We start from the raw sequence: 71,125 nt of genomic DNA on the forward strand, positions 1-71,125 counted from the left end.
TAGGTCTTCTGTCAAATCCTGTGGCTGTCTTCTGGAGGAAGGAAGGACAGTGCAGTGTTTTGTTTAAATTGACTTTCTGTAAAGTCCTGTGGCTGTCTTCTGGAAGAAGGAAGGACAGTGCAGGTCCGCAGGTCGGTTGAAGTAGGCCTACCTGTTGGATGAAAGCTGGGGTGGAATTCATTGCCGTTGATGAATTCATTTTTATTTGAGAAAGGTTTCCGTGGGATAGACGGGTGATTTTTAGACTCTTTGCTTGGACCAGTTCGACTGCAGAAAAGGGGGATTACTAATTCCGGTCGTGGTATCTTGAGAAAGCAGATTCTCGCACTTTTGTATAGATAAGTTTCTTGTCTGTTGGAATTCATTGCCGTTGATGAATTCATTTTTATTTTAGAGGTCTGCTTGGGATGTCGACTAGTTCCGGTGTTGGCATTTTTGAGAAAGCAGATTCTCGCACTTTTGAATAGATAAGGTTCTTGATTGGAGTACCGTTTGAGTTGGTATTTTGAAGAGTCTCTTGTTTGTTCGTAATCTGGTCGAGTGTGTATGTGATTAGCCATTATTTTGAAGGAATAGACTGGTTGTGCGAAACATCGATTGAGTGAGTTTCTTTTATTTTGGGCCAATTGAACAGTCTTCTGATCTTGGATCGATTTAGTGAACTCTCTCTCTTTTATTTTGGGCCGATTGAACAGTTTCCTGATCTTGGATCAACTGAGTGAATTTTCTCTTATTTTGGGCCGATTGAACAGCTTTCTGATCTCGGATCGATTGAGTGAATTTTAATTCTGATGTTGGCATTATGAGGGAAAAGGGATTTTATTTTAAGTTCAGGTTGAGTAGCTCAGATTTGGAGTACTTGACTGTTCATGTTTTAATCAAAAGGCCAGTTTCTACGCTCGGTCAACCTTGTATTTGTAATTGATTACAAACAATTCGGACATTTTTCAATATAAGATAAAGAAATTGTATGAACCGGCTTATTGTCTGTATTTAAGTCGTGTTAGGATTAAGTCCTCGGAGGTTTTTACGACCCGGTTCATTTTTTGTTGTTGTTGATTCTGTCATAAATAAATTAGGTGGACAGAGAATAGTTAATTTGTTTAAATTAGTTGATAATCATAAATAAATTAGACGGATAGAGAATAGTTAATTTGTTGAAGTACTGAATAAATGTGTAAATCCTCTTTGACATCACCGCGCTGACTAACTGCACGTGCACGAGCAAACACACAGGGGTCGAGCAGGAGCCTGCAAGGCAGAGTTGGTAATTGGTAGCAGTAAAGTGTTGGGGCCACATTCCAATCTTCAGGAGGGAGACGAGCGCTTGGGGGGAGTTCACGTTTGTAGCTTAGAGATAGTAAAGTATTTAAACTAACTAGTAGAATAAACTCAAATAAATTGTATTAATAAATAGTGTAATTCAGAAAAAATAAATAAGGTAATAAAGTAATAATTAAAAATGGCACCAACAGCGGTAGAGATTTTGAGTAGAGACCGTCTATTGCTCAAAGGTGAGATGAAAAAGATCTCCGAGAATTGGGAAGAAAGGACAGAAGCAGCAGGTACTATATGGCCCATGGGAGGGACTTTTGATTCAATAATGTATCGAGACATGGAGGTAGTAATAAGGAATTACATAGATAACAGAAGTGGAAAAACGGCCTTAGCGAAGAAAGACAGGGAAAGGTTAGTGCTAGCTTTGTTCGAAAAGGAGGGAGAGAGGTGGCGCGCAATACAACGAGTGGCCAGAAAAATAATCACAAGGGAAGAGTGTAACAATGCTGACATTTGTTGTAGTGAGGGTGAAAACGAGAATGAAGGAGAGGAGGAGGATGACATTGAACATGTTGGTGAAGGGTCATCACAACCATGTGTAAAACACATTACTAAGAATGCTAAAAGGAAATTAAAGAAGCGGAACAAAAGAAAGGAGGAGTGGTCTAGTGGGACACAAGGGGCAGAGGAGCCTGGCTGCAGTACATCAGTAAGCCCCACACCACTCGAGTTAGATGAGAAACTAAGGAGATCACAGAGAGAAGGAAAAGCACCCGAAACTTCTCCGGGAAATTATCCTACTCTAGTCAACGGACAACAGGCCCATTATCAACCGTGGGGTTCACAGGACTTAAAGGGAGTCATTTCTAAACTCCCTAACATAATTAACGGGGCGTCTAAATGGATTAGAACATTTGAGGAGCTCACAGTGGGAAAGCTAATTGCAGTGGGTGACCTGAAAGCTCTGTTGGCAAGAGTATTGGGGTTATCTAAAATGGAGTCTGTACTGAGGAATGGAGGGTTGGACATAATGGATGGAATGTATGATGGGACTACACTTGATCGCTACAGAGTGGCGATGTGGAACACACTCAGAACGGAGTTCCCTACCCATATCGATCATAAAAACATGAGAGGCCTCCCCATCAATGACACAGAGAATCCTGCATCCTACCTCCAGGCCCAAGTGGACAGATGGCGCTTGGAGACGAATGAGGATCCTGAGATCCATCCGGTGTTCTCTGTCATGTTTAGAAACTCTGTGATAGAGACACTTCCCAGCCAAATCAAAGCCAAACTAGAGGATGTGGTTGGACTGTCTACATCAGGATCTCATAGAAATTTTAATGGCCATTTAGTTCATGCAGTGGATGAATATCGTCAGAATAAACAAAGAATACAGGAACAAAGCAAAGAGGTCCAGAGGAAGCTATATCAGCTTCAGCTGGAAGATCTCACAAGGAAGGAAAGAGATAAGGAGAGACAGGCAGGTGTTTTAGAACCAGCTGCTGTAATTTCGCAAGCCGCCCAGCAGGGCGCACTTCAAAACCAATATCCACGATTGGCATTTTCTCTCCCAGTACAACAGCCTCAGAGCCAACTGTCACCTACTCCACCTGTTACACATGTACACATCCATAATTATGGGAACCCCACAAATAAAAATAGACAGAATCAGGGGCCCCGAGGACAGTTTAGAAACAATCAACAACCAGGATCCCAAGGACAACGCAGAGGTCCTTTAATATGTTATGGGTGCAACATGGAAGGACATATGAAGAGAAATTGTTTGACTAACCCTCTTCCATCCCAGCAAGGACAGGGTAACAGCGACCAGGGACAGGCGGGTCCCTTTTTAGGTCAGGGATACTAGGGGTGCCCAGAGAATCCACAGGGGGAGGGTCAGCTTGTAGCAATCACAAAACAAGCTGATGAGGAACCAATACTGCAGGTTCTGATAAATTATAGAGGCACGCCAATGATGGCCCACACTGGAGCCACTTACACTTGCGTAGGTCCAAATTATGCCTCTCACCTCACCCTGGCAGGTAAATTCACCAAAACTTTAGGATTCTCGGAACACACGCAGTTAATGCCTATGACAGCTCCAAGGATGAGAATCTGTGAATTCCTATTTTAAGTTGTATGAGTGAGTGAGTGAGTGAGTGAGTGAGTGAGTGAGTAAGAGTTAGCATTGAGTTAAGTTAGAGGGGACAGATGAAGTGATTTGTGAAGAGTGAGACAAAGAAGAGGAAGAGTGTGTAGATTGGCAACGAGAAGTGACGATGGGATTGGAGAAGGCTTTCCGGTTAGAATTTTCTTTGGGGAGATTCATATCTTTCGATGGCTTTTTTAAGATTAATAAATCTAGTTTTGGAGAGTGTCCAAAAAACGAATAAACCAGAAAGGAAAGGAAAGGATTACTGAAAGTGAAAATGGTTATGGAGATTTGTGAAAGCAAAGGAAGTAGATAAAGAGAGGTAAAGAAAGTTAGAGAGAAGGAACGTAAGTAATGAAAAAACCCGCAGGTGGGGGCTGGACAGAGAGACAACAGAGAGAAAGAGATTGAATTTGCATTGTGCCTAATACATGATTTATGCGTTTGGATGTACTCTGTAATTGGTTCCTGTATGTAACCCATGTCCACTGTTTTAGAAAAAACCTAGAACCACCGCTGGGATTGGTGATTCTGTGGCTCTTGGAGACTCTCCATCGCGTCGGAATATCATGTGGTATATATCATTACATCTTGGTACACAGAGCACTGGTGAGACAACGGGTTGGATCAGAGAGAGAAGGTGTTTGGAGAAGGGAGAGGAATGTATAGAAAGCAAAAAGGGCGGATGCGAACCGACCCGGAGGTAATAAATCAGCAGAGAGGTGGCTGGGGTCGTTTAGCTCAGGAGGTAGAGCAGTTGTCTAGTAACCAAAGGGTTGCTGTTTCGATCCCCATCTCTCCTAGCTGAGTGTTGATGTGTCCCTGAGTAAGTTACATGGTGATCACAGGATTTAGGAATAATTATCTAGACTCCAAAACATGAGCAATTAGCGTTAAAAATTGTCTGCACACCACACTCCACAGGAGTCAATGGGTTCAATGGCGCCAGGGTAAAGTGACTCATCAAACGAGGAGCAGACCCAACCCATGGACTCTGCGTGGATAGGTGAATGTTATTTTGGTGCTTGGGCCTGACGAGGTCTGGGTGCCAAGATAACAACACAAATAAAATATTTCCTTCGAGATTATGATAAGTAATAGACAATTTATTAAAAGCAATCTTATAACTTAGAAAAACAATCGGCAATACTTAAAAATTAGATCAAATAAGTATGATAGAACGTTATCCAAATTTCTAATTTAGGTTATACACAATGACAAATGTAATTTAAAATAAATAAGTAAAATAAAATAAGAAAGGGTGTGTGCGAGCCTTTTCTCATGTGTGTGTCAGGGCTGCCGAGGTAGGGGAGAATCCTCTCCTACTCCAAGTGACTGAGTACACAAGGGGATACACAAGCATACTTCAGATAAAACAATATGGTTAATTACTAAATAGAAACAATGTATCAATTCAGTGTTGAATAAACTAGTTAAGATCAACATAGAGGATTTGGGTTTGGTATAGTAGTGAATCAAAATATGGAAAACACTAAATGCAAGCAATAGGTAGAATAAAAGGTATAATTAGGTCGTCCAATTCAAATAGATAGTGAAGGGCAATCGGGTAGTATTATGAAGAGAATTGTGATTTTGAGCAATGGTTAAGACAAAAATGAGTCGCCCAATATTGAAGATGCAAGTTTTAATATTGTGATTTTTGTTTTCTTTCACATCTCCCTAGTTAAGGACAATAGGTGGATTGACGCTACATCTGCTGGGAAGGAGACATACATGCTATGTTGTCAAATTGGATTCGGAAGTAGTGGGTTTACCTTCAAATGCCACTAATACTGCTGCAACACTTTAATAATTTTAACTCTGATAAATTATCTTTTGTTTTATAGTCGCCCTGATGTGCATTCATGACGCACACATATGGCTGCATAAGGCAGATGCGGCTGAAGACTCTGTCTCCATCCCTCCACTTTGCGATCTATACCACCATATAGGTGGGGATTGATCGTATCCCAGGTACGGCATCCTGCAATAAGCCAGTATGGAAGGCTGGTTAGCCAACGACGGGTAAGATCCCACCTTGAAGCCCGGGACAACCTAATTCAGGCACAGTCACGATTACTTGGCAGAGTCACTGTGAGCACTGGCTCACTTGATCATGGAGTGACGGACTGCAACCATCATAGGAAAAGCCGGCTGATGAAAGGTGGAGGGGGAACAGGAGTCAGATATGTCAGCTATGGCAGCAGAAGTGGTCTTGGAACGGGGCATGTCGCGTTTTTATTTTATTTAATTTTTCCTTTGTGGTATAGAAGGCCACTAATGCATGTACGTTTTTTCGGTTTAGTGCATGACTTTGGAACAGCGTGGTTTCAGGCGGCTGATGGTAAACCCACCCATATTGGGCTTTGGATTTGAACATACAGGTTTCGATTTCCCTTCCCAAAAGATTGGTTTCAGTTTGCTGATGCTTAAGGTTACACGTTTCGACGTTGGTTGCACCAACGGCGTTATTAGATTTGCTTATCATTTACTGCGCATGGCTTTGACCATTGCGCAAGGGGGGAGGTATTGAGGAGAATTAGAAAAAATTTGAAAACAAGGTTTTTCTTCACCATACTTGCAAACAATGATTAACATCCAGCTAAATGAGTGTGAAATATTTGAAAAAACAGTGTTTAACAGATGGGTAGAAGCAGTCCCATCAGAAGACCAAAGTGCGGTTACGGTAATCAAGGTTCTGACTAGAGAAGTCATGCCAAGGTTTGGAATTCCGTCACAAATTAGCTCAGGCAATAGGGCAGCGTTTATTCAGAAAACACTCAAACAAGTGATTTAACATCTGCATGTCAAACAAAGATTAGGCTGTGTCTACATTCCTCAAACCACAAGGTATGGTGGAGAGAGGAATCGGACGCTTAAGACAAAGATTAACAAAATTAAATTTGTGTACTAAATTAAAGGACTAATGCACTACGACTGACACTAATGAGTTATCGTATGAAAAACTAACAGAACGACGCATCTAACCCCGCATGAAATGTTTACGGGTCGACCCATGCCTTCATCTGTCATTCGAGGGCCTCACAAAGGTCCTCCATTGGAACAATTGAAAACTGAATTAAGACGCTATTTGGGACAACTAACTGGCATACACAGGCTTATTTTTCAACAAGAGAAAGACAGAGTTCCAGAGTTGGAGAAGGAGCCACCAAGGGGGGTGGAGCCAGGTGACCAAGTGTATCTCAGGATGTTCAGGAGAAAGTGGAACTAGCCCAGGAGAGAAGGACCATACAAAGTCACCAACGCAACACCAACAGCCATCCAAGTGGAAGGAAGTGCCACGTGGTATCATCTCAACCACTGCACAAAAACCGCTCAACCCAAGTCCAGGGATGAGTGTGAGGAGGAGGAGCCAGACGCAGACACACCTGGGGCTGACCAGCCGCCCCAGGATCAGATCCAGTCGAGCCAAGAGATTCAGCAACATGATGTTGCTGAAAATGGGGAGCCTGTTTCTGATCCTTTACGGGTTGTGCCAGATTCCGCTGGCACAAGCACAGACCCCGAGGAAGGATGAAACCACGGAGACAACACAGACCTGGAAGAGCCAGGAATCAGGGGCTGGTACTGAAGGAAGCCTAAGAGAAACACAGGACAATCCGGCCCCAACTCACTCAGGAATAGTCAACAAGAAAGGGAAAATAGTCTTATATGCTCAGATACCACCGCGAGACCAAATTAATGAATTTGTGTTTACTGTTATGTCGGATAACCAACCGTTATGTGCATTAACCTTCCACCAGAATCGTGAACATGTGCACAGGAAGAATCGGTGTGAAGTAAATATCCAAGTTAATCCAATGAAATGGTGTTTAACAGTAACGTCAGGGTTGCATGGGGCTATAACAGAAAGTATAAATTAAATATGAGAGAATATATACTTCTTAAAGCTGTGGCTTGGCAGAACAGACAGGCTTTAGATTGGCTTTTAGCAGAAAAGGGGGGAGTTTGTGCTCTTATAGGTGAAATGGGTTGTACCTTCATTCCAAATAACACTGCCCCAGATGGATCATTCACACTTGCGATGAACAACCTAGAGGAGTCGGGTGACTGGGAGAGGATGCTCTATGGGGAGATAGATTGGAGTGAATCTAGAGAGGAGACCGAACTGTGAGAATCTGACATCAGAAGGAGGTCCTATTTTCTTAACTGGCGACCTCTCCATGTGAACCACAACCATTTCGGACAGTTTAAACAAATGGACATTGGACTAATGGGTTTCAGGGCTGGTGGCTGCAAACAGAAGCAACAACCACGATGCCCAAACCCCCCACGTTTATATAGTATACCGGTACATGACGATAATCAGAGCTATCCAAGTCTATGCAAGCTTGTTGACAATCTTAGTTTTTTAATTTCTATTATTTACTCATTTTGAAATGTTATTTTTCTGAGTTTCATATTTTTTGTCATATATTCTGAAATGCTAATTTTCAATGCATGCTGAAAATACTATGTTATGTGTGAATTCTGGTTAAACATTTGATAGATCTTTTTGCCTTAAACAGGTTTAAAATCCTGAGAATTATACAGGTTGAGATTCCTGAACATGCTTAAAGGTTTTTAATGATGATCAAATGTAGTGCAAAATATGGCCTAAACGACTGTTATGTTTTTGTTGTGATCTTATCTTACAAAAAAGGGGGGATGTGTGGTAGAAATTAAGGAGTATATTCTATGGTAAACCATGATTATTATGAGGTCTGTGTGTCTAATAGTGGAGAAACACACGGGGCCTGGGTGTCTGGGTTCAGAACAGATGGTGCCCCTAAAAAGGAGCAGGACGCTACGGGGATAAGGCATGCTGACCTCAGCCTTGTGTTTTGGGCTATCTTTGTTGACCATTTGTTGTCTATTTGCTGACTGTTCAGGTTAAGATGGATTTATGACTGAATGGAGGCAGACACTTCAAGGAGAAGCTGCTCTGTTTGTGTGTATAAAAAGACGCCGCAGTCTGTGAACCGCAGTGACTTTGCAAACTTACTCAGGCTGTTGTCGATGTTGTTTTTCTGCACGATAAAGTCTTTTGTCAATTCTTGCTCCGGACCCCTCGATTTCATTTCTCTCTCTCTCTCTTGAATTAGTCTAAGTGTTTTAAATCTCGATTAATCCACGACAAAACCACAACGTAAACCTTCCAAAAAGATCGAAATACCGTACCACAATATTTACAGAATCTCAGTTCAACGGCTTTTCATATCGCATCGTTCCGGCTGATTCCAGACCCTAGAAGAGACTGCGGTGGGCGGGGCAAGGGGGGATGTGAACCAATCACCTTCAGGGAAGCCAGAGATGGTGAGGATGTCCTCCAGCTGGACCTTGGCCTCCTGGGTCATCCTCAGGGTGGACGTGTTGAGGCGCTTCTGCTCACACACACACACACACACACACACACACACACACACACACACACACACACACACACACACACACACACACACACACACGAAGTGAAGACTAGAATAGAGTTGATTTCTAAAATTGCTGGTTTGGTCATGTGATGTTTAATTCAAACCACATCGTATAACATTTATAGCGCCTAGAAGGGCTGCAATAGTAACTAGGGCCCCATCCTATTATCCCCCCTAGCCCTAGATTTGAGCCCTAGCCCTAGAAGTTGTGCGTTCCCTCGGAGGGGCAGGGTGATCCAATACTTAGGGGCAAGAGAGAGGGCCTATTTCCCCTTAAAGTCCTTTGGCAGCTCGCCAGCTCGGTACCTCACTTACAGCCAAGGGAGTATCACGTATGACCCAGGACACGTTGAGAACTCAGCAAGCGGCTATTTTTCCATGTTTCTCAAACAGTTATACATTATGTTAAATTATTTATCCGTAGTCTGGATTTAACTGTACGAGCTGAATGTGTAGGTTGTCTTATTTTCGACACAAGGGTGACATTTTCAAACGTGAACGAAAATAGTAGTAGGCTCCTTCCTGTAGTGTAGACACGTCGGTGCTGCGCGTGACGTAGGGGAGCACGTTCACTACGCTAATTTGCATAATATTAATTATAGTGGTGTCACATTTCATAGGGAACGATCTTCACTATCACTTCACTCTTTATTGTGGAGGGAAGTGTTCTCGTTAAGGGGAGAGGAATGGGACAGGGCCTAGTACTCATCTAACGAAGCAAGGATCAACAATATAAAGTCACTGATTAAAATACTAACAGGTAACTGTTGGAAAAGCGACGAGTAACTTCAATACAAGCACTAGTAACTCAAATGAGTTTGGCTTCTGGACGCAGTGTTCAAACAGAGATACAGAATAGATGGGAGTGAGCGCTGGTGGTGGGGACCAGGACACCCACTTGAAGAGGCCTCCCATGATCATCATCCCCTCCCTCCTCCCCCTCTTCCTCCTCCACCACCACCTCCACCGCCTCCTCCTCCTTCTTCACCTCCTTCTCCCCCTCCTCCTCTTCCCCTCCCCCTCCTCTATGATATGTAAACGAGCGGTTATGGTGGGAGCAGGACGCTCCCTTGAAGATGCCTCCCATGACCATCATCTCGCCCAGGCGGGGCTCCACGCTGGGCCACGGGGCGTCCCAGAGAGGGCAGCTCGTCGTTGCTGTCCACAGCGTCCACTTCTGGTGGACCAACCCCAAGGAAACATCAACAATCCCCACAGTAAGTAAGTAAGTAAAATCCATTCATAAGGCACATTTAAAAACTGTTTTCATTGGCCAAAGTGCTGTACATGGTGCAACCAAAGGCACATAATAGAACACAGGCCACCTTATATAGGTGGCCTGTGTTCAGACACTGGGTCAAAACCCAAAATATATACACAGTCAATACAAAGACACATTCAGAAACATGACCGGGTTTCTTACTTGCAGGAGTCGATGACGTACACCGCGTCGTTGAGGGTGATGCTGGTCTCTGCCATGTTGGTGGACAGGACGACCTGCAGGAGGCAGGGAACAACAACAGGAGATGGACAGGCAAGGGTGGATTCCAGGCAGCTGGGCAGGCAGAGGAGCACACGGGGTGGATGGCAGGCAGCTACGGGGTTGGTGATCCTGGGCCGAGGACAACGCGGAGAGTTAAAGGTCCCACGACATGCCACCAGGTGTGGTGTGATTAGCCGTTACAAGCCGTTTTGGAAATCGGCCCCTTATGACATCACAGGTGGGCGTGTCCACCTAGATGTGTGCTGGATAGATCAGTCTACCAGCCTACCCAGTGGACTGTAGCAAACGTTGCTCATCTCTCCGTCACACATCTAGGTGGACGCGCCCAACAGTGATGTCGGAAGATTGTTTCTTTGTGTTCTGTTGGGAACAACAAGTCAACATTCTTCCCTTTAGTTAAAGTCTCCAGTCACCCCTCCATCAGTGAGGATTGATTCAACACCAGTGAGACACCAGTGAGACACCATTGAGAGACCAGTGGGACACCAATAAGACACCAGTGGGACACCATGCAGTGAGACACCAGGGGGACACCAGTGAGACACCAGTGAGACACCAGTGAGACACCAGTGAGGCACCAGTGGGACACCAGTGAGACGTTCTGCCATTCTCCCAGAACAAAGGACTGAGGCCTCCTCAGTGCTGCCCTTGCTGGCCGGACCTCCACACTGCAGTCATGTCCAGTAGATAAACGATAGCCCAGAGCAGCGGGCCGCGCCCTCATTCTCACCGCTCACCTGATCCTCACCCCTGAGAGGGTCCTAAACGCTGAGCCTTCTCTTTAGTCCTGGGGGGCTCTCCCTCACAGCAGAGGGCTCCTAAACGCTGGGCCTTCTCTTTAGTCCTGGGGGGCCCTCCCTCACAGCAGAGGGCTCCTAAACGCTGGGCCTTCACTTTAGTCCTGGGGGGCTCTCCCTCACAGCAGAGGGCTCCTAAACGCTGGGCCTTCTCTTTAGTCCTGGGGGGCTCTCCCTCACAGCAGAGGGGCTGCTCAAAACCCGGAGGGCTGACTGACCTCTGTTCAGGATGGTTTGGCCCCCCCCACACACACACTGCTCCTTCAAGGGCCCCTAACTGGGCTCCTAATGGATACTGTTGATTCTGCTTTTGTTTGGTTTGTTTGATTATTCTCCTCGATTAAACTTGTCAAAGTTCCGTTCTGTATTTGATGTAATCAATAAAAGGTTGTTTTTGCTATAACCAAGTACGACCACTAGAGGGCAGTGTTTCTAGTGTCTTCATTTACACTGAATGAGAAGTTGATTGGGTGTAGGCATGACACAGTCGGCAGTGGCGAAGCTAGACCTTTTTTGGGTGTGCTCAAGCCCACCCAAAACTTGCCTTAGCCCACCCTATCGTTTCCTCATTTACACAAGCAATGTGAGGATGGATGCTGTAATGAACAGGCTTAAATGGGCTAGTGAAATCGAGCGCAACCTTCCTGCAGGAATCTCTACCCTCTGATTGGTGGGTGGGCGTCTCTTGTTTGACAAAAACAAAAATACAGCACGAGCGCACCTAACATAGTTTCTGCTGTTTTGTCTGTCAAAGAGGCTAGCTAGTCTTTATCTGAAAATCCACGATTTCCGGCTGTGTTATAACATGACCTGGTAATAATAATACTAATGATTTTAAAACCTTGACATAATCTGTCAGATGTATTAAAAGACAGTTGAGCACAAGGCGATTCTATCTATGCCTCTTCTTGAATTGCTTCATGTTTTAGTCGGCAGAGCCTTGTAATGCTGAGTAGCATGATAAGCATGATAAGGAGCAAGGAGCAGAAAAAGTTGACATGGGGGCTAATTTTCAGTTGAAAAAAAACGCTGGCATTAGTTAATCAGCTGAGGGCGTATTCATTGCAATAACAACGTGAGCTAATCAACAAGTACCACATGTTCTAATACTAGAGCATTAGAACATGTTAGACTCAGGCAAACGCCCTGAAATGTTCTGTCTCGCTTCTAAACACTTCTCTGTTATTTGGTGAACACCTAAATCTCTTTATTCCCTCCTTTCCTTGCATTTGTGCTTCTATATTTTCATTCAACACGGGCAGCACACGATTCGTCACGGAAAAGATAAGGTACCGTTTCCTGAATTCTTGTTTTCTTACGAGATGTATTCTCACTATATTAATTTATTCTTACTAAATGACTCTGTTTCCAGTCCAAGCTCATTGTTTCCATGTTTGTGGTGTAAAATAGGTTTAATGAAGGAATATGTGTCAGAACATCAGTAACTAGTTTCACCGTGTTGAGGGCGATTATGTACGGATCCTCTGGTACGGGAACGGGACAGAAAAGTTTGTTTGTATTGTGGACTTTTATTCTGCAGGGAGGTCAGTTCGGTCAGAGTTTCATCGGTAACATTAGTTAATAATTGATGGCTTGGAACTGTCGATCTTAAGGGCATAGTGATAGAGAGAGTGTTTGTGTGTGCAGGGACGTCCCTAGGAATTCTGGCCCCCCTGACAGAATTCAGTTGCCCCCCCCCCCCTCACATTTTATAATCATTAAATATTGGGTTAGACTGGGTCAAAGTTGGGTAGTCAAAAACGAATAACAACTGTATAACAACATGATAAACTTACCTACTTACCTAGGCTACTTTGTACACTAGATAGTTAGTTAGTATTTAGTTACACATTTACCTGGGTTGTAGTTACTATAGACAGAAATAGGCTAATAGACTGAGACAGTGCTGCTTCTACTTAGACTGTCCTCCTTCTCCCCTTCTTCTATTTCAACCTCACTGGTTTCTTCTGTGGGATCATCATGGCTTGAAGAGGGCCCTGACTCTAAGATACATTGTATAATTCAGAATATGTCTCATAATTATCTGAACATATTAAACAATGTTGTCAACAGTCTATTTGATTGGATTGAGCTGGGCATGACTAAATATGTATTTGTATGTTTTCATTTGCTGCATTAGCCTACAATAAATAGCAGCTATTAATCTAAGGGTAGACTACTTGTAATTTTAGCTGACTTAAAATGTAAAAGTCAGCTAAAATGTAAGTATCCTTAGTTTAATGTCTGCTAATATTGTAATGCAGCCAATCAAAATATTCAAAATCCGTTTACATAAATGTTATTATCATGCTGGCAAGCAGTATGGAATGTTAATCATTGCATTATCTCCATTTATACAACGGGGGACCTATATCCAGCGATCTGATTGGTTCCCAACTGTTGTATAATGAGCGTATACATAACTGCTATGACGCCCGATCATTTTGTGAAAGTTTGCATATCACTCCGCGCCTGGAAGTAGAAACAGTTACTAAGTAAAACATATGTTGGATGATGGAGAGCGTGTAAATGTTGTTACTCCTGGAGTGAGCAAGGCGATGGAGAGACTAACGAAAGCTTAGGCACACGGCGATTGAACTGCTCCATAGGATAAATTGCCGGCGAACCGCTCTATCGGAGCCTTCTCTCGGAGGGACGCAAAAGTGTGTTGCATAGCGACCGTCGATGCATAGCGGCAGCCAGGACGGACTACTTTTTTGTATTCTTTAATTAAACGGCTATTTTGACTTTCTTGGTTTCTTTTTAAATGTAGTGTGTCTATGAATTTCGTTTCGCCATAACAGTAACCGTTGTATAAAAGCAATAGATCACTTCAGTCAGTGGCATGTGCTCATTATACCACTGTGAAGGGGGTCGCCGGCCCTCCGCTACGCGTCGGGGCCGGACAACGCCCCTTAACAGTGGTATAATGAGCACATACCACAGCCCGGCGTGATCTATTGCTTAATTATACCATGGTCTGGGTGAATACTCGATTCTGATTGGCTGGAGGGTGTAGGTTAAAAAGTGTTAATTTACACCTTGGAAAGACGTTGACCCTATGAAGACGCTATGGCCACGTTGCTTGGCAACGCCTGCATACGGGAGATATTAAATAGTCTGCTCGATTTGTAAAAATAATGTAGGCTTTTTGTAGATAGGTAGGCTATTGGATTATATCATGTGAATGGTAATGCAAACAATCTTATCAGTTTTATCATCAGTGCAGGCTGTAATTATTTTTAGCTACAGTAGCGCTAGCTGCTAGGCTAGGCTTTTTATCAGGTTGTTGGGAAAGTGTAGAGGAAGGAATATACCTTTCTTGGTAAAAAACTGGGTGACGAACTGTCGACCGCTTTGGGCTCTTTCCTCTCTCTCTTTCCTCCCCTGATAACCTGACTTCTTAATTTCACCGACCGGGATACACACAAACTGACTTTAGACTTGCTTCACAACGATCTGCCTGGCTGCTACTTTGCTCTGCAGTAGCGTAAGACTTGGGCTGTACCAAATAATGACAAATGAGAGGGGTGATAATAGGGTGAAGACTTTCTAATGATTTTGTAAAAATGGAGAAACAAACCACAACAAAACAAGGAAACAAACCACCTTAATTTGATGATTTAATCCGAAAAATATAACTTTTTCTTTTTTTTTTTGCATATACTTTTAATAATACCACCAGTGTCCTCTGGGGCGCACCCGTCAGTGCTGCGCCCCTGGAATCGTACTAATTTACCCCCCTAAGGACGTGTGTGTGTGTGTGTGTGTGTGTGTGTGTGTGTGTGTGTGTGTGTGTGTGTGTGTGTGTGTGTGTGTGTGTGTGTGTGTGTGTGTGTGTGTGTGTGTGTGTGTGTGTGTGTGTGTGTGTGTGTGTGTGTGTGATCTAGAAGATCATAGAGAGTGATTTAGAGTGTAGCTCTAGACAGAGTGAGTGATAGAGTTTGTGATCTAGACATAGGTTGTGATAGAGTGTGTAGTTCTAGACAGAGGGACTGGTAGTGTGTGTATGACAGACAGGAGGAGGATAGGAAGTCTTCACTGAAGTCATTTCATGTTTGGTACTTAAAGAGAATCCAGAGAAACAATATGGCATTGTGTTTGTGTCCAGGTCTCCAGTCTACTATGGATGAGGAGAGAGAGGAGGGGGCTCCTACCTCTAAAACCACTCTGTCTGGGGAACATTGCCGCCAGAGCAAAGCTAAGAGGTAGGAAGAGGATCTCTCTGTCTGTGACTGTTGTCCTTCTCAGAGCTCAGCACTGATATCTCATGACTCCATCATCAGTCTTAGTAAAAGCTGTGTGTGTGTTGTGTTGAAGCCCAGAGCAGTGGGAGAGAGCAGACTCCCCTGGACCCAGCTGTGTCTCCTTGAAGAGCGACTGGTCTATGGATGATCCTCCTTACTTTAGAGATGGAAATCAGTCTATTAAGAAGAGGTGAGGATTTATCAGATATTATACAACTATATCTATCAGACATCCTTTAATCCTGGTTCTTGTTTTTCTATAAGAGTCCAGAAGGAGAGAGCAGACTCCCCTGGACCCAGCTGTGTCTCCTTGAAGAGCGACCGGTCTCTGGATCGTCCTCCTGACCTTAAAGATGGACGCCCTTCAAGAGAGGAGAGGTAGGAGTTTCCAACAAACTAGTAGTTTTACTAACTAATATTTACAATTCAGGAAATATTTTTATTAAAAAGATAGTGTGTGTGTGTGTGTGTGTGTGTGTGTGTGTGTGTGTGTGTGTGTGTGTGTGTGTGTGTGTGTGTGTGTGTGTGTGTGTGTGTGTGTGCGTTCTCTCCACAGGCGTCCCCAGGAGAGGTCAAAGGTTACCAGTGCTCAGTCTGTACAGCAGAATCAAACAGAGCTGATCAAGGTGTGTCAATGAAAAACTACCTTTGACTTCAGCTCTAGACAGGGGTGACCTAAGGGGTGGGGGGGGGGGGGGGGGTTGTATAGTCTACATATTCCACCTCTCTCTCTTTATTGCATGGTTCAGTCTTGCGTTGATCCAGTTTTCAGCACAGTCTTCCACTCGGTGAGCTTACAAGCAGAACAGACTGTCAGTAGTTTGACACGTCGTCGTTGAGGTAGAAGTCGGGGTATCAGAAACAGAAACCTGAGGGGGAGGAAAGGGTCACCCAGTTTATACGAATAAAGGTTTTTATTTATTCACCTTCCTGTGGTGCCCATTATCACAGAGCTACCTAGTGAATCATATAATCTTATATTAATCAAATAGTTCTTCATCAAACATGAAATTCATAAATATGAATCAATGAAAGAGGTAGACAGGTGGATGAACCGGGAAACTGTTTACTGAGGTCTACACAAAATTTCTTCTACTTATCAACTATACAGCCAGGGTAGGTCTGTGAATACTAGGGCTGTAACGATACGCGTATCGAAACCGAAATCGCGACACTCAAAGCCATGAACCTGTCTCGCGGTGTGAGAAGGCAGAAGCGCGATATGCCCTTTCTAACTCTCCGGTCAAATTGTCCGATTGAAATTTGCTAATAATTTGTCTAAATAATAGTCTGCTGCCAGCGCCCCCTCCTATCGATGTCGTAAGTATGCGATGAGATGCCCTCTCTGTGATGACAGCTCTACGTGGCTACGGAGGATTGCATTTCTCGTCAGCCGTCGAAGTCCTCATATGCGATATGAACGACACTTATCCAGAGTGGGCCAAGCGCGAAAAAAATGGTCTGTGTGATCCCTTTCTCTATTGTTTTATGTGATTTGACCGGCAGTTTGTCTGCTTATAGGTCGGAATGAAGCGACCACCGATTATTGACAGGATGGGTACTTTATTCTACCGGACTCGTTCGCTTCTTCACTAGACAGACGCGCTACCGCTCGCTCTCCTCGCTCGTCCACTCACTCGCTGACGTCACTCACACACGCATACGCACACTGCCATTCTCGCGCACACACGTACGCTACTCGTAACACTATGCCTCGTTATTGCGTCGTTCATGTTAGACGTTCATGTTTTTCCACATCTATTGAAAGATAGGCTATCAAACCTGATTATGTCATTATTTAAGCTACATAGCCTAATAAGAAGCGCTAATAAGGATATTTGACTAAACCAACCAAACAGTTGAGGGTTTTTGCCTACCAGCAAAAAGCATCCTCCAACTGCAATCTTTGGTTATTTATTTATTAATTTAGCTATACTTGTATAGTATTCTTTCTTTTCAAATCTGTTCAGTGTTCCAAATTATTTGTTATTAAATGTTACATTAAGTTAATTGGTATATAAGTGTTGTTTAAATACAATGCTTTTTAAATTTAAAAAAATCGTGGGATGTATCGAACCGTGGGTCAAAAATTGTGATACAAACCGAATCGTGAGTTTGTGTATCGTTACAGCCCTAGTGAATACTGACCCCTAGTGGTGAAAAGTAATAGCAGAGTATGAAGACACTCTGTGTCTTTTCTGTCCTGTTCTGACATTACTGGCATCTGAAAAACTTTGGGAACAAATTGACCAAAATGTAAAACACCACTGAATTTCATGAATTTCTCAAGAGGAAAGCCTTTTGCCAGAACAGCAACAGTAATGAGCGATGTACCTCTGACATTCATGCATCAATGGTCAATGACAGCAGGCTAAGTATTGGGTAATTAGCTACAGGCTACACTAGAATTAGGGTGCACTCACACTAGGCCATCTGGCCGTGGCCGTGGCCGTTTTCACACCTAACCGTGCTCAAATCTGCCAGTGTGAGTGTGGCCAGTCTGGCCAGGCCAGGCCAATTTGGCCACTTGGAAGAGGTGTGCTGCTACGGTACGGGCCGCTACGGTACAGATGCTAATGAGCCGACACACGCACGGCTACGCAACCTGAGCTGGATGACGTATAGTCCATGCAACGACCACGGACATAATAAAGACGACGAGCCTTCTTTCCCATTAAACGGTAAACATATATCCAAATAAGCAACAGACTCAGCAAAGTGTGAACTGTGTTCTCTGTGTTGTTGTCCATTGTTGTTAAAACTCTGACTGGCGGCAGACTTTATTATGGTCCATGCAGCGGACGCTTGGTGATGATGTGTTACTTACGACGTGATGACGTATGTACAAGAGCCTACCGTGGCCAGGCCACAGTTGTGACGGCCAACGGCCACGGCCAGATGGCCTAGTGTGAGTGCAGGCCAGAGAACAATGGGGCCATTTGAGCACGGTTAGGTGTGAAAACGGCCAACGGCCACGGCCAGATGGCCTAGTGTGAGTGCACTCTAAGTATATCAATCTTGGGTGGTCAAATGGATTTTCTAGGATGGTGGGTGGTCTAGGTTGGAGGCCCAATCTATTATTTGAAAAGGCCCACAATCTCTAGTGGTGCCCCTGGCTCTACATGGGCAATAAAAGCATCTCTTGTGGAGCTTATAGTCTCCAGTTTTCCCTCTTTAGACCAGGGAGACGTTAATCTAGGACAGATGCTTCTTATGACCTCAGTTAGTTAAAGTAAAGTTCTCCTTGATGTTTGTTCTGTTTCAGAGGGCTGAGGAGAACGCACACGCTTTTCTAGACAAGGAGCTGAAGAAGCTCTGGAGGGATCTCTTCTCAGATTACTCACAATGCTCAGAGAGTCAGAGGGAGAAGGAGGAGGAGGATGGTAAGAACGAGGAGCGGAGGAGGCGCGCCATAGCGGGAGTGGTAGACATCACAAAGCTCTGCCTGATGGAGATGAACCAGGAGGAACTGGCCGACAAGCTGGGGAGTGGTAAGATACTCAAATATAGGTTAAATGGTTTCATCCAGATATGTAGGGTTTTTGTTAGCCTGGTCCTACCAGACTCTCGTACTTCAGTGTTTCCCCTATATGCACCTAGCAGCGGCGGTACGCCGCTGCTAGGTGCTTGTTTGATCCAAACGAGACGTCTTTAGCGAACGGTGAATTGCACTGGCTTCTACGAGCAGTTGGCTTTCAGCCGCGAGCTTAGGGACCGTCTGCAAAGTGCAAAACTGAAAACGACCACAATGGTAAAATTTCAATAGCGTCGCCATTATTGACTCTAGAGCCCCAAAACTTGTTCCATAGAGGCATGGCCTCTTCATGGTCCTACTACAACCTTTAATTTTTGAAAAATATATCTCTTATCTTTTAAGGTTTTTTATTTAGGAACAATTTCAATAGCGTTGCCATCAGTGGCGAAGCTAGACCTTTTTGAAAAAAAACTTGCCTTAGCCCACCCTATCGTTTCGTCCTCAAATCTAATATTCTACCGGTTTTTTTTACACAAGCAATGAGAGGATGGATGCTGTACACTAATGAACCGGCTCAAATGGGCTAGTGAAATCGAGCGCAACCTTCCTTCAGGAATCTCTAACCTCGGATTAGTGGGTGGGCGTCTCCTGTTTGACAAAACCAAAAATGCAGCACGAGCGCACCTAACATAGTTTCTGCTGTTTTGTCCGTCAAAGAGTTTAGCTAGTCTTTATCAGAAAATCCACGATTTCCAGCTGTGTTATAACATGACCTGGTAATAATAATACTATAATTTTAAAACCTTGACATAATCTGTCAGATGTCTATTAAATGACAGTTGACCACAAGACGATTCTATATATGCTTCTTCTTGAATTGCTTCATGTTTTAGTCAGCAGAGCCTTGTAATGCTGCGTAGCATGATAAGCATGATTAGGTGCAAGGAGCAGAAAAATATCAAATATTTGTTGATATGGGTGCTAATTTTCTGTTGAAAAAAAATGCTGGCATTAGTTTATCAGCTGAGGGCGTATTCATTGCCATAACAACGTGAGCTAATCAACAAGTACCACATGTTCTAATACTATGAGACTCAGGCAAACGCTCTCAGCTGATTAAAAGTGTCAGGGGGGGGCGTGAGCGGCAGAGGGGACTTGGTGTCTTATGTATTTATTTATTTATTTGAATAGGTTACTTATTTTATTTTAAATAAACATAAGACCAAGGGTCAGAAGTTTTACAAGAATTTTTATCTCACAAAGTCATGACAGAGGGACTTGGTGTCTTTATTCATGCTTGAAAGATGAACATATATTATTTTTTTTGAAAGGGAATAAGCTGATGAAGCTGACAAGTGACCAATGTTTACTTTTTAAAAATATTATAATTAAATGCAAACCCCAGTGAATCATTTGCTCTTGTTTCTCTGTTTTGAGATTCACACAGACTTAGCAGTCTTGTTTAAATGTTACAATTTGAGTTAATAAACTGAAGTTGGAAATAGTTTTAAGTTGTTGCAGATGTTGTCTCCGTTAATTTTATTAATCTAAATAAATAAATATTAGCAGGTTCTCAATAGTAGGCTATTTCAATTCAGGGAGGGCGTGATAAGGGGGGGAATGAAAGAAAAATTATTGAGAACCACTGGTCTAGAACATGTTGTACTTGTTGATTAGCTCACGTTGTTATGGCAATGAAAACGCCCTCAGCTGATAAAATAATGCCAGCAGTTATTTTTAAACTGAAAATTAGCACCCTTTTTTTTTCTTCAGAACAACAAGATTTTTTGGCATCAGAAGTTTTATAAAAATGTATGGGTCCCTGAAGGTGAGACAACCTAGTTTAGTGCTCCCGAAATAGTGGTCTGTTTCTCATAGTATTCGACTAGTACATGTTGCACTTGTTGATTTTTTTTGCATCAGAAGTTTTATAAAAATGTATGTTGATCAGTGGCGATTTTGGTTTGGAAACTCTGGTGGGGCCCATGCAGGAAAATATTATAACGCAATCCAGAAATACCACATATTACTACCATCACAACAAAAACAGTAGCAAGTGACAGAGGGGACCAAAATTGCAGCTGAATAATGCCCTCACTCAAACGCGAATCTGACGATATATATTAGGCTATTATAGCAATAGCACCATCAAATGGCAGCGTTCAAGATCTCACAATATCAAAACTCAAGAAAACAACAACGTGGCAACAATAAAAACACAACGGCGCACACCCTTTACACAGCAATCAATATACAAAGCCACCACTCACAATATACCAAAAAAAGAAGAAGTATGGTTTAAGTTGTATTAAGTTTGCAGGCCACCATACTGTACAATTAACAATGAATCTAGCCTGATAGAGTGGTTGCCTATTCAGACCTGGATAATCCTGGGTGAAAGTTTAAGTAAGTTTGGGCTAAGATGGTAATTACCTGTGCTTTAAGGACAGTGCTGTCTGGTCTCCTTTGTGTGGCTGAGGTGAAACACAAGCATTTTTTTCCGCTTGAACCACTCCTGGTTGAACGATCTATTCTTGTCCTTTCCCTCTTGAATAATGATTAAATCCGTCGGGCGATGTGGTCCCAAACGTTTTATCTCCAACTTCTGTTCAAGTGCTAAATCTCACATGAGACAGATACTCAACACGATTCATCATTTAATGAATGAAACGTCCATTTGTTGTTATTTACTGTAACAGTAACTCTAACTGTAACAGTAACTACGTTAGCTAGCTAGCAAGATCTGATCGGCTCCCGCCGTAAACCCCGCCCTTTCTACAAATCAGCCAATGAGAAGAGCTTTGGGGCACTAAACTTCTGGTCCCACCGCCGAAACAGAAGCGGGCGCTGCGCACACGCTTACTCGCGCAACAGCACCAGTTTTCTACACTGCAGCAGACAGGGCCATCTCGGCTGGGCCCCACCGAGCGGAACAGACGAGACGGAGCAACGAACTATTTCACACACAACTACTACACTACAACAATTGCGTTCATCAAATTAAAACTGCGGACATGTAATTAATTATTAACAATTAATGTATTATTAACTTATGCTCAATGACATTTTTGAAAAAAAAAAGAAAAGTATAATCGTGCCCTGCACGGCAGCGTTCTCTGGTGGGGCCGTGCCCCACTGGCCCCTAATGCAAAGACGCCACTGATGTTGATACAATTTATAAATTGTATGGGTCCATGAAAGTGAGGCGACATCATGTTGTTTCAGTAACATATTCAGGAAAATATGGTCATTCTTGAGTGAAACTTACACAAAATAAATTAAATATACCTCAATTTTGTTAATCGAGTTCACAACCATTGATTATTCCTTCATCCAAACAGTCTTTTTTCATTTCATCACTTAAGTGGTTCAGAACTGCATTATTTAGCTGACACTGCCAGCTATCGGCTTATACATACAACAGCATTAGGGCTGGGTATCATGGCCAAGTTCCTGAATCGATTCGATTTCGATTCTGAAGGCTTTAAATCGATTAATCACGATTCGATTCAATCCGAATCGGTTCCATCTGCTCCTAGATTGAATGATAATTTTCTTAAGTTGTAAGGAAATATTCTTTATAGGCTATCATCATTAATTCATCACTAAAATCATTAATTGTGACTAAAATCTTGTAGTTGTGACTGTTAATTAACATCCTTAGCAAGATTTTACATTCTATTCAACGTGATGGCCTGCCTAATTCATTATATTAATGAAATTATCTCCATGCAACACACTGCAAAAGACATGTTTTTATTTTGTAGGCTACATTAATGACAATCCAGGCAACTATAAACAAAACTGCCTCCATCTTCCTAAAAGATATAAATATAACCATTGTAAAGATTATACCATTTCAGATAAAATATTCAAGTATTATAAAACTCCTTAAATTCATATTTTTTCAACATATTTACAAAAAAAAAAAAAATAATAATCAATCTCATGCCCTGTGAATCGATAGCGTGAAATTGAAACGAAATCGATCCAAAATCGATTAAATCGATCTTTTTACCCAGGCCTAAACAGCATTGTAACTAAGAAAATAAAGGTTGTGGAAAAAAAAAAATAATCTTGCACAGGACTTTATATACTTCATATACCCCTGTGGCTGCTTGGGGTTGAGCCCCCCCAAAAGTCAGAACCTAGACTCGCCCCTGGTTGCCATTATTGACTCTAGATCCCTAAAACGTTTTCCATATGCATGGGCTCTTTATGGTCTCACTGCAACCTTATGTTTTGAAAAATATATCTCTACTTATTTCTAAGAAATTTCTTTTTAGCAAAAATGTCAATATACATTGTTTTTAGCAACATTTTCAGTAGCGTCGCCATTATTGACTCTAGAGCCCAAAAACTTGTTCAATAGAGGCATGGCCTATTTACGCTCCTACTACAACCTTTGTGATGGGGGGAGGGAGTGGGAAGATGCATTGGTTTGAGGCACAGACCTTTTCGATTGTTGTAGTATTTGGGTTATGGGATTTTAATGTATAGGGTGGTTGTTGATATAAATATTTTTTGTTAAATAAATGTAAATAATGTTTTCAAAGATTCTACTTGTAATATGTTCAATCTCTCCTTATTTCCCCTGCTCATTAATGTGCACAAATGTACTGTATGTATGTTGCCAGTAGACACATAGAATCCTCCCGGCAGGGTGCGCTTTGCGAGCACACAAAAAAAATTGCGAGCGAAAAACATAACATTTCACCTCCGCTGCTGCAACTCCATCCTAGGGGAAACACTGTACATCATTTCATTTGCACTGAGAGTCTGGACCTACTCAATTGACAAATGTTAACTCACTTGAAGGCGGGTGTCTGTTGAAGTTAAAAACTATTGGATCTGCCCAGTGCCACTCTGGATTTGCCATAACCAATCGCTAACGTTTGGCCGGGAATTACGTTGCGCGCAGGCTGTAAACAAACCAAACAGTGTGCGTGAAGATGTCCGTCAACGAGAGCTGACTTTCACGTCATTGTTCTCAGCCACTCCCTCTGTTCGCTGATTGGACGCACAAAACTTGGACGGAGAAAACCCACATACCGCAGACGTATTACTGAAGGGAAATTGAAATTGAGCGGAAGTACTTAGGCGGGCGGAGCCAGGCTAGGGTTATTGTGGGGGTTTTAGGTTAAATGGTTTGATCCAGATATGTAGGGTCATTGTGGGGGTATCAGGTTGAATGGTTTGATCCAAATATGTAGGGTTATTGTTGGGGTATCAGCTTGAAGAATTTTAAACATTATACTGCAGATGAACAGCAGAATAACTCAGTGGAAGAGATGCACCACTATGTTGTCATATCAGGTTAGCAAGTCACTGATACCACAGATACTCAACAACAACAGCACTACCAATGAAGTTATAAGATCCATATAAAGTAGAGTTGTATAATACTTTATTCTTTACACCAGTAATATTGCTTGGAAATATGAATGGTATGTTTCTTCTGGTTTGGGATCTAGGAGCTGATGCGGTCCAGTGGCAACATGAACTCAAGGCTCATCTGAGGAAGAAGTTCCACTGTGTGTTTGAGGGAATCGCTAGAGCAGGAGAGCAGAGACCTCTGAATGAGATCTACACAGAGCTCTTCATCACAGAGAGAGGCAGTGGAGAGGTCAACATGGAACATGAGGTCAGACTGATTGAAAAGGCATCCAGGAAAACAGCCAATGAGGAAACACCAATCAGATGTGAAGACATCTTTAAACCTTTACCTGGACAAGATAAACCAATCAGAACAATAATGACAACTGGAGTGGCCGGCATTGGTAAAACTCTCTTAACACACAAGTTCACTCTGGACTGGGCCGAAGGCAAAGCCAACCACGACATAGACTTCACATTTCTCCTCACTTTCAGAGAGCTGAATTTATTGAAAGGGAAAGAGTTTAGCTTACTGAAACTTCTTCATCAGTTTTCTGTTGAAACCAAAGAATCAGAAATCTACAGATACGACCATGACCAAGTAGTCTTCATCTTGGATGGTCTGGATGAGTGTCGACTTCCTCTGGACTTCCAGAACAACCCGATCTGGACTGATGTCACCGAGCCGACCTCAGTAGACGTGCTGCTGACAAACATCATCAGGGGAGTCCTGCTTCCCTCTGCCCACATCTGGATAACCACACGCCCTGCCGCAGCCAATCAGATCCCTGCTGAGTGTGTTGACATGGTGACCGAGGTGAGAGGGTTCACCGACCCACAGAAGGAGGAGTACTTCAGGAAGAGATTCAGAGAGGGGACACTGGCCAGCACAATCATCTCGCACGTCAAGAAATCTCGAAGCCTCCACATCATGTGTCACATCCCAGTCTTCTGTTGGATCACTGCTACAGTTCTAGATGACTTCTTCAAAACATCCCAGAGAGGAGAAGAGGTGCCCAAGACCGTGACTCAGATGTACAGCCACTTCCTGAGGGTTCAGTCCATACAGGGGGACAGGAAGTATCATGGGAGAGCTGAAACCGATCCACACTGGAGTTTGGACAGCAGGGAGATCATTGTTTCTCTGGGGAAACTGGCTTTCAACCAGCTGGAGAAAGGCCAGCTGATCTTCTACGAGGCAGACTTGGCAGAGTGTGGCATCGATATCAGAGCAGCCTCAGTGTACTCAGGAGTGTTCACCCAGATATTTAAAGAGGAGTTTGGCCTGCACCAGGACAGGATGTTCTGCTTTGTCCATCTGAGCATCCAGGAGTTTCTGGCTGCCCTTTATGTCTTTCTGTCCTACATCAGCACTGGTGTCAACCTGCTCTTAGAAGAACATCCAACCTCCAGGGAAGCTGAACTCCTCCTCCTCTACCAGAGTGCTGTGGACAAGGCCTTACAGAGTGAGAACGGGCACCTGGACTTGTTCCTCCGCTTCCTCCTGGGCCTCTCTCTAGAGACCAATCAGATGCTCCTACAAGGTCTGCTGGGACCAAGAGGAAGTAAATTACTGGACAATCTAACAAAAAACGTTCCATCGGGGCAGGCAGGAAGGAGGTCACAACTCAATAACCAAATAGTCCATTACATCAAGGAGAAGATAGGTGGTGATCTCTCTCAAGAGAGAAGCATCAACCTGTTCCACTGTCTGAATGAGCTGAATGACAGTTCTCTAGTGGAGGAGATCCAACAGTACCTGTCGTCAGGAAGACTCTCCACAGAATCTCTCTCCTCTGCTCAGTGGTCAGCTTTGGTCTTCATCGTACTGACATCAGAAGAGCAGCTGGACGTGTTTTATCTGAAGAAATACTCTGCTTTTGACGAGGGTCTTCTGAGGCTCCTGCCATTGGTCAAAGCCTCCAAAACATCTCTGTAGGTTCACTCATAAGATGCATTAACAATACAGCACTATACATAATACTAGAATATAAAAGTTGTAGTAAATTTATAGGGATGGGAATTTATAAGAATTTCACGATTCCGATTCTGCTTATCGATCCGATTTTGGGTGAGAAAATAAGTATAAATGTGTTTGTTTGTATTAAATCTCTTTAATATCTGATCAGAAGTGCTTCTAGCATTAGGAAATTGTACATTTTCAAATCAATTGGTCTAGACGAAAAAATATATAAAAATATATGCCATCATTATGTGCCATACAACTAAAAACACAGACTGAAAACAGCCAAGTAAGAGCTTGTGCCTTTTGGAATGCTAACAGTGCTCATTTGCATTCAACTTGTAACAAAATTCAACTGACATAAACAAAATGAAGCATTGATTAGACAGAGATTTATTAGATGGGCCTACCTATTAAACCGTTGGAACACACAAGACCGGAAACCATAGCAATGCCGGTAAACAAATCCCGAGAAGCCCAATCCCTATGAGAGCTCCCCGCGCTACGGCCATCCGGAGGCGACAGAGCTGTTGGCCGTGATATTATATATACAATTATAATATATTATATACTATTATATATAGAGCTCCGTGAGTCGCAAACTGCAACAATCACTTTCTCCTCCATGCCGCAGTCACCCCGGACTGCACTGCACTGAGTTTGACGGCTGAACGCTGATTGGCTGTTACGTTACACATGTCACTCAGTTATCACGCTGTTGAACGCTGATTGGCTGTCATCACGACAAAAACTTGTCGCCGGTATTCTCCCGCGAAAATTTCGCCCTCATACGCGTCTCTACGTTCACTTTGTATGGGATCTTGTCGCCCCGTCGCGTTTGGTGTGAACGCACAATGCGATTCTTCCTCGGCGGCGCCATGTTTGCTGCGTTCTGAACCAAAACAAAACCAGCGTGTGTGTGACGTCATGACGCATTTGCCGCGACCGGAACCGATAAGTGGAATCGTTAAGCAGGCTTGCTAATGATTGCAAGGAATCGGTTGACTCGGAACCGGTTCTGAACAAGAACCGGTTCTCGATTCCCATCCCTAATCTCTGACGGTGCACTAAGAAGATGTATTGCAATGCAATAGAATATAAATAATACTAGAATACAAAAGTTATGATAACATGCAACATACTTATAACATGTTTTACGATACACACTATATACATAATTCTATAAAAGTAATATTATGATAGTTTTCTGTTATAGCATTTTTCTTAGTACCAAAATTGTACACCTAATATGTAACTACCATTTAAAGATCTAATGTATAATCATTTGTTCAACTATCAGAAAAGTCTTATAAAACATTTAATCACGGTTCTCAACATGTTCTGTTTTTTTGTGTGAAGGCTGAACAGCTGTAAGCTGTCAGAGAGATGCTGTAAAGCTTTGGCCTCAGTTCTCAGCTCCAACTCCTCTAGTCTGAGAGAGCTGGACCTGAGTTCCAATCGTCTGCTGGATTCAGGAGTGAAGCTGCTCTCTGCTGGACTGGGGAGTCCACACTGTACACTGGAAACTCTCAGGTCAGTTTTACTAAATGCAAACAGTTACACCACAAGGTTCGGTTTCAGAAGACTTTTAACTACTGTCCCCTGGTTTGAGAATCACACCTAAATGACGTCAAACTATATCAGATAATAACTCAGTACCTTTGACCACATGTATTAGAGTGGTGCCATTGGACATATTACACCTTGTTGTTTATGTGGGAAAATGAAAAGTTGAAAAGTTATCCAAGAGTTACCATTGCATCTTTTCAATTATATACGCAAAATATAATAATAGTTCCCTCCCACAATCTCCTGTTAGCGGGAGAGTGGGAGTTAAACAAATGAAGTCACAGTATTTGCATCAATCAAAGGTTATAGGTCTACATAGACTAATTATATTTTGGCGAGCAGCACACGCGCGTGCGTGCGTGCGTGTTCTTGCGGTGTATTGTGTAACTGCTTTAAACTTGGTCTCCCGTCGGGTCATTCCTGTGCTGTCCCCTTTAAACAAATGTAGCCACAGTATTTGCATCAATCTAAGATTATAGGTCTACGTAGACTTATTATATTGTGGCGAGCAGCACAGGAATGACCCGACGGGAGACCAGGGCCCTGTTTCCCGAAGCATCGTAAGTGGTTCGTGAAGTTCGACGTACGAGCATCGTACAGTTTTCACACCTTTTCCCGAAAGCATCGTTCCGTAACGAACGTCAGGAAAACACTCGTAGCTAACGAGGCCTACAGGGGTACTCTTAGGGTGCTAAGAGCATCGTTACTATAGCCTCAGTGGAGTCACCTGCTGGACATTCAGCGGTATTGGATGTGTTTTATTAAAACACATCCAATACCGCCGAATGTCCAGCTGGCACCATTTCGCGATACCCCCAAAACAGTGGTTACCGCCAATATATTACTCATAGACTACTGTAAGATTTAAAAAGCAAAGACCGAGACGGAGTCAACAACAACATAATTTATTGCAGCAATTTAAAATTCCAAAAATAAATGCGCAGCCGAAATGTACCGATCAAACGCCACGTCCCAAGGCAACCCTCTGACAAGGCATATAATACAATCAAATGATTCCATTGGTCCTGTGTGGGAGGTCGCTTTCGAGCTGCACTTAATATCTCCCTCTGATTTTAATTCAACCATCGTGGTTGGTCTTCGTATTGATTAATGACAGAAGACATACTGAAAACTAATCATGCTGAGACCAGCGGGTGTTGGAGAATTTCTGCAGTCGTTTTTTGTTGCGACTGTTTGCGATAAAGCACTGAAGGCGCTTCGGTGAGGCTGTGTTGAAGTTCATTATTAATTGGACCGTGTCTAGACAGTAATGAACATCCCTGACCTTAGTGGAGTGCACAATGGAGAGCGTGGTTTCTGCAGTGAACGTAGACTGCTGCGGGATACTGCTGCGATGCGTGCCTGAACCCTGCATGCTTTCCCGCTTACATTACCAGCACCATCATAAGGCGTTTTTACACTGCCAAATATGCCATCTTATGCACGCCTTTTTCACGGCACGATCCACGCGTTAACACTACCCAAGGTAAATTGCCTGCTTGAGCTAGCACCCCAATTTAGTTAATTTCGTCAGCAAAATAAAGAATATGTTGGCGTTTTTGCACTTGTAAATAGCCAATCGCGTTTTTAGCCTACACTGATGAGAACTCATTTTTGCATGCGGGTGACTTCATTCATAAAAAAAATAAAACATTTGGGAGTATGCAAATTATTTTAAAGAGGTCAAAACTCTGGGCGCAGCCCCGCCTTCTCCAGTGAACAAAGAAAGCCCGCGCTGTGACGAACGGGGGATTTGACCCCCTCGGTTTTACACAGGAAACTTGAGATAAGACGGTGAAATCGCCGGACATGCCAAGCTGCGACTGAACCGGCTTGGCAGCGTAAAAAGGTCTATACATCATCCTGCCCAACAATATGGGCAGGATGTAGACCTAGCTCTTCTAATCGGGTCAGCAATAGCCGTGTGTCAATGACCAGCCTCTGCCTTTGAATGATAATGAATGTATGGAACGTTGCATTTTTAATGTTTACACTAAAGATTCTAGACTAGAGAGTGTGTGCCATCAATGAAACATTATAAGGAATCAGATAAAGTCTGCTCTCTTTGCTGAGCAAAGCATGTTTCAGAAATCAGCATATTAAGATAAATGTAGTTGTCACACAAGCTGTTTTAGATTTTTGTAACATGAAATTGTTTCAGGGGGGAAAATGCCTCAAAAAAATATACGCACAGTGCATTCAAGATTAGGACTGACAAAGCATATGTCAGCCCAGGGCTAATTAATTGTGTTGCAATATCTTCGGCATTCATATTATTGCAGTCTATTTTATTCGTAGGATACTCTGTTGTTAGCCTTGATGGAGTCATATTTGAACCTAATTTCCTGTGAAATGCCTGCGTCTCCCCATCCTACAGAGCCCATTTCAGCACCGTGTCAGTGGACAGTTTCAAGCCTACAAACGTCGTTAGAGCAATGCACGCGCGTTCATGTTAAGAGCAGTTTCAGGAAACGCTCAAAAGAAATTTATGAAGCTTCGCAAAATCCTTGAGACATGTGAGAATGATCGTACAAGCTTGGATCCATCGTTATTGGGAAACGGGGCCCAGGTTAGCAGTAGTGATGTTATGGTTTGCGTCGAGGCATCGGGGCGTGTGTCGAGTACCTCGGCTCCTCCCCCAGCGAAGCTCCGTATCGAGTAGGTTTCACATAGGCGAAATGACGTAGCGTGTGACGTTCGAGGCTTCATCTCGGGCTGTTCCGCGATATGGGTTCACAATTGGCACATTTTTACAAAAAGAAGATTCCAAAATCGGTTCCAAAATCACTTTTATGGCTATGTAATTAATCACACTCATTCTCAGTCATCATGCAGTTCTATTATTACAATTATTAGTAGGCTACTGAGACAATCTATTTTGCCCGGGATGACTTAAAATCTAGGTCAAATGATTTGTTCTCTACCATGAGCTCGGGAGATATTTATGAACGGCAAACTCACACGTATCACTGAAATGACTTTTATTCTTAAACGTTTTGATGTTGTACGAAGCAAACATCACATCATCACAGGAAACTCTTTCTTTCATCATAATTTCATTCACCACTAGGTGTCCCTAGCGTACTCATTTGAAGCTTCGAGGTCGAACCACTTTGATGGTTCATCTGGCTGCGAGGCTTTGACGTTTCATGAGGCATCATCTCGGCACCACTAGTTAGCAGTTACACAATACGCGCAAGACCCAGAGAGTTGCCTTTTTTTTTACACACAAACACACACACACACACAGACACAGACACACACACACACACACACACACACACACACACACACACGACTCCCTTGGTGGCGGTGCCCCCGAGCCTCCCAGGATCCTTTGCGGCACCCGGACACGGTGACCATGGCCGTGATCACCACTATATAATTTATAGAAGAATAATGTATCCTCATTTTTATATGACTATCAGAAAAGAAAAGTTTCTGATAGCTAACTATCAGAAAAAGTCGTCTAAAACATTAAATCAGGGTTCCTAACATGTTCTATTTATTGTGTGTGAAGGCTGAATAGCTGTCATCTGTCAGAGAGATGCTGTGAAGCTCTGGCCTCAGTTCTCAGCTCCAACTCCTCTAGTCTGAGAGTGCTGGACCTGAGTAACAATGATCTGCAGGATTCAGGAGTGAAGCTGCTCTCTGCTGGACTGGGGAGTCCACACTGTACACTGGAAACTCTCAGGTCAGTTTTACTCAATGTGCAAACCTTTACAGCACAAGGATCTTTATTAGAGTACAAAAAAAACTACAATAAAGACATTTAATGTACAGATTTAAGGCCATAAAGTAAAAATTCACAACCCTAAATAATTACAAGAATAACTCAACATATTTATATCGTTGTTGCCATGACAGTATAAGTTGTATGTTATATAAGTACAGTTGACTATTTTTTATTATTCTTATTCTACCATTCACATGTAGTCAGGCTTTTTTTTAAAGCCTATTATTAGCGTTTAAATCTAGAAAAATTGGCATAACTTGTCTTTCAATTACGGAAAATGTTAAAGACATAAACACAGTAACATGATCTTTTTATTTTGTGTGTGAAGGCTGAATAGCTGTCATCTGTCAGAGAGATGCTGTGAAGCTCTGGCCTCAGTTCTCAGCTCCAACTCCTCTAGTCTGAGAGAGCTCGACCTGAATACCAACGACCTGCAGGATTCAGGAGTGAAGCTGCTCTCTGCTGGACTGGGGAGTCCACACTGTACACTGGAAACTCTCAGGTCAGGGTTAGGGTTAAATGTGTCTTTGGGTTTGTTTAATAGTAAGGGATGATCCAGGACTAGGTGGGCTGTGATCTAATAGAACAGACGACACGTGTCTAAAGCCCAGTTCAGACCAAAGATTAGCCTCGCAACGACTTGCAACTCGCAACTCCTTCCAACTCCTTGCGACGAGATGGGCCGCAACGTTCTAAAAGTGGGACAGTTCAAACTGCTGCAAAAAATCGAAATGGCTGCTGCAGCCGCCAATTTTTTCATGGCTACAAATGGCTGAATTCTTTTTTCAAAAATCAAATTCGAAGTTCGTTTGTGGCTGTTTTTTTTTTTTTGTATAAAATTCTAAGTTTGTTTGTTTATTAATATTAATATTCGAATATATTCGAATATTTAGTAATAATATTTTGACCATTAAATTCCTTCAGTAAGTCCTGGATTGGGCTTCGCTAGGTTTGTTTACCGGCTTTGCTATGGTTACCGTTCTCGCGTGTTCCAACGGTTTATTAGGTTTCTAATAAATCGCTGTCTGATCAATACTTCATCCACATTCAGAGTCAACGCCCTACTATGTGATAGAATTATTACTTGATGCAAATAATTCTAGCTGGCTCAGCCAAAGTTTATCAGATGGCGGCTTATTTTGGCTTATACAATTATTGTATGGCGGCGGCTGAAATTCCAAATGGCGCAAATGGCGGCGCAAATGGACGCGCCTGGCGGCGGCTTCGGGGTCTACTTGAGCTAGCACCCCAATTTACCCTGCCGGACCCTGCACACACATTTAGGGTCCGGGAGGTTTATTGGGTTTCATTCTGATGCGACGGGTCAGCGGTTCCGGGGTGGGGGGCTTGGGTAGAGGTGTTGCTGCGCTGTCTCCACAGAGACAACCCAGCGATATCATCAAGAGCAGTTCTAACTGGAGAATAAGTGACACCGCGAGCTGCTGATCACGTAAGCGCATTGAACAAAGAAGTTGAAAGATGGTTCGTTCTACAAGAGAGACGCAGAGAAACTGTCCTTGGAGGCTTTTGTCGGGAAATATGTTGGTGTTTTGGCACTAAATAGTTAATCGCGTTTGCAGCCTACACTCTACGTGAACTCATTCTTGCATGCGGGTGTCTTCCTTCATAAAAAAATCAAAACATTCAGGAGCATGCAAATGATTCTTAAGAGGTCTAGACCCCGTGCACATCCCATCCCGCCTTCTCCAGTGACCCATGGTAGGGGGATTTGACCCCATCGGTTTTACACGGGAAACTTATAATATAAGACGGTGAAATCGCCGGGTGTACCAAGCTGTGACCGTACCGGCTTGTTAGTGTAAAAAAGCCTGATAAGGAGAGGACGGCGAGTTAGAAAGCCGAGAATTTGAAGCCTAATCAGGCCTACTTCAGGCCTATTCAGCAGCATAAACAGGGTGCCTACGCCATTCTTTGTAACAAGATTTCTATTTGCAAAAACTGTTGGTTCTATTTCATTCTTACTGACCGCCAGAGGCAGTGCTTAACACTGGATGTTATCCATCGCGCATGCGCAGGTCGAGTATTTAATATCAACAAAGTCACACGTGACCGGGGATGACGTCGGGCCGCCCGTCTATATAAGGCCACGTCACTCTCCAAGATGTCCCTTGTATCTTCTCGCAGTAGCGAATACAGGTTTAGAGTAAGAGATAAGCTTGAATAAAAGCAATATAAGCCGGTGACTCTTTGCTGGTAGCCCTGCAACCGCATGGTTGGAGCCACGAATTCGTCCTCCAAGGGCTGCGATTTGTCACGCTCGGCTTTGTTTTGAACGCCGCATACCGGTGTTTTCGCCGGTGAGCTCGGCTCACGCTAGACTAACACAGCGTCTTCATCAGCTGTAGCGAGGCTGCTAAGGTAAGTATTCTCTCTGTGTTAGCTTTAAAGTTAAGTAAGATAAGGGGATTCTGTTTTCGGCACCCGCTTAAGCTTACGTTTTGTTTTGTTTGCCTCGCTGCATCGGAGATTGCCATTACCGGCGTCTGCTGCCTTTTGTGGCAACTTTCGTTTAAGTTAATTAAAGGCTCCCAGAGTGTTTTCGCTCGTTAGAGCGTGTACTCCCTTATTTGGAATTAAAGAGCAGAAGCTCCCCATTACGGTTGAGGCTAATGGGTAAATAAGAAAAATTAATTCATTTTGAAAAAAAGAAAACAGAACTCTGTTTTAGTTTGAGTTTCTTACGTTGAGCAGTTTGCTGCACTTTTGTTAAATTATTACTGTTGGGTGCTTTCGCCCATTAGTAACTACTTTACTCTGGGAATATACTATTTTTTGATAGCTTATTTCCCCCAACATGTTAGGCTCACATGGTTGCCGCACTTGCATGGCTCCACTGCTAGCCCTAGATGGACATGATGAATGCCCCACATGCCTCGGTGTGGTCCACCTGAGAGAGGGGCTGTCCGACAATCAATGTATGAATTGCAGTTTCATGCCACATGGGCTGAAAGTGGCAAGACTAGCCGAGGTGGAAGGACCTCAGGTTGAAGGTGAGCTTCCCCCGCCTGGAAGAGAACCAGTGGTACGAGTACGCTCCCCACCCAGGGCTGCCCCGCCCAGGAAGAAGGCTAGGAAGGCTGACGGTTATGCTGCCAAAGTGGACAAGCTAGTGTCAGAGTTCGCTGAGATTAAGAGTTTGCTCTATAACCTTCAGCCAGTCAGTTTGGCGTCAATCTCTCAGGCTGAGGCTCCAACTACACCAGAATGGGACGGAAATGCTCTGTCTACGAGGGCTTCCTGTAGTCAGTTCTATGAAGACAGGCCGGGACAGGGCAAGGTAGAGGCTTCTACCCAGGCTTCTGCAGGCGGCTCCCAACATGTAGGGAGTGGGTCTAGGGCAGGCTCAGAAGCTTCCCCGGCCACGGTTAAGCCAGTGGTCCGAATGGCACTGGCACGCTTAGGGTTGGATGAGGCTCCAGCAGATATCGCTCCAGCTAGTGCATTCTTTAGGCGTGTCCCGCCACAAGATACTTTTTCTGTGCCTCCCTCCCAGCCATATATTAAGGAGCTTCACAGATGCTGGCCAGACCCCAGATCTCTATCTCATCACACCAGTGACGGCAGGGCCTTGGCTTCAATGCAGAATGCCAGCAAGCATGGACTTGACCGAATGCCAGCCGTAGAGCCGACCATTGCCTCCCTCATTGTGGCACCAGAAGAGGTGTTGAGGCCGAATGCTCGCTGTCCCAGGCCACAGTGTCGCATCACTGATGACCTGTTAACAAAGTGCTACGACACAGCGGCACGTATGGGCCGTATCGGGAACTCCTTGTCCCATTTGATATTGGCCCTGTCTCAGTCCTTGCAATCATCCAGTGCAGATGCTTCAGTGCAGAGTCTAAGTGACACGTCTTTGCAGGCATTTGCCTTCATGACCAGAGAGCTTGGTAGGCTGATGGCGTCGCTTACGCTGGCTCGCCGCCAGGTATGGCTGGCCCAGTCCCCATTATCAGAGCCATGCCGGAGGACCCTTCGCACTCTCCCCGTAGTTCCGGGAGAGCTGTTTGGCCCAGCAGCACAACAGGCCTTGGATCGTGGCATCCAGGCTAACCAGACACGGCAGCAGTTTGCTTGCCTTCGGGGAGCTGCATCTCAACCGAGGCAGCAGCCTCCACAAGGTTATGGCACCAATCGTCCTCTGCCGCTAGCACGTCCTAGTGGTTATTCCAGGACCTCACCAGCTCCTGAGCGACCCTATCAACCCCGTCGGGCTCCCACAAGGCCAGCACCACAGGCACAGAGGGGTCGGGGGTCGGGGTTTCCCCCCTCCAGGCCCCCAAGAGGGCCTGAAAGTATTGCCCTTTCACATGCTAAAGACAGCGGAAGTGCTCCAGGCCGTCGCACGGCAAAGCTGGTTCACATCAATAGATCTAAAGGATGCATACTTTCACGTTCCGATAGCACCACATCACAGGCCATACCTGCGCTTTGCATTCGAAGGGCGGGCCTACCAGTACAGGGTCCTCCCATTCGGGTTATCCCTAGCCCCACGGATCTTCACAAGGTGCATGCGGGCAGCGCTCGCACCAATGCAAGCCACCGGAATACAAATCCTCCCTTATCTGGACGATTGGCTTATTTGCGCTCCAACCCGGCAACAGGCAGAGCAGAACACCACAGCCCTCCTAGGCCATGTGGGAAGGTTGGGTCTTACAGTCAACTACGGCAAAAGTTGTCTAATACCCAGCCAACAGGTATTATTCCTTGGCATAACCCTGGACTCCGTCCAAATGCTTGCCTTCCCGTCTCCACGGCGGGTAGAGGCCATACTCCAGATCCTCCTGCATTTTCGGGAGGACAGGAGGGTAAGGTACAGCCTTTTTCTCAGGCTGTTGGGAATGTTGACGTCAGTAACGTCAATAGTGCCACTGGGCCTCCTTCACTTGCGGCCGTTCCAAATTTGGACCAATGGCCTCCACTTAGATCCAAGGTTGCACGGATCCAGGAAGGTCAGGGTGTCCAGTCAATGCCTCCTGGCATTACAACCCTGGAGACGCAGGGCATATCTTGCCAAAGGTGTCGCACTAGGTTTGATCCCCTCACGCCGCGAAGTGGTGGTGACCGATGCTTCGCTCTCTGGCTGGGGGGCAGTGTGGCAGCACAGGGCAGTGAGAGGGCTCTGGAGTGCGCCGCACAGGACACAGCACATAAATGTGCTCGAGCTCCGTGCTATTTATTTAGCGCTCCACCAATTCCTGCCATACTTGAGGGGCAGACATGTTCTGGTACGATGCGACAACAAGTCAGCTGTCTACAATGTGAACCACCAAGGGGGCACAAGGTCGGCTCAGTCATTACAGGTTGCACAGCAACTTCTTGTATGGGCTCTCCCTTACTTTTCCAGCCTCAGGGCTATGTACCTTCCAGGGCCACAGAATACGGTGGCAGACTTTCTTTCACGCCAGAAACCTCCGTCGGGGGAGTGGCGACTCCACCCAGAGGTAGTAGAGGCAATTTGGAGCAAATACGGCACAGCAGAGGTAGACCTGTTTGCTTCAGAGTCCACAACACATTGCCCTCTCTGGTTCTCTCTGTCAGAGACGAGTCCGATGGGACAGGATGCCTTGGCACATCCGTGGCCATGTCAACTCCTTTATGCCTTCCCGCCATTTCCACTGATAGGGTTAACTCTACACAGAGTTCAGAAGGGGAACCACAGACTCCTGCTGGTTGCCCCAAACTGGCCAGGGAGACCTTGGTTTCCAGTAATGTACAGGCTGCTAGACGGAGATCCATGGTGCCTGCCGAAGAGGCGGGACCTGCTCTCACAGCTGGGGGGCCACATCTGGCACCCCAGACCAGAGTGCCTGCAGCTATGGGTTTGGCCCTTGAGGGGCCTGATCCACTTATAATGGAATGCGACCAGGAGGTAGTTCAAACCATTATGGACTCAAGAGCTCCCTCCACCAGGGCACTTTATGCTAACAGGTGGAAGATATTTGCAAAGTGGTGTGAGGTACAGAAAGAGGTACCGAAGTGTTCCTCAGTGCCAATGATACTGCGTTTTTTGCAGTCCTTACTGGAAAGGAAGCTATCTGCTTCCACTTTAAGAGTGTATGTGGCTGCCATTTCATCCAGGCACATTAAGGTTGATAGCCGGACGGTGGGGTCTCATTCTTTGGTGACCCGATTTCTTAAAGGAGCCCAGCGGAGGAACCCCCCACGGGCTGTCAAGGTTCCCTCATGGGACCTACCTCTGGTACTTGGAGCCCTCCGTCTCCCCCCGTTTGAGCCCTTGGACCAGGCGCCACTGAAATGGCTGTCGGCGAAGGTGGCCTTTCTTCTGGCGATCGTGTCAGCCAAGCGTGTGAGCGAGCTTCATGCGTTGTCAGTGAGTGAAGAGTGTATACGCTGGAACTCAGATGGCACAGGGGTGGCACTGTGGCCTAACCCATCTTTTTTTCCAAAGAGGCTGTCTTCGGCCCACTATAATCAGGTCATAGAGCTAGCAGCTTATGGCCCCTCACACCCACCGGATGAGGAAGCTAGTTCAGCAGAACTACTCTGCCCAGTGAGAGCCTTGAGATATTACATACAGAAAACTGCCGGTTTTCGTCAGTCTGATGGCCTGTTTGTCTGCTACGGGGGCCCGAGGAAGGGGCAAGCGCTGTCCAGACAGAGGCTTTCGAAGTGGGTGGTGGAGGTAATTGAGGAGGCATACAAGTCAAGAGGACTGTCTTTGCCTCTTAAGATCAGAGGCCATTCCACCAGGAGTGTCTCCACCTCCTGGGCAGCACTACAAGGAGTGCCTCTAGGTGAGATTTGTGCCGCGGCCTCCTGGGCTTCAGCGTGCACCTTTGCCCGATTTTACAGGGTCAATGTAGCTGCTCACCACGCAGTGGCTGCAGCTGTTATTCAGGAACCCTCAGGCCCTTCCTAATAGGTGGGTACAGGATTCCTCGTGACTACGTTGGTAATAGTCATCCAGTGTTAAGCACTGCCTCTGGCGGTCAGTAAGAATGAAATAGAACGAGAGTTACGTATGTAACTACGGTTCTATGAATTCTGGATGACCGCCAGAGTTCTCTGTCACTCGGAATCTTGCGAGAAGATTCTGAAGGGACATCTTGGAGAGTGACGTGGCCTTATATAGACGGGCGGCCCGACGTCATCCCCGGTCACGTGTGACTTTGTTGATATTAAATACTCGACCTGCGCATGCGCGATGGATAACATCCAGTGTTAAGCACTGCCTCTGGCGGTCATCCAGAATTCATAGAACCGTAGTTACATACGTAACTCTCGTTTATTTTTATTGATCCCCTTCGAGAATTTGTGTTTTAAGGGGGGGGACTAGGCTATATTCTCGCCTTCCTACTTTGTAAAAGGCATTGCAGGCCTGTTGCTTTTGGGCCGATACTGCGCCCATTCCTTGATTCGTTCTGCCGCAGCACTCCAAACAATTAATTTCGTTCCAATGTTCGTCCAATCCACTCCAATAGTTGTCCTGCATTGAGTTTAATCCAACTCTGATGAATATATGGTCCAGTTTTAAATTTCAAGAATATTTATACATTCCCAGGGCATGTTAAATGAGTGCATTTTACAAGTGCTCATAACACACTTGTAAAATGCAGTCGTCAATTGATGGAATGGGTTATTTCATACATCATCACGAACAAAATTTGTAATTAATCAAATAAATTACAGATAAATAATACTGAAATGGCACTTTTTGGTTGAACACATTTGAACTAAATAATTACAATCCCCCAATATTGACCTGAAGATGGCGCCACTGATTGGTAGACTGTCGGAATGGCAGTAGGCCAACTAAAAGGTGTCTGAATGGGGGCATGTGGGAATGGCCGCATGTAACCATAACAAAGTTTATAGCTAACATATACTGTGGACAGTACGGGACCGGGACGGAGTAAGGCCATGATGTACAAGTTGTTCTGTGGTGTGTCCTGATTGGCTGAAGAGAAATAGGTACGTCGTTGTGTTCTAAAACTGGACCTGGCGATTTGACACAAAACACTTTGACTAATTTAAGAGAGAGGAAAATAAATCGAGGGGTCCGGAGCAAGTATTGACAGAGACTTTATTGCTACCCACAAATAAGCATCAATAAAGGCGCATTGGTTTGCAAAGCACTGGCGGTCAACGGATCGCGGCTTCCTCTTTATTCACACACACAAAACAGTTTCTTTGTTTGAGGTTTCCGCCCACAATCAATCATAAATTCGTCGAACCAAATTGTCAACAAAATAATTTAGGACACCAGGCTGCGGTCAGCACGCATTAACCCTGTAGCTTCCTGCTCCTCTGGTGGGTTCCTTCCAACATGCGCCCTGACCCCAGACTCTGTGGCACCGTGTCAGGCCCTGGATCAGAATCCAGAGACGCTTTAAATGTTTTCTACCATTAGATATATAGGCCTAATATTATTCATGGTTTACCATAGAATATAATCATTAATTTCTACCACAACTGCTGCAACTTTTCCCCGGCGAAGTTCCAAAACAGCCTTGTTACAAGTCGTTGCGAGGCGAATCTTTGGTCTGAGCTGGGCTAAAGATCCCTGACAGATTGAGCATCATTATTCATTTGTAGGCTGGGTTCAACATGCCAGTGGACCACAGATGGGAGAATGAGAGGCCAGAGGAGGAACAGAACTTTAGAGGACGAGGATTTCAGGAACATAAAAAAATATATGTTAGTTTGAAGGGTTGTTTATCTTTGCTGTCTTTTTTAGCTGCTAGTGTGTTATGAGTTAACAGGTTATTGTAGCTGACAGAACACTGGCCAGCTGATGTGAGGGTGAGGGGTTGCTGTCCTGTTAACTGCTAGCATGGTGTGTGTGTGTGTGTGTGTGTGTGTGTGTGTGTGTGTGTGTGTGTGTGTGTGTGTGTGTGTGTGTGTGTGTGTGTGTGTGTGTGTGTGTGTGTGTGTGTGTGTGTGTGTGTGTGTGTGTGTGTGTGTGTGTGTAGGTTGTCTGGCTGCCTGGTCACACAGGAAGGCTTTGCTTCTCTGGCTTCAGCCCTGAGCTCCAACCCCTCCCATCTGAGAGAGCTTGACCTGAGCTACAATCACCCAGGAGACTCAGGAGCTGCCCTGCTCTCTGCTGGACTGGAGGATCCACCCTGGAGACTGGACACTCTCAGGTATGGAGAGGACAGCTCACCATTCTCCTACAAGGATTCAACCCTCTGAAAAGTGATGAGACAGCAGATGATGAAGGTGAATGTTTCATGCTGCTCTCACTTTGTTTCCCCCCCAGTGTGGAGCACAGTGGAGTGTGGAGACTGAAACCAGCTCTAAAGAAGTGTAAGTGTCTGTTTGATTCATCACAATGCACACTAACGATTGAGAGGGAAAGTCCATCCACACAGCAGGAGGTGACGTCTGTTCATTCAGATATCTGGGAATGAAGCTGATGACTGACATCATGTATCTTACATGTATAAACATTAACATAATTGCTGTGATTATATCATGAGTGATGATTTTACAACATTAGACATAACACCATAATAATCAGGATACTGTAAATCATAATTACATGTCTATTTTATATTCAAAAACTATTAAATTATACTATCATCTTGTCACTATTATAATAATTATCATTTTGTTTTAATTCCGGTCGTTACATTAGCTATAGCACATAATAATCATGTTAACATGTTTTGAATGATGCATGTGTTTCATCTTAGATTTCAATTAGAGCTGGTGATGCTGTTTATTTAATAATGATGATAATTATAATGAATAATATTGGTTTAGCAGCCTAATCATGTTTCTCCCGTCAGATGCCTGTGAACTCACACTGGACCCAAACACAGCCCACAGACGACTCTCTCTGTCTGAGGACAGCAGGAAGGTGACGCGGGTTGAAGAGGACCAGTCGTATCCGGATCACCCAGAGAGATTTGACACCTGGGGGCAGGTGTTGTGTAGAGAGGGTCTGACTGGCCGCTGCTACTGGGAGGTAGAGTGGGGAGGATGGGTTGATATAGGAGTGGTATACAGAGGAATGACAAGGAGAGGAGCGGGTGATGACAGCAGGCTTGGATTGAACAACAAGTCCTGGAGTCTTGTTTGTGATGACGACACTGATGCTGCTCTCTACACTGCCTATCACAACGGTAGTTCAACATCCATACGTCTCCCCCCCCCTTGCTCTAACAGAGTAGTAGTGTATCTGGACCGGCCCGCTGGCTCTCTGTCCTTCTACAGAGTGTCCCCAGGAGGAGGAGGGTCCTCAGACACACTGACACACATCCACACCTTCCAGGCCTCCTTCACCCAGGAGGTCCTCCTCCCTGGGGTTGGGTTACATAGGAGTGGTTGCTCAGTGTCTCTGGGAGTGTCCATTGTAGACACACAAACACACACAGACACATGGAAAAGCACACACATGTAGACAGTCATAAACACACCCAAACCAACAAACACAAAAGTACATAGAAAGTAACACACACGCACACAAACAAACACATCGCACTCTATAAACACACACACACACAAGTACACAGACTTATTTACACACACACACACACACACACACACACACACACACACACACACACACACACACACACACACACACACACACACACACACATCCTTCATGGATCTAAACCCACATCAGGTCAGTGTGCCGGTGGTAAGCAGCAGGTAACATCAGTTTCTCTCGTGGTTCATCTCTCAGCCCTCTCTGTGTTCAGCTGGGCTGCTGAGCGTCAGATTAGAGGGGGCCGCTTGGGTCTGGGGGGTCCTCACAGTCCTGACGTTGTTGAGGACCAGCTGTTAGGGGGACGTTTGAATACCTGTGGACCCATGGACGTACCTGTAGTGCATCGGGTTGTTGAGCAGCGGCTGTTGTTGCTCTGAGGGGTCAACCCGTTCAGTGGAAGTACAACACTTTGTGATTGATTTAAATACTCCACTGAACTCCAAATGCTGCATTTTATTGGGGTTCTGAAAGGTTCAGCATAAACCATGAAAGGAAGATCTTCCTTTGGGTTAAGCAGGTTGAACAAAGATTTACTTTCTGATGTAAAATGTGTTTTAATTGTTGATTGATGGTACGCTATTTTACTACATTATTTAATATATTTTCAACATTGTTTTAAAGGAATACAAAATCAGTTTATATTTTGCCATGCCTGACATGGAATGTGATTTAAAGCAGATTTAACAACATAATCATGAATGATGATAAGGGTTCTATGGGAAAGGGTAACAATGTTGTAAATTACTTAAAACAGAAGATAGTTTCTTTGTGTTCTGTTGGGAACAACAAGTCAACATGTTCATTCATTATGATTTGTAATTGTTCATAAAGCATAATGTTAATAAACAACTCAGTCGATCAACTGAACGTTCTCGTGTGTTCAGACGATTCTTCCCGTTAGTTCAGTTTAAATCCTCCAAGTCTTCTGGAGACGTTACCTCCAACACAACAGTGGAGTCTCCATTCACCCCTTCATCAGTGTGGAGGGAGGATATTACCACACACAACAGTGGAGTCTGACTTTTTTAACCACACACGCATATACAAAAACAAAAAGTAAGTTAAAAGGTGGCTAAACTGACAGGCTAAACAGACAGGCTAAGCTTGCCAGAGCCTAGCCTATCTGGCGAACTCTGCTGTCTGATTGGTTCAGAGACAGCAGGCCTGTGGTAATGCACCAGGTCCTTAGATGGTAGTTCCCGTTACATGGTACAGAGGTTTCCTTACGTCCTCATCTCCTCCCTCCTCACCCTTGCTGTCATTGGACGGCGGGTCAGCTGGATGCAGTCCTCCAGGTAGTACCCCACACACGCACGCGCGCGCGCGCGCACACACACACACACACACACACACACACACACACACACACACACACACACCTTGTCAATCAAAATCAAACCATTTTCATATTTTTTATTGAACAATTTTGGGACCGATAATGTGCTGTGATTTTTGTAGTTTCCCAGATTATCAATCTCTTCAATTTTGATAAATTTTTTTCTGTTAATATACAATACAGATATTTTGTCATTTTGAGAACGCAAATATCTGCTGACCTTCTCCCCGAAGTCGAAGCAGGGCGAGGGGAAGGTCATGTCCTGGCTGCTGAAGGACAGTCGACGGAGGTCTTGTGGATGAGGGCGTCGCCTCATTCCGGGGTCAGGATCCTCCGCTTCTCCATGTAGACGCACACGTTGGGGTAGGAGCCCAAAGGTCAACAGGCTGACCCCCACATCCAGACCGTTGTCTGCCCCCTCCGCGTTCAACACCCGGCTCATCAGACCCTCTGATAAACACACACATGGTTCTCAGGTTAGACACACGTCATACGATGACTTAAGACACTTACGATTACCAACATTTCAGACCGACTCTCTGAAGACTAAAACTCCATCTGCAGGCCAAATGTCGATGAAATGCAAGAAAAGCAACAGAGCTACGATGTCTGGATGCAGGGGTTTGACTCAGGGCAGAGCAAGCAGGGGCTGGGGGAATAGGAATCCATTCATGGGAGAATCGGGACTCTTTGATTAAGCGATACTTGATTGAGCAACGTTGTCAGATTGACACAAATCAGTACCTTCCTATAGAGTGCGCTCTATAGGAAAGTACTGATTTGTGTCTGGTGTGCGTGACACACACGCACACCAGAAGAGAGGACTAGAATAGAGTTGATTTCTAAAATTAATGGTTTGGTCATGTGCTGTTTAATTCAAACCACATCGTATAACATTTATAGCGCCTAGAAGGGCTGCAATAGTAACTAGGGCCCCATCCTATTATTCCCCCTAGCCCTAGACTTGAGCCCTAGCCCTAGAAGTTGTGCGTTCCCTCGGAGGGGTAGGGTGATCCCATGCTTAGGGGCAAGAGAGAGGGCCTATTTCCCCTTAAAGTCCCTTGGCAGCTCGCCAGCTCGGTACCTCACTTACAGCCAAGGGAGTATCACGTATGACCCAGGACACGTTGAGAACTCAGCAAGCGGCTATTTTTCCATGTTTCTCAAACTATTATATATTAAGTTAAATTATTTATCCGTAGACTGGATTTAACTATACGATCTGAATTTGTCTGTCTTATTTTCGACACGAGTGACATTTTCAAACGTGAATGAAAATAGTAGTAGGCTCCTTCCTGTAGTGTAGACACGTCGGTGCTTCGCGTGACGGAGGGTCAGCTGGTGAGTCTCACACACGCACACAGACACACACACACACAGACCCCCCCCAGTGGCGTGTTTGATGTTGGGTGTTGGTGTGTTAGTATTCAGACCGCCAGCCCACCACCTCGTCTTTGAGATTACAATTCTCACACACACACACACACACACACACACACACACACCCACACACACACACACACACACACACACACGCACACACACACACGCACACACGCACTGCTCCACAGTTGTGGGTGCATCAGAACAGCACAGTAGCATTAAGTCCTCCTGCCTGGCGTCTCTTCCTCCAGAGACGAATCCTCTGACCTTCATAATGAAACCACAGTACCACTCACATATTGATTTGGTGAAAATACATTGAATAATATTGTGTATTGAAAAATATCAGAACAATACTGATCATATTGATGACTCTAATTACCCCCCCCCCGCCCCCGCCCCCGCCCCCATGTCAGCTGGACGCCATGCCCCCCTCCAGGCGCTACTTCCTGCTGGACCAATCACAGCCGGAGTACTACAGATGACCCAACCGGGAATTCTTATCTTTGGTCTGAACTGGGCCTTAAGCCCAGTTCAGACCAAAGATTCACCTTGCAACGGCTTGCAACGAGACGGTTTTAGAACGTCGCAGGGGCGGTGTGAACGGGTTGTTGCAAGGAGTCGCCAGAGATTGAACATGTCAAATCGCAAGGTCCAGTTTTAGAACGCGGCGATTTAACTTTTTCTCTTCAGCCAATCACAGCACAGAACAACTTGTACGTCACGGCCTTACTCCGTCCCGGTACCGTACTGTCCACTCCAGCACAAAAATATCCGATTGAAATATCCGATATCCGGAGAATGACTAAACACAGTAACTCTAGCCTACTCTCAAGCCAAATAAAAATGTAACTAATTGCAAACCTAACTAATCGCAAACCTAACTAATCTAACCCAACCTACGCAAATGATGCTGTTGAGGCTCTCAGCTGTGCCAGAGCGTTCACAGTTGCTAGGGAAACCACCTAGCGTCGCAGCCCGTTGCAGCCAGTGTGAACGGCCCAGTTTTAGAACGTCGCAGCCCGTCTCGTCGTAAGGAGTTTCGAGTTGCAAGCCGTTGCGAGGTGAATCTTTGGTCTGAACTGGGCTTTATTGTGGAGAACAAGTCAGCTAGCAAGGCTTTTATTGTGGAGTACAGCTCAACTAGCAGGGTTTTTATTGTTGAGTACAGCTCAACTAGCAGGGTTTTTATTGTTGAGTACAGCTCAACTAGCAGGTATTTTATTGTGGAGTATAGCTCCACGAGCAGGGCTTTTATTGTGGAGCAGGTACTGATTTGGAACTTCAACTAATAGTGTAGTACTTTGTGTAGTTTGTGTAGTACTGATTTGGAACTTCAACTAATCAACGACTCCTGATGAATAAAGATGCTGAACAAAGCGGTTGGCATTGTAAACCGTTTATAACATGTAAACTATTTTACAATATGAACGGCCTAATCGCTAATGTATGAACAAATGCACCATGATCAAAGGTTTAAAAGGGTCAAACCCGTAGTCTGTAATGTTACATCAAGACATGGTTTAGTGTTGAGTACTCTTCTCTCCAGGCTTCATGCAGTAAAACTAGCGGACAAAAATCCTGGTAGGACAGGAGTCGACTCTCAGCACGAGTTCAGTCCAGGGTCTCACATCACATCTCATGGAAACTGTTTTTTAAAAATGTCTTCTTTTTTAAAAAAGGCCATGAAAACGACCTGGTTGCTGTCAGGCACTTTGTGATCTTCAACAAGAGAGCAGGACGTCTCTCTGGTCCACCATGAGGCCTAGTCCAGGAGGAGGTCTCTCTAGTCCAGGAGGAGGTCTCTCTAGTCCAGGAGGTCATGGTGGTAGTTAGGTCTAGTCCAGGAGGTCGTGGTGGTAGTTAGGTCTAGTCCAGGAGGTCGTGGTGGTAGTTAGGTCTAGTCCAGGAGGTTGTGGTGGTAGTTAGGTCTAGTCCAGGAGGTCGTGGTGGTAGTTAGGTCTAGTCCAGGAGGTCGTGGTGGTAGTTGAGCAGGTCACAGGTCAGCACCAGGTCGGTGCGGCCCGCCTCCCTCACCAGGCGGTGCAGCTGGCTGGAGGTGGCGCTGGCGTCCTGCAGCTCGTCCAGGGGCCAGTCCAGCAGCTGGGCGCTGGAGGGCAGCTCGGGCAGCCCGGGCTGGTACTCCTCCAGGGCGTTGGGGTACAGCAGGTGGCGCAGCGAGGCCATGCCCAGGGCGCCCTTCACCAGCCGGGTGAGGCCGGCCAGGGACAGGGGGTTGAGGGCCAGGCCCAGGCTCCGCAGGGCCCGGCAGCACGTCACCGAGGGGAGCAGCGCCCCCAGGAGGCCGTCGGTGAGGCCGCAGCCGCTCAGCGTGAGGTGGAGCAGGGAGGAGGAGGCCGAGGACAGCAGGCGGCGGACGGAGGGCAGCGAGGAGGCGTCCAGACGGTTCTCGCTGAGGTCCAGGCGCTGCAGGGACGAGGCGTGGTGGGAGCAGGACAGGAAGGCCAGGTCGGCGGGGCTCAGGCTGAGGTAGGGGAGCTCCAGGACGTGGAGGGGCCGGGCCAGGGAGCTGGGGGGGGGGGGGGGGGGGGGGGGGGGGCACACGTTCAGAGACACCTCTCACATCCCCTCGGGAAAGCTTTTAAATGGTATGTTTCTCATGGCTCGGTTAAGTACAGCTGAGGGCTGCTCGATTATGGGAAAATCATAAAAATAAAAAAATAAAAAAAACTTGATTACGTTAATTTTGGGATCGTTTGACACTAAAATTGACATCAAAATTCGATTAATCGCCCCACCCGACTACAGCAGAGAGAGAAACGCATTTCAAAGATCAACATTCATCAAAGCCGAGTCTTCCATCCTCCCCTCCCACCTCCTCCCCATCTACCTTTACGTTTAGTGCATCTAGCAGACGCTTTTATCCTGAACCACTCACAGTAAGACAATTTGTGAAAAGAAAGAGGACTACAGTATATCGTTGTCGGTACAGTTAGGATGTTCATAGAACCAAGTACTAACCATCACTAGGTTAACCTATTCCCCGTGTACAACACAGATAGCCAGGATAAGACGCTACACAATGCTAGGTACTAGTTTAAGTGCCAGGACGTACAACATACAATAACCCACTCCTCACCTGAGCAGGAGGCGCAGGTGTCCGGGGAGGCGCAGCGCGGTGAGGCTGAGCCGTCGGAGCTCGGGGAGCCGGGACAGACCCAGGGCCACCTCCTTCAGCACCTCCTCCTGCCCCGCCGCGTCCCCCCGCAGCTCCAGGTTGCAGTAGTGGAGGCGCAGGGAGCCCAGGGCGGGGAAGGAGGCCAGGAGGGGCAGCAGGGAGGCCAGGCCCTCCATCCCCAGGCTGCTGTAGCGGAGGTCCACCCCCAGCAGGCCCCGGGGCGGGGCCAGCTCCAGGAGGCGCCTGGTGTTGGAGACGGACAGCTCCTCCACCCGGAGGAACCGGCAGGAGAGCCGCAGGGGGTCGGGGCCGGAGAGCGCCGTGCGGACCCGCTCCCAGGAGCGAGCGTTGACGAAGAGGTCCGCCCTGACCTGCAGCAGCACCTCCCGACTGCCCTCCCTGGACGCCGACTCCTCCCCACTGCTCCCTCCTCCTCCTCCTCTCCTCCGCTCCTGCTCCATCCTCCTCCTCACTCCCTTCAACTGCTCCTCCTCCGTCCTCCCCGCCCCCCTGCCCTCGCCGCCGTTTGTTTCCATGGCAACCTCCCCCTCCCCCTCCCCCTCCCTCTCTCTCTTGCGTGGAGCTCTCTCTCTCTTCGCCCCCTCCCTCTCTCGCTCCAGGGCCAGGACCCTCTTCCTCTCGCCCTCCCCGTCCCGCCGGGCCAGCCCCCCCTCTCTCCGCGCCTGCACCCCGGCCCGGGCCTGGACCAGCATGGAGCACAGGGCCACCGTCAGGGACCAGCCCCCCATGGGGTCCCCCCCCTCGTCCCGCTGGAGACCGCACAGGTCCAGGACCTGCAGCATGGACCTGGACACGCATACACAGTTACACACACAGATACATAGACACACACACAGATACACAGACACACACAGACACACAGTTAACACATGACCCAAACAGGGACTACATCTGCTTGGATTAATCTAACCCATGGTCCCCAATCCCATATCAGTAAACTCACCTGTGGTCGGAGAGACCCCGCACTACGGCGAGCAGCAGGGCCTGGATGCAGAGCCTGTTGGGCGGGTTGAGTCCGGAGATCCGGCGGTCCCCGACCTTAAGCCGCCGCTCGGGCCAGCGCTGAACCAGCTCGCCCACCGCCAGCGGCCGGCCGCCGGAGCAGGCGGCCCGCAGCAGGGCGTCGTACAGCTCCCGGGGAACGCAGCACAGCCAGGAGGGAGAGGAGCTGTGGTCTCTCACCACCTCCTTGGCACACAGGTCCACCAGGGACAGCACCATCGCTTTGTGGATCTGGAAAGTCTGCGAGGATCCAAATGGTTTCTTTTGCGCAATATCTGTGGCTGTAGTACAAACCCGACCCGGCCTGACTAACGTTACCACCGGGCTAACATTAGTTTAATGAGGGCAATCCGATCCACACCAAATCCGGTCCCAGAATAATGTCGACCACCCCTCGACAGGCCGGCTTTATCCGGATATATATTAGATTGATGTGCCTGCTTGGAGAGCCTCTTAGAGCAGTGGACGCGGAACTCCACCTCGTCCTTCCTTGTTTACTGTTTACCCCGCTGACGCCGACTGATGACGACAACACTGAGCGAAAAGGAGGCGGGCGCGCGCGCACACGATACGAGTTTGTTACAATATCATCCCGCTGCGCTGCAGACACAAATGGGCGTTCTCGTGTGGTGGGAGTTCCCGTTTACGCAGACTGGAACGCCCCCTTCTTATTCTTCGTCGCCTTTCTTGCTGAACTGTATTAAAATGTCAAAGTGTACTACTCCGAAACCATGTAAATAGTGTTGTATATAAACTTCCAAAGCTTTTCAAATCTTATTTGGCAAATAACTTCACATGGTGTGTCTTTTTAAAATGTATTTGTTGTTTGTGCAGAGAATTATTTCCATTGGTCATTCTCAGTGGCGCCTGGCGATCAAACATGTTGGTGGCGCACAGTAAAAGACAAGGGGTCTTAGGTTCCCCCCCCCCCATATTTTTTTTTTAATTTAATACATTTGATTTCCTGTATTCTGGTGCATTTTGGGGATGGCCACTACCTATTTACCTACTTTTCATTCAGTTTCATAGCCTACATCCTGACTTGCAGGGCCTGGACAAGCTTACACTGCATATACAGACCTACTTCATGCCATTCCACCAGCCATTGCTATTTGACCCATTGTTGTTATTCTGATATTGAGACAAATCATGATCACTGTCCTATAGCGTCCATTTTTTGTGAGTCTCAACGTCTACTTCAAATGCAGTTGGAAATATGGGACAGTTAATTCAGTTACTTACTTGGTCCTTTTAAGTATAACATTGCTTGGGTAGTCCAATTCCTCCACTGAAAAGGGTGGAAAGTGCTTACAACTCTCTGCTAGGTAGCGATCTATGACACTGTTGTTTTTTATTGGTCGTCATGAAAAAAACAAAAGGGGTAACACTGTCGATATTTATCAAATAAAACATAGGGGGTAACACTGTTGTTTTTCACACACTGTCGTTTTAATCAAATGAAACATGAGGGGTAACACTGTCTTTTTAATCAAATGAAACATAAGGGGTAACACTGTCGTTTTTTATCGGTCGTCATGAAAAAAACATAAGGGGTAACACTGTCGTTTTAACCAAATGAAACATGAGGGGTAACACTGTCTTTTTTATCAAATGAAACATAAGGGGTAACACTGTCGTTTTTTATCGGTCGTCATGAAAAAAACATAAGGGGTAACACTGTCGTTTTTATCAAATGAAACATGAAGGGTGACACTGTCATTTTTCTTTGGTCGTCATGAAAAAAAACTTAAGGGGCAACACTGTTGTTTTTAATTGGTCGTCATGAAAAAAAACATTGGGGGTAACACTGTTGTTTTTCTTTGGTCGTCATGAAAAAAACCACAAGGGGTTACACTGTCGTTTTTTATTGGTCGTCATGAAAAAAAACATAAGGGGTAACATTGTGGTTTTTTATTGGTCGTCATGAAAAAAAAACATAAGGGGTCACACTGTTGTTTTTTATTGGTCGTCAAGAAAAAAACCATAACGGGTAACTCTGTTGTTTTTTATCGGCCGTCATGAAATAAACATGAGGGGTAACACTGTCGTTTTAATCAAATGAAACATAAGGGGTAACACTGTCGTTTTTTATCGGTCGTCGTGAAAAAAACATAAGGGGTCACACTGTCGTTTTTTATCGGTCGTCATGAAAAAAAACATAAGGGGTAACGCTGTGGTTTTTTATTGGTCGTCGTGAAAAAAAACACAAGGGGTAACACTGTTGTTTTTTATTAGTCGTCATGAAGAAAAACAAAAGGGGTAACACTGTCGATATTTATCAAATAAAACACAAGGGGTAACGCTGTTGTTTTTTATTGGTCGTCATGAAATAAAACATAAGGGAAATAATGGAAAAACACACATACATTTTAATCTCATGTATATCCTTTATTGATGATTAATCATTGTGAATTTTCATCGCCTCAGTGGTGCAGTGGAGTGTACTCTGCCACCCCAGTGGCGACCGCGGCTCAATTTCTGTGGAAAACACAATATCTTTAACTTGAAACGTAATGCTATCATGTCTATTGCACGGTCATATATAACCACAGACATATTTAAATTATACATTTCAGTGGGAAGTGGAGGGTGCTGTGAGCTAACCCCCTGGAGACCGGGGTTCATGTCCGGTTGATGTCCTCTGTTGGAAGACTTATCTCTATTTCATGCAAATTATAAAATCAAGTGTAACCATTGTGTTGACATTATTCGCTGTCTTGATGGTAAATTGATAAGTTCGGAGGTTAATTCTCTAAACGGCTCATATTCAGATCCCTGCAAAAACGTCGACATACGACTTCCGTTTTTTATTGGTCGTCATGAAAAAAAAACATGAAAAAAAAAAAATGTCCTTGTCAAATAAAATATAAGGGGTAACACTGTTTTCCATCAGTCATCATGGGAAAAAAACATAAGGGGTAACACTGTCGTTTTTATCAAATGAAACGTAAAGGGTAACACTGTCGTTTTTTATCTGTCGTCATGAAAAATCCATAAGGAGTAACACTGTCGAAATGTATAGAATAAAACATAGGGGGTAACACTGTCGTTTTTATCAAATGAAACATGAGGGGTGACACTGTCGTTTTTCTTTGGTCGTCATGAAAAAATCAATGAGGGGTAACACTGTTGTTTTATATTGGTCGACATGAAAAAAAACATAAGGGGTATCACTGTAGTTTTTTATCAGTCGTCATGAAAAAAAATATAAGGGGTAACACTGTTGTTTTTTATTGGTCGTCATGAAAAAAAACATAAGGGGTAACACTGTTGTTTTTTTATCGGTCGTCATGAAAAAAAATATAAGGGGTAACGCTGTTGTTTTTTATTGTTCGTCATGAAAAAAACCACAAGGGGTAACGCTGTTGTTTTTTATTGGTCGTCATGAAAAAAACCACAAGGGGTAACACTGTCGTTTTTTATTGGTCATCATGAAATAAAACATAAGGGAAATAATTGAAAAACACACATACATTTTAATCTCATGTATATCCTTTATTGATCATTGTGAATTTCCATCGCCTCAGTGGTGGAGTGGAGTGTACTCTGCCTAACCCAGTGGCGACCGCGGCTCAATTTCTGTGGAAAAGACAATATCTTTAACTTGAAACGTAATGCTATCATGTCTATTGCACGGTCATATATAACCACAGACATATTTAAATTATACATTTCAGTGGGAAGTGGAGAGTGCTGTGAGCTAACCCCCTGGAGACTGGGGTTCATGTCCGGTTGATGTCCTCTGTTGGAAGACTTATCTCTATTTCATGCAAATTATAAAATCAAGTGTAACCATTGTGTTGACATTATTCGCTGTCTTGATGGTGCATTGATAGGTTCGGAGGTTAATTCTCTAAACAGCTCATATTCAGATCCCTGCAAAAACGTTGACATACCACTTTCGTTTTTTATTGGTCGTCATGAAAAAAAAACATATATGAAAAAAAAAAATTGTCCTTGTCAAATAAAATATAAGGGGTAACACTGTTGTTTTCCATCAGTCATCATGGGAAAAAAACATAAGGGGTAACACCGTCGTTTTTATCAAATGAAACGTAAAGGGTAACACTGTCGTTTTTTATCTGTCGTCATGAAAAATCCATAAGGAGTAACACTGTCGAAATGTATAGAATAAAACATAGGGGATAACACTGTCGTTTTTATCAAATGAAACATGAGGGGTGACACTGTCATTTTTCTTTGGTAGTCTTGAAAAAATCAATAAGGGGTCACGCGGTTGTTTTTTACTGGTCGTCATGAAAAAAAACACAAGGGGTAACACTGTTGTTTTTTATCGGTCGTCATGAAAAAAAACTTAAGGGGCAACACTGTTATTATTTATCGGTCGTCATGAAAAAAAACATAAGGGGTCTCGCTGTGGTTTTTTATCAGTTGTCATGAAAAAAAACATAAGGGATAACACTGTTGTTATTTATCGGTCGTCATGAAAAAAAACATAAGTGTCACTATGTTGTTTTTTATTGGTCGTCATAAAAAAAACACAAGGGGTTAGTAACACTGTTGTTTTTTATCGGTCGTCATGAAAAAAACATAAGGGGTAACACTGTCGTTTTTTATCGGTCATCATGAAAAAAAACATAAGGGGTAATGCTGTTTTTTTATTGGTCTTCATGAAAAACAACTTAAGGGGTAACACTGTTGTCTTTGTTTAATAAAATATAAGTTGTTTTTTATTGGTCGTCATGAAAATAAACTTTGGGGGTAACGCTGTTGTTTTTCTTTGGTCGTCTTGAAAAAAACCACAAGGGGTAACACTGTTGTTTTTTATTGGTCGTCATGAAAAAAAACATAAGGGGCAACACTGTTGTTATTTATCGGTCGTCATGAAAAAAAAAATAAGGGGTAACACTGTTGTTTTTTATTGGTCGTCATGAAAAAAAACATAAGGGGTATCACTGTCGTTTTTCATCGGTCGTCATGAAAAAAACATAAGGGGTAACGCTGTTGTTTTTTATTGGTCGTCATGAAAAAAAACATAAGGGGTAACTCTGGGTTTTTTTTATTGGGCTTCATGAAAAACAATATAAGGGGTAACACTGTTGTCTTTGTCAAATAAAATATAAGTTGTTTTTTATTGGTCGTCATGTAAAAAAACTTTTGGGGTAACACTGTTGTTTTTCTTTGGTCGTCAAGAAAAAAAACTTAAGGGGCAACACTGTTGTTATTTATCGGTCGTCATGAAAAAAAACATAAGGGGTCTCGCTGTTGTTTTTTATTGGCCGTCATGAAAAAAAACACAAGGGGTAACACCGTTGTTTTTTATCGGTCGTCATGAAAAAAAACATAAGGGGTAACACTGTTGTTTTTCTTTGGTCGTCATGAAAAAAAACTTAAGGGGCAACACTGCTGTTATTTATCGGTCGTCATGAAAAAAAACATAAGGGGTCTCGCTGTTGTTTTTTATTGGTCGTCATGAAAAAAAACACAAGGGGTAACACTGTTGTTTTTTATCGGTCGTCATGAAAAAAACATAAGGGGTAACACTGTTGTTTTTTATCGGTCGTCATGAAAAAAAACATTAGGGGTAACACTGTTGTTTTTTATTGGTCGTCATGAAAAAAACATAAGGGGTCTCGGTGTTGTTTTTTATTGCCCGTCATGAAAAAAAACACAAGGGGTAACACCGTTGTTTTTTATCGGTCGTCATGAAAAAAAACATAAGGGGTAACACTGTTGTTTTTTATCGGTCGTCGTGAATAAAACATAAGGGGTAACACTGTCGTATTTTATCAAATGAAACATGAGGGGTGACACTGTCATTTTTCTTTGGTCGTCATGAGAAAAACCATAAGGGGTAACACTGTTGTTTTTTATTGGTCTTCATGAAAAACTACATAAGGGGTAACACTGTTGTCTCTGTCAAATAAAATATAAGTCATTTTTTATTGGTCGTCATAAAAAAAAACTTAAGGGGTAACACTGTTGTTTTTCTTTGGTCGTAATGAAAAAATCTATACGGGGTAACACTGTCGTTTTTTGTCGGTCATCATGAAAAGAAACATAAGGGGTAACACTGTTGTCTTTGTCAAATAAAATATAATTCGTTTTTCATCGGTCGTCATGAAAAAAAACATAAGGGATAACACTGTTGTTTTTTATTGGTCGTCATGAAAAAAAACATAAGGGGTAACGCTGTTTTTTTATTGGTCTTCATGAAAGACAACTTAAGGGGTAACACGGTTGTCTTTGTCAAATAAAATATATGTCTTTTTTTATTGGTCGTCATGAAAAAAAAAATAAGGGGTCACTATGTTGTTTTTTATTGGTCGTCGTGAAAAAAAACATAACGAGTTACACTGTCGTTTTTTATCGGTCGTCATGAAAAAAACCATAAGGGGTAACACTGTTGTTTTTTATTGGTCGTCATGAAAAAAAACATAAGGGGTAACGCTGTTTTTTTTTTATTGGTTTTCATGAAAAACAACATAAGGGGTAACACTGTTGTCTTTGTCAAATAAAATATAATTCGTTTTTTATTGGTCGTCATGAAAAAAAACTTAAGGGGTTACAATGTCGTTTTTTATCGGTCGTCATGAAAAAAAACATAAGGGGTAACACTGTCGTTTTTTATCGGTCGTCATGAAAAAAAACATAAGGGGTAACACTGTCGTTTTTTATCGGTCGTCATGAAAAAACACATAAGGGGTAACACTGTCGTTTTTTATCGGTCGTCATGAAAAAAAACATAAGGGGTCAAGCTGTTGTTTTTTATTGGTCGTCATGAAAAGAAACAAAAGGGGTAACACTGTCGTTTTTTATCAGTCGTCATGAAAAGAAACATAATGGGTAAAACTGTCGTTTTTTATTGGTCGCCATGAAAAAAAACATAAGGGGTAACGCTATTTTCTTTTATTGGTCTTCATGAAAAACAATATAAGGGGTAACACTGTTGTCGTTGTCAAATAAAATATAAGTAGTTTTTTATTGGTCGTCATGAAATAAACATAAGGGGTAACACTGTCGTGTTTTATCGGTCGTCATGAAAAAAAACATAAGGGTTAACACTGTCGTTTTTTATCGGTCGTCATGAAAAAAAACATAAGGGGTAACGCTGTTGTTTTTATCGGACTTCATGAAAAAAAACATAAGGGGTAACGCTGTTGTTTTTTATTGGTCGTCATGAAAAAAAACACAAGGGGTAACGCTGTTGTTTTTTATTGGTCGTCATGAAAAAAAACACAAGGGGTAACACTGTTGTTTTTTATTGGTCGTCATGAAAAAAAACACAAGGGGTAACACTGTTGTTTTTTATCGGTCGTCATGAAAAAAAACATAAGGGGTAACGCTGTTGTTTTTATTGGTCGTCATGAAAAAAAACACAAGGGGTAACGCTGTTGTTTTTTATTGGTCGTCATGAAAAAAAACATGAAAAAAAATATAAGGGGTAACACTGTTGTCGTTGTCAAATAAAATATAAGTAGTTTTTTATTGGTCGTCATGAAATAAACATAAGGGGTAACACTGTTGTTTTTTATCGGTCGTCATGAAAAAAACCATAAGGGGTAACGCTGTTGTTTTTTATTGGTCGTCATGAAAAAAAAAATAAGGGGTCACTATGTTGTTTTTTATTGGTCGTCGTGAAAAAAAACATAACGAGTTACACTGTCGTTTTTTATCGGTCGTCATGAAAAAAACCATAAGGGGTAACACTGTTGTTTTTTATTGGTCGTCATGAAAAAAAACATAAGGGGTAACGCTGTTTTTTTTTTATTGGTCTTCATGAAAAACAACATAAGGGGTAACACTGTTGTCTTTGTCAAATAAAATATAATTCGTTTTTTATTGGTCGTCATGAAAAATAACTTAAGGGGTAACACTGTCATTTTTTATTGGTTGTCATGAAAAAAAATAATAAGGGGTAACTGTTGTTTTTTATTGGTCGTCATGAAAAAAAACACAAGGGGTAACACTGTTGTTTTTTATCGGTCGTCGTGAATAAGACATAAGGGGTAACACTGTCGTATTTTATCAAATGAAACATGAGGGGTGACACTGTCATTTTTCTTTGGTCGTCATGAGAAAAACCATAAGGGGTAACACTGTTGTTTTTTATTGGTCTTCATGAAAAACTACATAAGGGGTGACACTGTTGTCTTTGTCAAATAAAATATAAGTCGTTTTTTATTGGTCGTCATAAAAAAAAACATAAGGGGTAACACTGTTGTTTTTTATTGGTCGTCATGAAAAAAAACATAAGGGGTAACGCTGTTTTTTTTTATTGGTCGTCATGAAAAACAATATAAGGGGTAACACTGTTGTCGTTGTCAAATAAAATACAAGTAGTTTTTTATTGGTCGTCATGAAATAAACATAAGGGGTTACAATGTCGTTTTTTATCGGTCGTCATGAAAAAAAACATAAGGGGTAACACTGTCGTTTTTTATCGGTCGTCATGAAAAAAAACATAAGGGGTAACACTGTCGTTTTTTATCGGTCGTCATGAAAAAAAACATAAGGGGTAACACTGTCGTTTTTTATCGGTCGTCATGAAAAAAAACATAAGGGGTCAAGCTGTTGTTTTTTATTGGTCGTCATGAAAAGAAACAAAAGGGGTAACACTGTCGTTTTTTATCAGTCGTCATGAAAAGAAACATAATGGGTAACACTGTCGTTTTTTATTGGTCGCCATGAAAAAAAACATAAGGGGTAACGCTATTTTCTTTTATTGGTCTTCATGAAAAACAATATAAGGGGTAACACTGTTGTCGTTGTCAAATAAAATATAAGTAGTTTTTTATTGGTCGTCATGAAATAAACATAAGGGGTAACACTGTCGTGTTTTATCGGTCGTCATGAAAAAAAACATAAGGGTTAACACTGTCGTTTTTTATCGGTCGTCATGAAAAAAAACATAAGGGGTAACGCTGTTGTTTTTTATCGGTCTTCATGAAAAAAAACATAAGGGGTAACGCTGTTGTTTTTTATTGGTCGTCATGAAAAAAAACACAAGGGGTAACGCTGTTGTTTTTTATTGGTCGTCATGAAAAAAAACACAAGGGGTAACACTGTTGTTTTTTATTGGTCGTCATGAAAAAAAACACAAGGGGTAACACTGTTGTTTTTTATCGGTCGTCATGAAAAAAAACATAAGGGGTAACGCTGTTGTTTTTATTGGTCGTCATGAAAAAAAACACAAGGGGTAACGCTGTTGTTTTTTATTGGTCGTCATGAAAAAAAACATGAAAAAAAATATAAGGGGTAACACTGTTGTCGTTGTCAAATAAAATATAAGTAGTTTTTTATTGGTCGTCATGAAAAAAAACATGAAAAACAATATAAGGGATAACACTGTTGTCGTTGTCAAATAAAATATAAGTAGTTTTTTATTGGTCGTCATGAAATAAACATAAGGGGTAACACTGTTGTTTTTTATTGGTCGTCAAGAAAAAAAACATGAGGGGTAACACTGTCGTTTTTTATCAGTCGTCATGAAAAAAAACATAAGGGGTAACGCTGTTGTTTTTTATTGGTCGTCATGAAAAAAAACATAAGGGGTAACGCTGTTGTTTTTTATTGGTCGTCATGAAAAAAACCACAAGGGGTAACACTGTCGTTTTTTATCGGTCGTCATGAAAAGAAACATAAGGGGTAACACTGTCGTTTTTTATCGGTCGTCATGAAAGAAAACACAAGGGGTAACGCTGTTGTTTTTTATTGGTCGTCATGAAAAAAAACATGAAAAACAATATAAGGGGTAACACTGTTGTCGTTGTCAAATAAAATATAAGTAGTTTTTTATTGGTCGTCATGAAATAAACATAAGAGGTAACACTGTCGTTTTTTATCGGTCGTCATGAAAAAAAACATAAGGGGTAACACTGTCGTTTTTTATCGGTCGTTATGAAAAAAAACATAAGGGGTAACGCTGTTGTTTTTTATCGGTCGTCATGAAAAAAAACATAAGGGGTAACGCTGTCGTTTTTTATTGGTCTTCATGAAAAACAATATAAGGGGTAACACTGTTGTCGTTGTCAAATAAAATATAAGTCGTTTTTTATTGGTCGTCATGAAATAAACATAAGGGGTAACACTGTCGTTTTTTATCGGTCATCATGAAAAAAAACATAAGGGGTAACACTGTCGTTTTTTATCGGTCGTTATGAAAAAAAACATAAGGGGTAACGCTGTTGTTTTTTATCGGTCGTCATGAAAAAAAACTTAAGGGGTAACGCTGTTGTTTTTTATTGGTCGTCATGAAAAAAAACACAAGGGGTAACACTGTCGTTTTTTATCGGTCGTCATGAAAAGAAACATAAGGGGTAACACTCGTTTTTTATCGGTCGTTATGAAAAAAACATAAGGGGTAACACTGTCATTTTTTATCGGTCGTCGTGAATAAGACATAAGGGGTAACACTGTCGTATTTTATCAAATGAAACATGAGGGGTGACACTGTCATTTTTCTTTGGTCGTCATGAGAAAAACCATAAGGGGTAACACTGTTGTTTTTTATTGGTCTTCATGAAAAACTACATAAGGGGTAACACTGTTGTCTTTGTCAAATAAAATATAAGTCGTTTTTTATTGGTCGTCATAAAAAAAAACATAAGGGGTAACACTTGTTTTTTATTGGTCGTCATGAAAAAAAACATAAGGGGTAACGCTGTTTTTTTTTATTGGTCGTCATGAAAAACAATATAAGGGGTAACACTGTTGTCGTTGTCAAATAAAATACAAGTAGTTTTTTATTGGTCGTCATGAAATAAACATAAGGGGTTACAATGTCGTTTTTTATCGGTCGTCATGAAAAAAAACATAAGGGGTAACACTGTCGTTTTTTATCGGTCGTCATGAAAAGAAACAAAAGGGGTAACCCTGTCGTTTTTTATCGGTCGTCATGAAAAGAAACATAAGGGGTAACACTGTTGTTTTTTATTGGTCGCCATGAAAAAAAACATAAGGGGTAACGCTATTTTTTTTTATTGGTCTTCATGAAAAACAATATAAGGGGTAACACTGTTGTCGTTGTCAAATAAAATATAAGTAGTTTTTTATTGGTCGTCATGAAAAAAAACATAAGGGGTAACGCTGTTGTTTTTTATTGGTCGTCATGAAAAAAAACACAAGGGGTAACACAAGGGGATGTTTTTTATTGGTCGTCATGAAAAAAAACATAAGGGGTAACGCTGTTGCTTTTTATTGGTCGTCATGAAAAAAAACACATGGGGTAACACTGTTGCTTTTTATCGGTCGTCATGAATAAAAACATAAGGGGTAACGCTGTTGTTTTTTATTGGTCGTCATGAAAAAAAACACAAGGGGTAACGCTGTTGTTTTTTATCGGTCGTCATGAAAAAAAACACACGGGGTAACACTGTCGTTTTTTATCGGTCGTCATGAAAAGAAACATAAGGGGTAACACTGTCGTTTTTTATCGGTCGTCATGAAAAGAAACATAAGGGGTAACACTGTCGTTTTTTATCGGTCGTCATGAAAAAAAAAAACATTAGGGGTAACGCTGTTGTTTTTTATCGGTCGTCATGAAAAAAACATAAGGGGTAACACTGTCGTTTTTTATCGGTCGTCATGAAAAGAAACAAAAGGGGTAACACTGTCGTTTTTTATCGGTCGTCATGAAAAGAAACATAAGGGGTAACACTGTTGTTTTTTATTGGTCGCCATGAAAAAAAACATAAGGGGTAACGCTATTTCTTTTTATTGGTCTTCATGAAAAACAATATAAGGGGTAACACTGTTGTCGTTGTCAAATAAAATATAAGTAGTTTTTTATTGGTCGTCATGAAAAAAAACATAAGGGGTAACGCTGTTGTTTTTTATTGGTCGTCATGAAAAAAAACACAAGGGGTAACACAAGGGGTTGTTTTTTATTGGTCGTCATGAAAAAAAACATAAGGGGTAACGCTGTTGCTTTTTATTGGTCGTCATGAAAAAAAACACAAGGGGTAACACTGTTGTTTTTTATCGGTCGTCATGAAAAAAAACATAAGGGGTAACGCTGTTGTTTTTTATCGGTCGTCATGAAAAAAAACACAAGGGGTAACGCTGTTGTTTTTTATCGGTCGTCATGAAAAAAAACACAAGGGGTAACACTGTCGTTTTTTATCGGTCGTCATGAAAAGAAACATAAGGGGTAACACTGTCGTTTTTTATCGGTCGTCATGAAAAGAAACATAAGGGGTAACACTGTCGTTTTTATCGGTCGTCATGAAAAAAAACATAAGGGGTAACACTGTTGTTTTTTATCGGTCGTCATGAAAAAAACATAAGGGGTACCACTGTCGTTTTTTATCGGTCGTCATGAAAAGAAACATAAGGGGTAACACTGTCGTTTTTTATCGGTCGTCATGAAAAGAAACATAAGGGGTAACACTGTTGTTTTTTATTGGTCGCCATGAAAAAAAACATAACGGATAACGCTATTTTTTTTTTATTGGTCTTCATGAAAAACAATATAAGGGGTAACACTGTTGTCGTTGTCAAATAAAATATACATAGTTTTTTATTGGTCGTCATGAAATAAACATAGGGGGTAACACTGTCGTTTTTTATCGGTCGTCATGAAAAAAAACATAAGGGGTAACGCTGTTGTTTTTTATCGGTCGTCATGAAAAAAAACATAAGGGGTAACGCTGTTTTTTTTTATTGGTCGTCATGAAAAAAAACACAAGGGGTAACGCTGTTGTTTTTTATTGGTCGTCATGAAAAGAAACACAAGGGGTAACGCTGTCGTTTTTTATCGGTCGTCATGAAAAAAAACATAAGGGGTAACGCTGTTTTTTATTGGTCGTCATGAAAAAAAACACAAGGGGTAACACTGTTGTTTTTTATTGGTCGTCATGAAAGAAAACACAAGGGGTAACACTGTTGTTTTTTATCGGTCGTCATGAAAAAAAACATGAAAAACAATATAAGGGGTAACACTGTTGTCGTTGTCAAATAAAATATAAGTAGTTTTTTATCGGTCGTCATGAAAAAAAACATAAGGGGTAACGCTGTTGTTTTTTATTGGTCGTCATGAAAAAAAACATAAGGGGTAACGCTGTTGTTTTTTATCGGTTGTCATGAAAAGAAACATAAGGGGTAACACTCGTTTTTTATCGGTCGTCATGAAAAGAAACATAAGGGGTAACACTGTTGTTTTTTTTCGGTCTTCATGAAAAAAAACATAAGGGAAATAATTGCAAAACACACATACATTTTAATCTCATGTATATCCTTTATTGATGATTGATCATTGTGACTTTTCATCGCCTCAGTGGTGCAGTGGGGTGTACCTGGTAATATTCCAATCCTAGACTGCTTGTATTGATATACTAGTATACTGGTAGTATTCCTAAACCGCTGGTATTGATCCAAGTATACTGGTAGTATTCCAAGAATGCTGGTGTTGATCTACAACCATCATTGGTTTTTGGTATCCTTTACTTTGTGTTCATATTACTTTAAATAGCTTCTATGATGAGCATCTAGGGTTGAGTCAGAGTGGAAAGACCTTGCTGGTGGGGAGTGCCTCCTCTCCATGCTGTAGTTGACCTGTGAACCTTAATGTAATGAGTACTCATCAACACCTTCTATACACACACACACGTTTAGTGATAAAGAACAGAAGTCATGAAATAAACCTTATGGTTGCTGCCCCCAAAGCAGACACTGGGCTGTTTTTTTTTTTTTTTACTTTATTCACATGTCAGATACATCGTCTACGCTCTAAACACGGCAGAGAAATATATTAATAACCCTCAAGGTAGGAAAGAAAAGCTAAAACGAGCGGAGCTGGGAAGCCTCCGAATTAAAAGAGAATGTACATTCACCGTTACCAGCAGGGAGGCCAGCAGGACATGAACAACACGTACAAAGACAAATCAAAAAGGTGCTCCTCAGTGAGGTCAGAAGCTGAACAAGGACTAAAACACACATAGGTTCAACCGACAGGGGGTTCAGAATGCAGCATATAGTCGGCGACCGGGTGCTTGTCACGGAGACCACTGGCAGGCGTAGAAAGCGTCGCAAAAAAAAACAAGCGAGAGGACCACTAGCGATCAGATCGTCTTTGAGGAGCTCCTCCCAGCTGCCCGACACCTGTGTGTCTCTGGGGTAATGCTGGTGGCCGGTCTCGTGGAAAAACAAAGTCCTCATGAGGAAGGAGAGACGCTCCCTCCCAACCAACACCTCTTCATAACGTCTGAGCGGTTCTCCACATGCCCTCTCCGTCTGAGGCCTTCTTCCACATCTGTCCTCTCTTCATAACGTCTGAGAGGACTCTCAACATCTGTCCTCTCTTCATAACGTCCGAGGACTCTGCACATCTGCCCTCTCTTCATAACGTCTGAGAGGACTCTCAAAATCTGTCCTCTCTTCATAACATCTGTCCTCTTCATAACGTCAAAGAGGACTCTCCACATCTGTCGTCTTCATAACGTCTGAGGTTTTCTCCTTATCGTGTCCTCATGGGTAGAGGGTATAGGGCAGGGGGCATGGGGTGGAGGGTATGGGGGTAGAGGTGATGGGGACTGGAGGAGGCTGTGTAGAACAAGATGATAAAAAAGAAAAGGGATAGATTTAAAAAATAAAAGCGGGGGAGGGGAGGTGGCGGTCCTTTGGTGGGGGTTAGACACACAGAGCTCTGGGGAACCTGGAGGAAGAAGAAGAGAAGAACAATCAGAACCTCAAAGTACTACAGACTTTTATATCTGGGACAACAGATGAAGTATGAAGACAAGTGATGGAGTCATGTGATGGGAGCATGAAGACATGTGATAGGAGCATGAAGACATGTGATGGAGTCATGTGATGGGAGCATGAAGACATGTGATGGAGTCATGTGATGGGAGCATGAAGACATGTGATGGAGTCATGTGATGGGAGCATGAAGACATGTGATGGAGTCATGTGATGGGAGCATGAAGACATGTGATGGAGTCATGTGATGGGAGCATGAAGACATGTGATGGAGTCATGTGATGGGAGCATGAAGACATGTGATGGAGTCCTGTGATGGGAGTATGAAGACATGTGACGGGGTCATGTGACGGGGTCATGTGACGGCCGCTGTCCGTACCGGTCCTCGGCGAATCCGTCCATCTCCTCCTCGTCCTCCAGCTCCATGTCCAGCTCGTTGTCTTGGCTGTCCCGCCCGTACCCGCTGAGCACACTGTTGCTACGGAAACACAACAGTCAGCACACAGGGTCTCTCTCTCCCTCTCTCCGGGTCCCCCGCCCCTGCCCCCACCCCGCCCCGCTGAGGTCATGAGGTCACGTACCTGACGGAGCGGCAGGTGAGGAAGACGATTCTCTTCAGCTTCTTGTTGTAGAAGAAGTAGTTGAAGGACCAGAGACTTCCCTCCTCGCCAAACGGGTCGGAGTCCAGGTCGGGGTTATAGCTGTCAGGACACACGGACGCAGACCCAAACAATCAGCACTGTTTGGTGCTTTTGTATTCTGCGCTCGACTCCTCGCTTGTACTTCTGTGTTGTGCTTTTCCACGGCTGGTCCGGTGTTTGTTGGGATAGTCTTTTAGGTTCTGTTCAACTGAAGTGCTAGTCTACTCTAGTTCTAGTCGACCATACTTTACCCTAGTACATACCTGGAGATGGTCTCCTACCTGTATGTATCACAGCCCTCATACCTGTATATATCACAGGTGCGTCTCCTACCTATATATATATATATATCACAGCCTTACAGGTGTGTCTCCTACCTGTATATATCACAGCCTTACAGGTGTGTCTCCTACCTGTATATATCACAGCCTTACAGGTGTGTCTCCTACCTGTATATATCACAGCCTTACAGGTGTGTCTCCTACCTGTATATATCACAGGCCTGGAGGCGGTCTCCTACCTGTATATATCACAGCCCTACAGGTGTGTCTCCTACCTGTATATATCACAGCCCTGCAGGTTGATCTCCTGGTCGATGGTGTTCCAGACCTCGGGTCCCAGGGAGTTGAACTCCTCACCCACGGCAGAGAACATGCTGCTGTTCACGGCGTTCGCCACCTGGGGGAGGAAAACACACGGTCAGACCCATGCAGGAAACCTGACCAAAGCACTTAAGGAGTCTTTAAAAAAAGAACGTTCTGGGACTTGAGTAGCGCTGGGCAAGGTAGCTGCGTGCTAATGTTTCTGTCGATTCTACATAGCAGGCTTTATGTATGTGCATGCGTGTGCGTGTCTGTGCAGGCTCTATGTAGGTGTGTGTAGTCTATGTAGGTGTGTGTGTGTGTGCGTGTTCTGACCCAGTTGAGGCTGGGCTCGCGGCTGAACTCGTGTGAGCGGGCGGTGCTGAAGTCGTAGTCGGGCTTGAAGGACTCGTTGAGGGTGGTGATGAGGTAGAACAGAGTCTTCCTGCAACACTTGTCACTAAGGTGGTCCTCGCCCTCCTCACTGCTCTTCCCCAGCCTGGAGTGAGAGACGGAGAGAGAGTGAGACAGGGAGAGAGACAGACAGAGAGATAGGGAGAGAGACAGACAGAGAGATAGGGAGAGAGACAGAGAGAGAGAGAGATAGGGAGAGAGACAGACAGGGAGAGAGACAGACAGAGAGAGAGATAGGGAGAGAGACAGACCGAGAGAGAGATAGGGAGAGAGACAGACAGAGAGAGAGATAGGGAGAGAGACAGACAGAGAGAGAGATAGGGAGAGAGACAGACAGAGAGAGATAGGGAGAGACAGACAGAGAGAGAGATAGGGAGAGAGACAGACAGAGAGAGAGATAGGGAGAGAGACAGACAGAGAGACGGGGAGAGAGAGAGAGACAGAGAGACGGGGAGAGAGAGAGACAGGGAGACAGACAGAGAGAGACAGACAGACAGACAGACAGACAGAGAGAGAGAGAGAGAGACAGACAGACAGACAGGGAGAGAGATACAGAGATAGGGAGGGAGATACTTTGACTGAGAACATACAATTGGAACCATAAAGATAAAATAAACCCAGTGTGGAAGGTACCAGACCTAATTCTAGGACTAATTCAAAAGGTCTTAACAGAGATGTGGGCGTTCGGTTATGAGGGTGCAGCCCTCAGTGCTGAGGGGGTGTCGTGTTTCTAGGGTGCAGTTCTCCCTTCGCTGGGGTGCTATGGGGGTTTCTAGGGTGCAGTATTCGTGGTTGGACGAGTTATGTTGTGAGGGTACGTGGTGGGGTGTCATCAGTGTTTCCCCCAGAACTGTATGGTTAACAACAAGAGGGCCCCGCCTTGACTACCAAAGTATGAAAAAAATATATATATATTTATACATTAAAAAAAAAATATATATATAATTTGTTTATTATGCATTTTTTTTTAATTATTATGCATTAACAAAGTAGAGAACTCGCGGGGAAGAAAACATACTTCCATCAGGTATATAAAGATAATGCATCAGTAATACTGTTCCCAACAATGGTCGTGCCATGAAGCTTCTTGAATGGAAATGAAGCGGCAGTACTCACTGAGAGGGGCTGGTGGCGCAGGTGGACTGTGGGGGGGACAAGGCCTCCAAGACGTGGGGCTCCCCCTCCTGACAGAACTGTTTGAACATGTGCTTGTCGTCTCCCGCCATTTTACAGGAGTAGCTCTCGATCCTGGAGAGAGAGAGAGACACAGATAGAGGGAGAGAGAGAGGGGGAGGGAGAAAGGGGGAGAGAGAGGGGGACATGAAGGTAAACATGATGTTATACAGGTTTAGGGATTCTGGCATTAGTATCAACAACAAAACACAATACGCAACGTTTGCAGATTTGATATCCGTCGTCATGACATGAACCATCGGGTCATTCTTTGTGTATCCAAAATAATCCCACACTGACGACTACAGGTGCCTTTAAGTTGGATACAGAGCTTCCCTTCTTTGTCCTCAAGCCATTGTTTAGCTAATGTAGCGTAGCCCCCTTCGAACCCAGATGGCACTCTGGGGACAGCATGCATCGCACAGCATTCTAAGCTGCTACTGCATCGCTGTAGCTTTGTTTTGGTTCCCTCGGCAGCTTGCAGGTTGCACTGGCAATTTGTTGTTTCTGTGCAATCAATTTTATAACTAGTCAGCGCTATGTGCTGTTTTTTTTCCATCTTGCACTTGGATTGAACTTTCTCTTTTAAATGTATGACTTGATGACCTTTCAATAAGTATAAATGATATCATTATTGCATCAATTAAAACACTCTGAATAGCCTTGCTCTGTGCAATAAACATCTACCTCGTCAAATAATAGTCCAACAAGTTTGAGCGTCATCACTGTACTGTCGGCGACCCGTTGGCCTGATTGATGACAGCATGGGCCGCACAGCATTCTAAGCTGGTGCATCGCTGTTGTAGCTTTATTTTGGTTCTGGCTGCAGCTCGCAGGTTGTGTAATTTTCTTGTTTGTCTAGGTATCCTCAGTGTGTGCAACCATTGCTCATGGAAAAGCGATGTACCAATGTTCCTATTTTGAGAGTGCGACCAGAAGCACTCCGTGCAGCTAAGCCTTTAAGGTTACCAAACTGACATTTTAATAGCACTGTTCAGAGTGCAATCCTCTAATCGCTGTACCCCTACCAGAACCACCCAGAGACCAGACACCCAGTGTGGAGGTTGCAGTTAAAATATCCCCCAACCCCCCCTCCCCTTGGACCTGTCAGCAGCCTCTGCTGTATTATTTACACGCGTTTGTGTTTCTGTTGGTGTGTGATTGTGTGTCCTGGACTCCTTATAGCCGGCGTGGTGTCAAAGGACACTGGGTCACCACACCGGGGCACATGATGTGTCTAGCGGTTGGCCGTCGGCATGCCAACACACCCCGTCTCGGTATGTAACCATGGCAACCTAACGTGACATACCTAAGGTGATATAACTTCACTACGCCTCCCCCGTTGAGGGGGGGGGGGGGCTGGTGTTTACAGCGGCTCCTAAATTCAATACCCTGCCCTGCCTCCATGTTGTGTAACCTACCACTGACGGGTTATCAGTAGGAGAGACGTGGCCTGGTTTCCCCTGGTTCAGGGTTTCACCTTCAAGCCTCCGACTAACCAGAAATACCTTAATTTTCTCATTACACTCCTCTTTACGCTGTAGTACTGATGTTGTAATGATGGTGTACTTCTTTGCATTTATTTAGCGCTTATCTAACCAGTGACCACTCTGCACACATTCACACACCGACGGCGGTGTCGACCATGCAAGGCAACAGCCAGCTCGTCGGGAGAAGTTAGGGTGAGGTGTCTTTTCTTATGGACACCCATCTAGAAGACAGGGATCGAACTAGCAACCTTCCGGTTACCAGCCAACGCTTTTTATCTCCTTAGCCACCTGCCGTGTACTCTGTAGTACTGATGGGTACTCTGCAGAACAGACTTGTACTCTGCAGAACAGACTTGTACTCTGCAGAACTGATAATGTAATGATATTGATAGTACTATACTACAACGTTGCCTACACACATAATTGACTTTGTTTGCTCACAATCCGAGGAATCAGGCCACGTTTTCTAAATATAGTAACATGTGCAAATCAAGGACATAATAAGGCTTCCTACATTATCATCTACTTGACTAGTGCATAGTAAAGTGTTTCAATAATGGACGGCACATTGGCCCAAGTATTATTCAGGCTACTTTAACTTGAGTAAACACATTTTTGGAGAACTTTATTGGAGTACTTGGTGGTGGTTAGTGAGGTCCCCCCTTCACTTTAGGCGTCTTTGAGTGTTATTAATTATTATTATTATTCATGTTTAACCTCTGTTTTCCTTTTATTCCTAGTCTGTTTTACATAGTTTTGAATGATGACTATATGCTCTGTAAGGTGACCTTGGGTGTCTTGAAAGGCGCCTCTAAATTAAATGTATTATTATTATTATTATTATTATTATGTTCATGTGTGTGTGCGTTTGCCGTTAGGTGAGGTGAGGTGAGGTGAGGTTTACCTCCCGAGGATGCGAGAGTCTCCCGTCTCCACGCACAGCTGGGAGCTCAGTGCCTCGAAGCTCGAGTTCTCCAGAAGTTTCATCTTCTCGTCTTGGTCTCTTCTGTCAACAAAGAAACACGCAATAAGTTAACCAGAACCACTTCGGGACTGACTGGATAGCGACAACAACTTGAAAAATAACCCGGAAAAACAACCCTACACATCTTTACTAACATTAGATATCATATGATAGATACCGGTGGTCGTGGCGTACCACTCACACTGATCCGATACAAACAATGTATCGGATCAGTGTGAGCAGCGGTACGCCACGACCACCGGGCCGCAGCGCCCCTAGAGGCTGCGGGTTGCCACGACCACCCCTCCTCACCCCTCCCCGGGTGATCCGCTGCCCTTCCCCCACTCTGACCCAATCCTGTCCCTTCGTCTTCCTGGTTCAGTGTATTTACTTTCAGAAAACACGTTAAAACTCACCGATTTATGAACCCAGCAGGGACAAAACAGTGAGTGCACCTGGCCGTCGTCGAGTAATCCGTCTGGGGGTTCAGGAAGAGCGATTTGCGCTCTGTTTACAGGCTAGTCGTTAGCTTCTAATGCTAGGTTAATTTAATTCGCAGCTGAACTTAAACATGTCTTTAAAACACTCGGTCGAGAGTGATTTATCCTGGTACTGTTTAACGGTATACAACAGCTACTAGTCCCGATTAAACGCGTCGTTGAGTTACAGTCCCGGGCGGTGAGGAGTCCGTGGGGTCGGCTCTGCAGCGGCATCCCTTCCTTTAAGTACCGGCGCTCTGGCGGACCGAGGTGCTTGACCACGACCCGATCTAAAACGAAAACTACTGAACTACCTGACCTGCGATACAAGAACGTCGATGGTTGTTTGGTCAAAAGCTTGTGAAGAGAAACCGCTCAGTCCGACCAAAACAACAGCTCGACAACGTCTGTGTACAAGGAAGCCCCGCCTATTGGTATATAAACCCCCCTAGTCACGGGGCACGCCCACACGCCTGTGAGTGGCTATCGGGCTTGTTCGTTTATACGATACTGATGTGATTGGCTGGAGGGGTTGTTCGTTTAAGCGATGACTGACGTGATTGGTTAGATTAGGTGTCGTCCAACCCACATGTAATATTGAAACTGTGTTTACCCCAGCTGGTCTGTAATCAGTCTCTATGGCGCATGATATTTAACATGATCCTTCTCCGAAGGCGAAGTGAATAGTTGTGAATTTCCCCAAGATTTACTGGGAATAGTCCCCACTATTCACGGAGCTTAGTATATACACGTGTACAATAAAAAAAATAAAACCTTTTTTTTCCGGGACATTTTGCGATGAAAACAATATCCCCGAGTTTGAGATTTCAATCATGGGATATTGCCCAATATCCCGAGATAGCGAACCAATCAAATTGCGCCATCTTAGGAGGTTCACTTGTAGCATATAATAAAACGGTTTATTATGATATAAATTGGATTGTGATTATCTACCCCAGTTGGTCTGTGAGGTGTCTCTCTATTTGGCGAGTGATAGAATGATGTATTATAATACAGAATACAATTATTACTATTTACCCGAGCTGGTCTTTGATCAGTTTTTATAAGCTTGCGATGTATTACAATACACATTAGTTTGATGGAAAATAAGGAAAAACAAAGAGCATGCCGAAGTTCACGATTGATGCATTGGCTTCTGATGCCCAAAGTCCTGATTATAAAATAAATCTTCTCTTATCTGAATGTCATTATAAAGCTATTCTCTTCCTAGTCATCACCCTTGGGTCGGACATGTCACTTTGCGAGCCAACGACCTCATTAACTGGTTTCCAGCTTTATTACTTTATTACCACCAAGTAATCCAACTAGTCGGTGCTATGTATTGTTTTACCATCTTGTACGTGCATTGAACTTTCGCATTTAAATGTATGACTCTTAATTATCTTTTGACGATTATAAAATACATGACTATTGCAAAATGAAAGCACTCTGAATAGCCTTGCTCTGTGTAATGAACGAATAGGTTATCACGTTATAGTCCAACAAGTTGAATGGTCATCATTGGAGCTGGAGGTTGTGGGTTTAAGTCCCATCTGTGTCGGTTGAACATCTATCACGTATGTCAAAGTAACAACTAAATATAAGAACCTTTCAACTATTCAGGTTATACGCAGGGATATAATATGATCATGCAGTTAAACAACAGTATATCTGCTAAGTATACTTAAGATCAGCTTTATAACCATGTAACTGGGAATACATACAAGTCTACATCTGTCATGATAAACATGCAATATAATACATTATGCTGCCAACAATTGCTGCTATAATATTTATCACTTTACCACTTTTACCACTAATAC

At 43.8% G+C, this 71,125-nt stretch overlaps 3 protein-coding genes across 8 annotated transcripts; 1 reads left to right on the forward strand and 2 right to left on the reverse strand.

The window, feature by feature from the left end:
- Positions 1-12,091: 12,091 nt before the first annotated feature.
- Positions 12,092-42,885, forward strand: LOC132452743 (NACHT, LRR and PYD domains-containing protein 12-like). 2 transcript variants are annotated; one of them, XM_060045516.1, is made up of 13 exons: positions 12,092-12,458; positions 15,281-15,377; positions 15,490-15,606; positions 15,678-15,794; positions 15,973-16,042; positions 18,682-18,907; positions 24,366-26,202; positions 27,590-27,763; positions 31,320-31,493; positions 31,864-32,037; positions 40,490-40,663; positions 40,780-40,826; positions 41,312-42,885. In XM_060045516.1, the coding sequence occupies exons 2-13, from the start codon at positions 15,295-15,297 to the stop codon at positions 41,923-41,925; spliced, it is 3,807 nt and encodes a 1,268-aa protein (XP_059901499.1). In that variant the 5' UTR covers positions 12,092-12,458; positions 15,281-15,294; the 3' UTR covers positions 41,926-42,885. The 2 variants fall into 2 exon arrangements, with proteins under 2 accessions (XP_059901499.1, XP_059901500.1); XM_060045517.1 differs by having other exon boundaries at positions 15,289-15,377.
- Positions 42,886-46,120: 3,235 nt separating this feature from the next.
- Positions 46,121-49,467, reverse strand: si:ch73-174h16.4 (leucine-rich repeat-containing protein 14). The gene is made up of 3 exons (XM_060045541.1): positions 48,841-49,467; positions 47,838-48,683; positions 46,121-47,267 (listed from the first exon to the last, which is right to left on the reverse strand). Exons 1-3 carry the CDS (start codon positions 49,116-49,118, stop codon positions 46,700-46,702), a joined length of 1,692 nt encoding a protein of 563 aa, XP_059901524.1. The 5' UTR covers positions 49,119-49,467; the 3' UTR covers positions 46,121-46,699.
- A 13,031-nt stretch (positions 49,468-62,498) lies between these two features.
- Positions 62,499-69,727, reverse strand: maf1b (MAF1 homolog, negative regulator of RNA polymerase III b). Of its 5 annotated transcripts, none has more exons than XR_009524332.1 (9): positions 69,240-69,726; positions 68,764-68,865; positions 66,313-66,444; positions 65,119-65,281; positions 64,758-64,879; positions 64,142-64,261; positions 63,940-64,038; positions 63,179-63,513; positions 62,499-63,102 (listed from the first exon to the last, which is right to left on the reverse strand). XR_009524332.1 is itself a non-coding variant. In XM_060045111.1 (8 exons), the coding sequence occupies exons 2-8, from the start codon at positions 68,844-68,846 to the stop codon at positions 63,489-63,491; spliced, it is 738 nt and encodes a 245-aa protein (XP_059901094.1). In that variant the 5' UTR covers positions 68,847-68,865; positions 69,240-69,727; the 3' UTR covers positions 62,499-63,488. The 5 variants fall into 5 exon arrangements, 2 of the variants coding, with proteins under 2 accessions (XP_059901094.1, XP_059901092.1); XR_009524330.1 differs by having other exon boundaries at positions 62,499-63,131; positions 63,169-63,513; XR_009524331.1 differs by having other exon boundaries at positions 63,142-63,513.
- Between the last annotated feature and the right edge of the window lie 1,398 nt (positions 69,728-71,125).

This window comes from Gadus macrocephalus, chromosome 23 (genome assembly GCF_031168955.1).
Source record: "Gadus macrocephalus chromosome 23, ASM3116895v1".
NCBI classification, from domain to species: Eukaryota; Metazoa; Chordata; class Actinopteri; order Gadiformes; family Gadidae; genus Gadus; species Gadus macrocephalus.

What these genes read in the sequence shown, in the direction of transcription:
- LOC132452743 (XM_060045516.1), top strand. Translation starts at nt 15,295, where the DNA reads ATGGATGAGGAGAGAGAGGAGGGGGCTCCTACCTCTAAAACCACTCTG. An exon ending in TGTACACTGGAAACTCTCAG is followed by an intron (nt 31,494 to 31,863) that starts GTCAGTTTTACT and finishes TTGTGTGTGAAG; the next exon opens with GCTGAATAGCTGTCATCTGT. An exon ending in GAAACCAGCTCTAAAGAAGT is followed by an intron (nt 40,827 to 41,311) that starts GTAAGTGTCTGT and finishes TTCTCCCGTCAG; the next exon opens with ATGCCTGTGAACTCACACTG.
- si:ch73-174h16.4 (XM_060045541.1), bottom strand. Translation starts at nt 49,118, where the DNA reads ATGGTGCTGTCCCTGGTGGACCTGTGTGCCAAGGAGGTGGTGAGAGAC. An exon ending in CGGGGTCTCTCCGACCACAG is followed by an intron (nt 48,684 to 48,840) that starts GTGAGTTTACTG and finishes ATGCGTGTCCAG; the next exon opens with GTCCATGCTGCAGGTCCTGG. An exon ending in CACCTGCGCCTCCTGCTCAG is followed by an intron (nt 47,268 to 47,837) that starts GTGAGGAGTGGG and finishes CCCCCCCCCCAG; the next exon opens with CTCCCTGGCCCGGCCCCTCC.
- maf1b (XM_060045109.1), bottom strand. Translation starts at nt 68,846, where the DNA reads ATGAAACTTCTGGAGAACTCGAGCTTCGAGGCACTGAGCTCCCAGCTG. An exon ending in GACTCTCGCATCCTCGGGAG is followed by an intron (nt 66,445 to 68,763) that starts GTAAACCTCACC and finishes CTCTCTCTCCAG; the next exon opens with GATCGAGAGCTACTCCTGTA. An exon ending in GACGGATTCGCCGAGGACCG is followed by an intron (nt 63,514 to 63,939) that starts GTACGGACAGCG and finishes TTCTTCCTCCAG; the next exon opens with GTTCCCCAGAGCTCTGTGTG.